Source organism: Crassostrea angulata, chromosome 10, assembly GCF_025612915.1.
Source record: "Crassostrea angulata isolate pt1a10 chromosome 10, ASM2561291v2, whole genome shotgun sequence".
In the NCBI taxonomy this organism is placed as follows: Eukaryota; Metazoa; Mollusca; class Bivalvia; order Ostreida; family Ostreidae; genus Magallana; species Magallana angulata.
Genome location: NC_069120.1, coordinates 35011855 through 35072802, shown reverse-complemented (window position 1 = coordinate 35072802; position 60948 = coordinate 35011855). Strand labels below are relative to the sequence as shown.

At 33.9% G+C, this 60948-nt stretch overlaps 4 protein-coding genes and 1 long non-coding RNA gene across 5 annotated transcripts; 2 read left to right on the top strand and 3 right to left on the bottom strand.

The window, feature by feature from the left end:
- Positions 1–362: 362 nt before the first annotated feature.
- On the bottom strand, positions 363–11956 carry LOC128166312 (acetylcholine receptor subunit beta-like). The gene is made up of 6 exons (XM_052831405.1): positions 11766–11956; positions 5953–6104; positions 5586–5630; positions 4062–4177; positions 2659–3185; positions 363–1713 (listed from the first exon to the last, which is right to left on the bottom strand). The coding sequence occupies exons 1-6, from the start codon at positions 11800–11802 to the stop codon at positions 1355–1357; spliced, it is 1236 nt and encodes a 411-aa protein (XP_052687365.1). The 5' UTR covers positions 11803–11956; the 3' UTR covers positions 363–1354.
- Positions 11957–13611: 1655 nt separating this feature from the next.
- LOC128164523 (acetylcholine receptor subunit beta-like) lies at positions 13612–25339 on the bottom strand. The gene is made up of 6 exons (XM_052828428.1): positions 25080–25339; positions 24241–24392; positions 24087–24131; positions 23745–23860; positions 16112–16638; positions 13612–15948 (listed from the first exon to the last, which is right to left on the bottom strand). The coding sequence occupies exons 1-6, from the start codon at positions 25111–25113 to the stop codon at positions 15587–15589; spliced, it is 1236 nt and encodes a 411-aa protein (XP_052684388.1). The 5' UTR covers positions 25114–25339; the 3' UTR covers positions 13612–15586.
- Positions 18996–20907, top strand: LOC128164524 (uncharacterized). The gene is made up of 3 exons (XR_008240956.1): positions 18996–19279; positions 19967–20107; positions 20745–20907. It is a non-coding gene; the product is annotated as an uncharacterized LOC128164524 (long non-coding RNA).
- Positions 25340–37073: 11734 nt separating the features above from the next.
- On the bottom strand, positions 37074–38961 carry LOC128164821 (uncharacterized). The gene is made up of 3 exons (XM_052828833.1): positions 38847–38961; positions 38414–38535; positions 37074–38199 (listed from the first exon to the last, which is right to left on the bottom strand). The coding sequence occupies exons 2-3, from the start codon at positions 38525–38527 to the stop codon at positions 37873–37875; spliced, it is 441 nt and encodes a 146-aa protein (XP_052684793.1). The 5' UTR covers positions 38528–38535; positions 38847–38961; the 3' UTR covers positions 37074–37872.
- A 100-nt stretch (positions 38962–39061) lies between these two features.
- On the top strand, positions 39062–43815 carry LOC128167273 (uncharacterized). The gene is made up of 3 exons (XM_052832881.1): positions 39062–39429; positions 39605–39817; positions 41878–43815. The coding sequence occupies exons 1-3, from the start codon at positions 39280–39282 to the stop codon at positions 42121–42123; spliced, it is 609 nt and encodes a 202-aa protein (XP_052688841.1). The 5' UTR covers positions 39062–39279; the 3' UTR covers positions 42124–43815.
- Positions 43816–60948: the final 17133 nt, after the last annotated feature.

Here is a 60948-nt window from a genome sequence, read left to right as displayed (position 1 = left end):
ATATGGGCATTTTACACGCCTTATTCACCCATCTTCTTTTTTTGAAAAATAATGGAATTGGAATTTCCTGGTAAATACATATCTAAACATTGTGTCTAAAATACCTACTAAGTTTCACGAAATTTCTTGATAATATATATATAAAGAGTCAAAAAGAAAAAAAGAAAAAAAAAAGACCCCCCCCCCTTAAAGAAAAATAATAATGAAAAAACACAAAAAATAAAATGGACTGACTATTGGACGTGTCAAAAACTTAATATATATGTACCTCTCGCAATTTTGTTGCGGAGTTTATACATAGAACGTTTGGCTTTACAGTCAAAGGGATAAAATATTCTATGCTTCAAAAATAAAGATGCATAAAGAGATATACATTTATTATTTGACATATAAATAGTTTTCTTTAATTACATTGATTGTGAAATGTTGCGATTATGATAAAAAAGAATTTAAAAAAATAAGTAATCGGTATTTTGTTTTTAGTGTAACATGACATTATGCATCTAAAACTTTTTATTGATATATGTATTCTATAACGAAGTAATATCTGAATTAAATTTAATTCCAGGTTTCTTAGAAACTGTATTTTTACAATAATAATGAACAAATTCCAATTCTAACATGGTTATGTAGATATATTTTAACAACCTTCAGTACTACGCCTTTTTTGAACACTTTCCTTCAGATTTGGCGCTTTTCTGTACTTTTAGTATTTTTAAGTAAAAGCATGGCTCTACATCGTTCGTTAAAATATACAGTACTATAGTCTGTCCCAAGTTATTGCTTCCATCACTTTTTGACGATTTTTAATAAAAATACACATACCTGAGAAAGAAATACAGGTGAAATCGATATAAGGGAATATGTCCAAGATATCTTCATTGAACAATTATCATTTTTCACTCATAAAAGTTCCCAGGAACAAAAAAAAAAATCTTATGGACATTTATAATGGGAAATGTTTACAACTTTTCTCCATTCAGAAGTATTCGGGATACCTGGCGCAATTTTTCAACGTCATCATCCGGGCTTATCAATGGCTGATGCAATGTAAAATCCCCGTAGACTTTTTATTTTTGGATGTGTATTGAAACCTGAAGCGATAGAAGAGGCGTTTAAAAATAGATTATCCGGACATTTTTCATATTAGTGGATGAACGTAGTTTGGGCACAAAGGTATTTATGATTATCGAAATATCAAGCAAAAAGTGGTAGAAGCAAAAACTCGGGACAGAGTATAGAGGTTGTTTTCTACAAATGATGAGAATGTTTGTGAGTACCCCTATTCAATTCCATCTTATTGTCTACCGTGATTTGGATATATCCAATTCACAATTTCTCATGCGATAAATTATCAAGTATAATAATGAATTACAAACACAAAGAGAACTACAAAAGTGAGCAGCAGAAAGATGATCGTGTAAACTTTAAAAAAGAATTTGTCAAGAGCTGTCGTCACTTCCGGCCATGACAGTTCCGGTTTGAATGCCTTGCGGGGAGACCCTTTATTTCCTTTTTTGTCATTTTCAATTTCGTCAACGACTTCGCTTTTCTTGCAGCAGTGGTTGCGTTCCAATTTTTTGGCGATAGAGCAAATTCGGCGGATATATTTTGGAATGGGTTGGTCTTCCGTACTGAAGTGACATTTGAGCACAAATATGGTAAGCAGGATAGCTACAACTCCCATGGATAGCATGGTAATGAGATACACAGCTGGAATGAGAAAAAACCCAAATTATTATGACTTTTGATTAATTGTTGATTGAATCATTGTACTTATAGAAACAGCCAGACTGAAATCTACACGCCCTATTTATCGATTGGTCGAAATCTACAGCGGCTGAAAGTGACAGGACTGAAATTGACACGCCCTGTTTATCGATTGGGGTCTGAACCTACAGATACCGACTGCACGAAATAATCATGACGATGCCAGACTCAAAGTCTCACATGAGACGATTTGGCTGTTTCTTTTAGCTAACGTACTTTTGTACATTAACAGTAATTTAGTGAATTTTACTAACTTTTCATTATCAGTTAATTAATTAGTTTAAGAGAGATGTTAATATAAACAATAAAATGCTATTTTTGGGTGATTCATTCGGGATATGAAGGTAGCGATCATTGCAGGAAAAATTTACACAACCCGCTAACGCGGGTTATGTATTTTTCCTGCAATGTCGCTACCTTCAAATCCCAAATGAATCACCAAAAAAGCATTTTATTGTTTAAATGATCCTATTCGGGAATGAACTAAAAAGGATAGTATGTTAATGTTTTTCAATAAAATAAAATAACATTGATGCATTAAACGACCTTTGAAATCGCGTTACGCGAGGCTTTCGATAGTTGCTAATATGTCCCTGATTGTAAATGAACGCATAAAAAATACATATATCGTAAACTGAAAACTTTTTATGCGTTTAACAATCAGGGACATGTTAGCAACTATCGTATTGTAATAATAGTCGTGGCGAACCAGTTTTATATCTCTGGTAATTCGCGAAATAAATTCGTCGCAAATAAAAAGTGGTTTAAAGTATAACGTCAAGTTTTATTTTGTTTTTTAAATAAAAGTTAGTTTAAAAATCTTCTATAATTTTCTAAATGGAAAATTGGCACCAACATAGACATGTAAATTATTGCAGAACAACTTACAAAGTACCGGCGTATGAAGAGAAGTAGTTGGTGTATCGGCAGACACGATCGTCAGATACACCGCAAAGGCGAGGAGTGTAGTGAGAGAATACCCCATTTTCTCCCCGGAATCAGCCGGAAGTTGAAATACAAAGCAATTAAGGAAGCCTAGGAGCATCAACGGAAGGATCGTATTCATGACCTGATAGGTGGGTCTTCGCCTGTACTTCATCGCGAAGGTAATCTGCGGTAGGCTGCTCGCTCCTGCCGTTCGCGTTGTCGACGTCACGCTATAGGACAAGAACTCCCATTCTCCGTCGGGTTCGTAATACGATAAATCCACTCCATTTCCAACTAGATTGATTTCTACATTTGTGTATCCCCATGTGGTGAGCACTATATCACACTCCTGTTCGTCAAAGGGATAGTAAGTGACGTCCGTCGAGCACTGGGTCTCATACACACCACCTGGGGTCCAGGTGAGTGTACCATCATTGATTACACGGATGATGACTGTGTCATCGCTAATTACCGCAAGCTCGTCCACTCTGGAAAGAAAGTCAAACATATTTTAAAAAGTTTTCTACTAAAAACACTAACCTACAAAGATTCCTCAGCGCTTATGACTTAAAAATTAAAAAACTTTAATCAAGAACTAGTACTAGTAGGAGTAATATAATTATTGAATGAAAGCAGTTGTAAAACGTTGAATATACCGAGAATTTCAAACAACATATATGTAGGTTATCTCAGTAATTATACTTGTTTTCAACAAAATTTTGCTTTTTTGAAATTTTTTTGTACAGTTTAACATCCAGAAAAATGAAGTTTTCAACTCCTCAAAGTACAAATACATAGGTATCTTGACTAACAAAGATTCCTTGACTTGACGCAAAACTGACCGAAAATAACAAGGCTTTAATCAAGTATGAATGAAATAATCAAATGAAATTAATTTTGGGTGATGTAGTTGTAAACCGATTTACTATAAACAAGTGATTTCCCGTTTTTGTTTCAAAACGTGTGTGGATTATCCCATGAGTATTACTTCTAGTCAACGGGACTGCAGCTTTTTTATTCTATTTCTTTTTCAGATACAAAAATATGCTATATATTTATGTACAAAATGACATACACAGACAATTTAAATGAACAACTTTAAAATTCTGCAACCCTCACAGTTCTGGTATACAAATATTTATATCCCCTGTTCTGATTTATGATCACAAATCATAAAATTATCCTAAATCAAAATGGATTAAGATGGGATAGCGCAAGAAAATGCTAACAATTTGGCTTTAAACAAGTGACTTATAAGCTTCGGACTCGATGTCTTTGCCTTATATCCAAGCTTCCGGCCAAAAAAACCCAAAAAACTTGTTAGGTCACAATTGGTCACTAATGGAGCCAGGATCATTACTTACGAATTTGTAACTGAGAGTGAGGGGACCCATACATAGTCTTGGGTAGTGTATATAACAAGAATGTCTGAACTATATGCTGCATCAGCAGTCCAATTCAAGCGAGCGTCGGTCCACTCCTAAAAAATGAAGAATTCTTTTGTAAATATATATATTACTATAGTACTTCTAATCAAAGACGGTAAATACGTAAGTGAGCAAAATACTATTGCGATAGAATGCTTTCTTTGGTGATTCATGCGGGAAATGAAGGTGGCGACATTGCTAACTTCATAATCCTCATGAATCATCAAAGAAAGCATTTTGTTGTTTATATTTACATCTTTCCTGTAACAATTTATAAATTGATTGTAAAAAGTTAGTAAAATTAATAATATAACTGTTTATGTACATCAGTTCGTTAGCAAAATGAAACAGCCAAATCGTATCCTATGGGAATTTGATTCTGACATCATCATGATTATTTCGTGCAGTCCGTGATTTTTCTTAGGTCGATGAACGTTTCGACCAATCAGTATACGGGGCGTGTAGATTTCAGTCTTGTCAGTTTCGACAGAGCTATTAGTTGCAATCAATATCATAAAGAAATAGAGGAAATCATACTAGGTGGATGTAAATATACTTGATACGACAAAGCTGAAACAATTATTTAGATTTTTTTCACTTCATCATAGATTTTTAATCGGGTTTTCCAACGGAAAAATCCAGTTATTAAAATGGTGAAAATGGAGGGCGGGCGGCTGCCAAAAGGGTACCCTCATTGTATGAATAACTCCTCCTACAGTTGTCAAGATAGGAAGTTGTTCTTTTGCAGATGAATTGTAAATATATCAGAGGTGTGTATATTGCTAGGATTTTGATTTCTGATTATTTATGGAAAAAATACCAGCTATTGAACTTAGTCATTTTTTGGTAAAATATTGCATATAGGGTACCCTCATTGTACGGATAACTCCTCCTACAGTTTTCAAGATAAGAAGTTGTTCTTTTGCAGATGAATTGTAAATATATCAGAGGTGTGCATATTGCTAGGATTTTGATTTCTGATTATTTATGAAAAAAATACCAGCTTTTGAACTTAGTCATTATTTGGCAAAATATTGCATATAGGGTACTCCATTTTACTGGATACGGGTTGACAAACTTGACATGGATTATGGATACAGTTCACATAAAAGAAAACCCGATTTGCTGTCACATTGACAGCTTTTCACTTGTTTATTATTTATTTGATTAACTTATGAATATTATTCTCCATGAGGGCAGAGGTTTTCGGCATTTTATCAATATTGATTCCTTTCAATTGATATACAAGTAGTTTAATGTAATTTGTTTAACGCTTGACAAGATGACAAATTAGCTTACTGCAATATTTGTCGCAATTAACATTCAACATCAATGCAAGAGTATCATTAACTTTAAAGATAAAAGTAAATGACAAAAACAAAAGCAGAGCTACGTTGGTTTTATGAAGAAAAAAACAATATTACGTACGGACACAAAATGCTATATAAAAAGTATACTCACCAACGAAAAGTATCCTGCCATTTTCATCAGCTGATCCCTCATGCTCTAAAAAACCACCAAGAGGGTGTACAACAATGTTTACCTTTGTGGGTCAGCATATTGCATAATATACTGACAAAGACTTTACACAGAAGTCAGTTGGTTTCTAGTCTAGGCTGACCCCCTTGTTGGTGTATAAATTTACTTCCCGTCATTTTACTTCAATAAATGACATTTGTTCATTTCTTAAGATTTTTTTCTATGCATAACATAATAAAAAAACTAAGTGCAGTCGTCTTGGCATTAAAGAACACAGGAACATAAATGCTTTAGTATTGTAATGATAATATTATTAAATAAAAAAAGTAAATATAGCTTTCTACCGTACCAGTGAATTTAGAGTCAGGATGTTGAATTTAGCACTGACTGAGACTTGAGCATTTGGTCGAGTTAATTTATTGTAACTGTTGTTCGTAAAGAGTAGAGTTCTGAGGTCGTTCTCCAGACCATACGTAAACGCTGCATCGCCATTGTGGAACACTGTGAAAATCGAAGGAGATTGCTTGTTTACTAGTTTGATCAAAGCATCAATAATGATTATTATATATAAATGACATTGCTTTCATTATCCCTGTTGTTTTTTTGTTAAGATGATTACATTTAAAACCCAAGAGCAGTCGTCTTGACTTGATAGCTAAGGAGCATCAATAATTGTATATTAAGCAACGCAACAGCTATTGTTGTCAGGGTTTTTTTTTAAAATGACCTTGATCTGTTTGATTCATTTTTTATTCGAAGATGTTCCCTTGGTTTACTAAATGAAGATGTTCAATTCATATTTCAAAAAACTCATTGTGTTTATGTTTTTATGTTGAGTGTACATCAAGACAAAAATTGTAATGTTAAAGCTAACGTCATCCTGTCAATTGTGGTGTTGCACTACACAGCGCATAAATTGTTGTTTATTTTTTTTCTTTCACAATATTCAGTTTCTAATGTGAATACATTTAAATCAATTAACTGTAAACATTGGTTTGAATATCATATTAGAGTATTGAGACTAATGCATCATCACGATTAATTCATTCAAATCGGTTTAGACCGATTATTTAAAATCAAAACCGAAGTAAATGAATATTGAATTTAAATTTTAACTTAATTTTTAAATATTAGTTCATCTCTTATTTTTCACAAATCCAGATTTTAACTGCTCCCTTTTACTAATATTATTGGCCTAAAATATTGCAACATGTAGGGTAAACTGGGGTTATTAAAAAAATCTACAAAAGTGTTCGACTTTCGATCAGTTTACCCTATACCTATCTTGCTTTCCAATCTTTAGCATACAAATGAAAAAATAAACACCCCGGTAATTAGGTTTTAGCATCGGATTTTATTCTGATTGGGCTTGATATTTTAATTTCAAAAACAATCACACGTTATAAGTTCTTCTACTTTTCTTCAAAATGGTAAAAAAAAAAAGAGAAACATCAAAGAGTTAGCATGCAGCCCAATATTTGTTACAATGTCGGATAAAAATTAAATAAATGTCGTTTTAAAGAACCTCTTCAAATTTTAAAAACAACAAAGTGAATCAAAATGAAATTCCATCCCACTATAAATGTAAGGCAAACAAAGGTGAATTAGGATTTATGGTAATGAATGCGATTAGTGTTAGAAGAGGATTACAGGTAAATCGTCTTGAGTTCAAATTCCGTCGTTATAAGCTCGATTTAGGAGAAAAAATACCTGGCTTTAACGGGTACGAAAGTTTCATTAGGTATACTATATATAATACAGCAAGTATATGTCGAGATATCTGTGAAAGAAAACGATGAACTCTGAATACAAAAGTTATTTATACCTATTTGCGCTATGAATTGATCGTTGCAAGTTGATTTCATTCAAGAGAGTGACTATTTATGTCATCTCCCACAGCGCACTTGCAAAATGAAATATGTTTTGAATTCTATCAATTTTCACTCTCCCCCTTCCCGTTTTTTCCTAATAATTGAAAAAAACTTTATGCATATAATATAATAGGGGAGGAAGAAGATCGCCAAACTTAAAGGAGGTTAGGGCACCATAACTGATACTAAATTACACACCCATCTTGATATTGATTAACCTAGCGCTCTCTAGCAACTAGCAAATATGTTAGTCTTTTTTTTTTACTGGAATAATGTGAAGCTCACTCTAGATTCAGCATTCTGAATTGAGACCCCCCCCCCCCCCCCCAACACAATTTCTATTCACAACTGTGCCCTCCTAGTTACAAATAATCGATTTAGAAAATCTAACCAATGGTTTAGAAATCTGCTTCTGTGTTTCATAATGGCTACATCGCTAGCTCACCTATTTTTAAAAGATAAACTTGTTCAGAACAAAAATAAATCGAATATCCCAAATCTAATTTTCCTAACGGTGCTGCATAAGTTCAAATATTAGGTTTGTATCATTCATGTATAAAACAAGATCATGGTTCAAAAGTGCAGCTTTATCAAAATGGTGATAAAAATCAATATTTGACAAAAACTGTATAAAGCACTAAAAGGTCCTTTAAAATGTGTTTTAAAAATATAATTACTCTACGGCTTGTATAATAGTAAAAATCTTTTAGAATTAAAATTGAAGTGCTTTAAATGATCACTCTTTTAAATTGAATTGTGTCCGATTTAGACAAAAGCTATCGCTGCTTTAAATCGAACCAATGAAAAATAAATGCTTGCATACATAATTAAGGATAAATGGATGCACTTATGTCGATCAACAATAACGGTAGACTAGTGATAGAATGAATTCCGATATGGAATAAATTGAAGGTATCAATTTGTTAAAGTTGTTGAAACACTAAGATACATACTCAACAAAGTAGCCAATACACATGTAAGTGCAAAGGCCTAGTAATTTCAGCAAAAAATCGGGTTCGTATACACTCAATGTTAAGAAGAACGAACCGTAACTTCAAGCAAAGAAACTTGTTATGATGCAAGAAATAGATAGCTTCGTGCTACCGATAGTCCAAGGTCTTGTCTAAATCGTTCTGTTTTTTCATTACACCAGATATGCTGTCTATGTAAGAATTAAGAAATTTAGCTATAAATGTTGTTAATATGGAAGTAACACATCAACGAAAGTTTTTTTTGCCTCTAGTAACGTATGGTTGTACTCTTTGCAAGACAAGACTTAACAGTTTCCTTTAAGATGTGAGTGGTACTGGTATCAAAATCAATGTAAGTATGTAAGAATGTAATGCTTAATGATACATACATCTTGTTTGCTATAGTAATCGACATGCATTGTTAGTCATAGAGAATCAAATGTGTTTAATTTCAAAGGTTTAATCCGTCTTTGTAAATGGTAACGTTTTGCATATAAAATCTTGATTATTTGATCACATTTGTTATAAAATGACCACGTGTATTGCATTTCAATACTGGAAGTTTTAATTAGGATGAATAAAGAGCGTGTCCAGTGTTGTTACAGACCTTCCAATTGTTTATATTGTGAAACATCCAGGCAATGTTCACTGCTGCATAGACACGAAAGAAAGAATCGAAAATTTACTCCCGGAATAAATTTAAAGTCATCAGCCTCTAGCCAATGCATTATAGAATCAAGGTACATTATTTGTTGGTATTTTCACGCGTCATATTTTAAAACAATGTTCGACCTAAGTATGTTTAATCAGGTAATGTCTCATTCATCAACAATAGGTTTAAGGTCACCGAGTCTCCAAGGCGACCTAGTAGTATTTATTCAAATTCTGTGAAAACCTTTCGACCAACCAAGGTCACGCTGTCGCTCCGATGAAAACAAAAGAGTCAAACACATTTAGTTGTAAAAACATTGCCATTCATTGAAAATGACACAAAAATTGTAGAAACACCATTAAATACGTCTTTCAAAATTAACGAAGATTCACATTTGACAGAGAATGAAAAAACGTGTATTTAAGTACGTGTATCAAACAAAAAGGGTCCCACATGTGAGACTGCAGTCACAGGTTGGTTAATTCACATTCTAAAAATGCATTTTCAAAGAAAATTAAAAAATTAAGTGTTCAGAATGGCCAATTTAAATCTGATTTAGTGTGAAACATCTGTCAGCGGAGAGAACCACACAAAAAGCAATGACTCTAGACCTAAAAATGGTCAGAAGGATTAAAGAAACTATTCTTAAAGTACTTGTATCCAATAGATTTATGATGTAAAATTTGGACTTAGGTTCAAATGCTTTTTAAAAAAAAAAAAACTCGGTTTCTAATTATTATAAATATAAACATGATACTATTTTTGCCGTTTAATTTTATTAAGTACTACTGGATTAAGAATATTGATTAATTTGCAAATATGAATTTGATTTTATATAATTTTGCATAACATTCCAAACACTGTCATTATAATTAGAAGTAGGTCTGGACGTTTAGAGCATCAATTTAAAGCTACTTATAATTAACCAACAATAGAACTGCACTGTAGGGGGAAATATACAGTTTAACAAAATTAGGAATATTGTCATAATCAGAAATGACAATTTGACTGGAGTTTGAATATCCAGTTCGCAAACTCGATTACGAATGAATGGAAAAGTCAAATAGCTGAACCTGTGAACATTGCATAGAAAATGTTTAGCCGACACATTAAACAGCATATGTGCTCTGATGATAGAATTCGGTGATGAAAAGTACGACCTCCCCTCACACACATTGTAATAGAAATACAGTATTATAGAGATAGTACGCAAAACATCGTATACTATCTTCACAACTATGAACTACAAGTTTATGTTGAAATAAGAAGAATGCTTTTCTTCCTCTTGAATTGTAAGCCTCAGTTTGATCTGATTAACTTGGAAAGGCCTTCATAATTATACGAGCAGTATAGAGTAGAATAGAATTTAGTTCCAAATTAGGGCTTCATAGGGCATGGCATATAACCATTATGATTACGTATAAATACCTATAGAACAGATAAGTACAATTCACATGTATAACTTATAAGCTCATTGTTCAGTTTGTATAATGATATTATGTAATGCGTGATATAATGGCTATAAAAACGTAGTATAGAAATGCATTTGTGGTGTGTAGCTTTGGTCCTTTATCACAAAAAAATAACAGGATGCATACGAGACAGTCATAGACTTCAATTCTCCGGAGAACGGTTTACCCATCTAAAAATCAAAATAAGCTTTATTCAGTTTCGGAAAGAAATCAATTGCGATTCACGTGTTATTAATTTAGTTTGTTAGAGAGCTTGTTTTTAATTAAAAACCTATTAATTTCTCTTATTTTAATGGCCAAACAATACCATCACGGGAGTTAATTTTAAATGAGAACACATTTTAGCAGATTATCCATAATCATCTTCATGCTGCTTAATTGAATGATAAAGTTCTTTTATGTAATGAACGATTAGTTTTGGGTTTTAATTACTTGGTATTGACAACGTGCATTGTACAATTGATAGCGGTTGAGAGCAGATACTATCATTTCAATAAATATTGTAGGATTTTATATCTTTCCAGGATAAATATCCAGAAAAGAAGCTTTTAAAATGAACAACAACAGCAACAAACAATCAAACAACAAAAACAATCGTGTTACTTTCATCGACATATTACTAGTTACCGGTCACATAAAAAATGTTTCACAACATGCCTTTAAGAAAACCAAGACAAAAGATGTATGCAATAAAAACGCTGCATAAAGCTTTCATGTTCAATCTAATATTAATGGTTTGTTTTAGTGAAACTTTCTTGTTATAACAAAAGCTTTTCTTTTCTTTACATTGAACAATTTTATTTTATTTTTTTAACAAATTTTTGAAGTGACATGATCAGAACCAATTGAATGATAAATAAAAATAACTTTTCGTTCACATCAAATAGAAAGATACATTTGTTTTAATCATATAAATGATAAATTTGCTTTTGTATATACTTAGAAAGAAATTATTTTTGAAAAATTCACACTTCTTTAAAATATATATCTAAACCGAACATTCATATATATAGCCAACTATTTAAACACATTGAACTATAACTGAATAATGCTTACTGAATATTATCAATCTCACAATACGTTAGCATTTTACATGAAGATTATTCATTATTTACACATTTAAAATATCAAGTATTAAATCAATCATTTTTTTATGTAAATAAATCAGGCTTGGAAGATAGTCAAATGATACTCACGTAAATAAAGAAATGCGAAAATAACTATCTTCATCATCACTGGTAAAATTAAGATCGTTCCTAAACTCTTTTCGAATAATAAACTATTTTACGTATCAACCCTTGTTTAAAACTGTTAACTTGAGCAATGCGATTACGCCTAATCCTAATTTACGTAGCCGATGACCGCTTTCGATCCGCAATACATGTAGCTTTTAAATGGTGCAATTGACCACAATCAAGTTTCTCCCCTGGTCTGATTTATTAAAAAACACGAGACAGGGTTGTATTGACCAAACTGTAATCGATTTGTGAAACTTTTTTTGACCTTGATTTATGTATGATATAACACGTTAAAACAAGGTACATGTTACTTATACTATTATAAAAATATAATAGTATAAAGGATTTACTACTAATAGCTCTGTAGAAACTGACAGGACAGAAATCTACACGCCCCTTTTATGATGACGTCAGACTCAATTTCTCATGGGAGACAATTTGGTTGATTCTTTTAATCACGTACTGATTTACGTTAACAATAATCAAGTTTATTTTACTTACTTTCTTTACAATCAATTTATTTATCTTTTAAATGAAGATATAAATATAAACAATAAACTGCTGTATTTGATGATTCATGCCGGCTATGCAGAAAAAACCTGCCCACTGCAATGTCGCCACGTTAGTATCACGCATGTTTAGTACATACACCACAATTAATAAAGTGGCTACAAACATTGCAGTTGGGTCAAAACTCACAAAACTTAAATCAGTCATTTACCATACACTGTCAAAAGCTATAATTGGGATAAAAACCCTTTTCGTTCTGCAGCACTGTGAACCTTGCATTTTCTTATATTACTGAGAAATATGCCATTAATAAAAAACAAAACTTGCCTAATATACTATTATTATAACATCGGTGGCCCATGTGTTACAATGCGAAGATATTCTATAAACACTTACAAGCAGAATTATTGATAGGTTGAATTGCAATGCGGTTAAAACCTCTTTGGGTTTGTTTGTTTTTTTGTTTTTTTTTTGTTTCTTTGTTTGTTTGTTTTTTTTGTTTTTGTTTTGTTTTTCTAAGAACAGATTTTTTTTCCAAACCTTCAAATTGGTTTTTTGAAAGATATAAATGGTTCATAAAACGACATCGTACATGTTTATAAGGAATAAAGAATCTTTCCTTGAGTATTTTGAGGTGATAATATTGGTAGGGGCGTGATCAAATCCAATAAAGCCCGAAGGGCTTTATGATAGATTTGATCACGCCCCGACCGAAATTATCACCTTATGATATTCAAAGAATGATTCCATATTACTTATATTTACATAATTTTTTTCCATCGTACGATTAAATATTTAATTATAAGTAAGCAAACCCCGCTGGTGCCTCAATTTGGCTTCATTTGAAGTTATGGGTTATGTAGTACAAAATCGATACGTAGTGTTATTTACAGGCAAAGGCACTGGAAAATGTAAATGTATTCAAATAAAGGATAACCTAGTGCCATTTTATTCATATGATGTGTAGAATCTATTTGCCTAGTTCTGGAAAAAGGGCTTTAATTAAGATGTATTACGCTGTTTGCAAATGACGATTTGGCCATTGCTTTGATCGTTTATTTACGAATTCAGTATGCTTGTATTGTTAAACCCAAAATAAGTTGATGATAAAGCTCGACTTATTGTGAAATAAGTGGGTTTATAATTTGGATGTTGCATTTTTGTTCATTACTCTGATATTTTCGTTAAAGCTCAATGCTCCCACAATCCGGAGTAGATATTGTTTCTGAAGGGCGTTTCAACAGATTTGGGATGAATATAAAGAAGTCTCGAAAAATGTGAACAAACAGGAAGACATTTATAATGTTCATAGAATTTTATTTTATAATTTGAATACGAATAGATTGTAAACTTTACTAACATACTATTCTTCTCACAATAACTTGTATTTTCCTTTCGAACACCTAGGTTTTCATGAAGTACAGTTAAAAGAAATGGCATATTAGGAAATTAGGAAATTAAGAAAGTAGAGTAAGAAAACCTTTTAATTTGATTTTTTTTAAAAGTTGCTTGATATTGTAAGAATTCATAGCATTACTTTTGAAGAGTTTGTTGAAGATCAATATTATATTACCCGTTCATCTGGCTGATGCTCGTATAGTTAAAGCATGAAATGTAACATTGTTTATTATTATTTTCTTAGTTATGCCTGGTAAATCTTTCCAAAGAACTATATGTGATAAGAGTTTAAAGGGGCATGGTCACGATTTTGGTCAAAAATTATGTTTTTGATTTTAATGTTTAGAATGCTTCAGTAAGGCATTTTTAATAGACAACCAAAATTTGAGTGTCATTTGATGAGTTATAAGCGAGTTACAGAGTTTACAATTCTTCGCTATGTAAACAAAGCGTTTGTTTACATTTTGAATGTTGAAGTGAAAATTCCAGTTTTAGACCTAAAATGAATGTGTTAATCGTTAGGAACCGTTTACTTATGCTTAAAATGAATAATAAGATAGACAAACCAGCTTTAAAAAGATTTTTTTAATGGTATATTGAACTTCTGTAAACAAAAACAGGGCACGAGCCTTGTTTACATGACGAAGAATTGTAAGCCCTGTATCTTGCTTAAAACTCAACGACTGGCACCCAAATTGAATTTGATCATTAGAAATGCATTCCTAAAGCATTGCAAATAATAAAAACAGAAAAAAAATTGACCAAAATCGTGACCATGCCCCTTAAAATTTGGCCCCCATAATTTGCCATTTTTTAAGTGTTTCGGGTACAATAAAATGTGTACTTATTTTTTAGAAGAGTTGATATAAAATATATTTTCCATCTATTTATTTGATTTATTTGCACTCACCGGCAGTATATAACGTCAAAAGTGACGCGATTTCTATAATTCAATCAAAATCAGCCAAAAATTGACATTTTTCTTATCTATTTACGAATGGGAAATGTAGAGCGAATGCTTGAACAAGAATTTTTTTTTTGTCATTTATTAGTCTTGGCTAGATACATCTCTGATTAAACATTTTGTTAGTTCAAGCATGCACTCTATGTTTTCGGAAGGAAAACTTGAAAACAAGCAGTTTTATGCTAAAAATGCAAAAAATGGCGGGAAAAGGTTATCTTTAAAATGTCATATTTCTAAATTGTGGGCACTTGAACCAAAATGAATATTATGTAAACACATCACATACATATCTGTACTAAGAAAACAAAGAATTATAGTAAAATGATAATGTTCATTTTAGGGGGCCATTTTAGGCCCATATCATATATGGTCCTTTAAGCTAAACTTTAAGCCTTCTTTGATTTCAATAACAGATTTTGGGTAATGATTAAAACAAATTACTGTGTGAGGTACATTTATGTTCATTATAATTTCACCTATCTCTAGAAGGTTTTGAGACATCTCCAATAAGAATACCAGCAATGGTTAAAATTCATAAGGCCACGAATAGTCATTGTGAATGTCATACAGCATTGAGCCCATATGAAGAGACAAACAACTTGCCGCAGTTGATTTTTTACTAGCCATTGATTAAAATATAAAGGCCACATTTAACAAACATAAATATCCTTACTCAGAAACTCTATATGACCCCCTGTTGAATAATTGAGATATTTGAATATTGAGACAAACATGTCTGATTCATGATCATCATTTTAAATTCTACTACACCAAGATGAAAGAGAGTCTTTCAGAAACATTTGTGATCAAAGAAAACTTAATATCGGAATTCCAAATATCCTTACTGTAATTAAGTTATACCGGGTATATCTATGATGTGCTCACTTGGTGTAATGAATTATCGGTATTAGACAATGTAGTAGTGAATAACAAGTATCAAAAGCACAATGATGGTCAGCCCAAAGAAGACGATCAAATATAACTTAAAAAAGAATCGGTCTAAAATTGTAGCCACTTCCGACCATGTAAGTTCCGGTTGAAATGCGTCAACAGCCGTTCTATCAGTTTCCAACTTTTCACTTTTTTCCATATCATTTACGACATTTTTCTTGCAGCAATTACTGCACGAAATTTTTTTCGAGGCAGAGCAAAGGATTTCGATGTAGTTTGGAATTGGTTTGTCTTCTTTGGTATGGTGACAATTGATGATAAACAGAGAAAGCAGAACTGCTGACACTCCCATAGTGAGCATAATGACCAGGTATACAGCTGTAAAGAGAAATGACGGTAAAAGGAATTATTTCGGGAAAAATGTCAGTTAGGCCTCTCAATGTTTATGCATTGTTAACCATTGAAAACATTTTGATAAAGAGAAGAAATATTTTATATATGTCATAAAACTCTTCCTTGACATAAATTATTTAAAACTCACAAAGGTAAGCCGTGTGAAGGGAAGTAGTTGGCATTTCAGCAGACACGATCGTAAGGTATACTGCAAAGGCGAGGAGTGTAGTGAGAGAATACCCAATCTTCTCTCCAGAATCAGGGTGAAGATGAAATACAAAGCAACTAAGTAAGCCCAAAAGCATCATTGGAAGGATCGTATTCATAACTTGATAGGCGGGTCTTCGCTTAAACTTCATTTCGAAAGAAACCTGTGGCATGCTGTTCTGTCCTGACGTACGTGTGGTCGTCGTTACGCTGTTAGATATAAACTCCCACTCCCCGTCAGGTTCATAATAAGATAAATCCACCCCTGTTCCGTTCAGAGTGATTTCGATACTTGTGTATCCCCATGTGGCGAGAATTACGCTACAGACCTGGGTGTCAAAGGGATAGTATGTGACGTCCGTCGAGCACGAGGTCTCATACACGCCACCTGGGGTCCAGTTGAGGGTGCCATCGTTGGTTACGCGGATGACGACCGTGTCATCGCTAATAACTGCAAGATCATCAACTCTGAAATCCAAAGATTATTAATGAGCTTGCAATAGCATATTTTCAAATAGTATTTTATTCAATAGTTATAAACTGTATGAAATTGATTAAAGAAAATCATGTATTTGAATGCCAGCTAAAATCAACAGGTTAAAAACTAAATGCATCATTTAACTGGCACACACAATGAAAATTGCTGAATACAAAACTAAGTTGTGTTATCTTTCTTACTTATCTTATTGTGATAGTCAATGGAAATAGTTTTAAACTGAAGGTAGTGTGAGCAAACTCACAAATGATACCGCTGAGAGAAAAATCACAACTGAAGTATTTTTCTATTATGAAAAATAAAGGATGCTATCTATATCACTGCCCATGTTCTATAAATAACAACTACTCTATTTTTTTTTTTAAATTGTAAATGCTAATATGAGTAAACAAACCAATTACTATTCCTTCAATTCCATTTTATTTCAAATTGACTGTTAATGAATGAAAACATTTGCATCCTTATGATAACTAACATGATGGGAATCAAACGATAATCCTCATGTCAAGCAGCCATTAAATGTTTCGAATTTTTGATACACCGAGCCCAATTTTTTTTCGACACAATTAAAAAAAATACATCAGGGCAGGCCATTTTCAGAGAGGCTGGCGTGGATGAGAATCTTAAAATTAATCTCATGTGGCCTGACACAAGCAAGCTTCGTGTCAAATTGTATTCATTTTTATTAATACATGATATGACATAGAAAAGTATTAAGCATTTTTAAACGATGACCTTGAACTTGCCCAAATGACTAGTTCAAGGTCATGACACACCTTCAGGTCATAAGCAATCTTTGTGTGAAGTAACAATTTTCAAAGTCTCTACATAAGATATGGACCGGGCATTTTGCACATAGAGACTTCGTTTGCAAGGGGTATAATGAGCTGTTTAGAAGTTGATGACATTCGATTTGTCTCGACAAGTACCCATAATTTATATAGGTAGGTCTTGAAGTCACTATCCAAGTCAAAGCGATGGATTCTGTTACTTACAGATTCTACGTCTTGATGTTAACCATTTCAGTTGACATTATAATAGCAAAATACATCAACAATTACTGAGTGTGAGAAGATAAATGATAATGATTTCTATGAGAATAAGAAAAAGTAAATTTGCAAATGATTTTTTAAAGATAACACAATTTTTGGGAGTTGATTTTAATCAACTCTCCTATGCAGTTACTCTGGCAAACCGAAAGTGAAACACTGTTTGGACCTAAGCACAAATCATCACCGCTGACAAGACTTAGTTCTTGAAAATAATAGAAAAATTCGATGTAAGGTATGCTGAAATTTGTTTTTCAAGGAAACTTATCTATAAACACTTTGAAAATAGTCAGATTTTATATAATACGAACAATTTAGATATTTTGTAGTCTCATGTATTCCTACGCCAGAGTTTAATGGAATGAGAGTACCACTGCACCGGATGTTGACATCAGAGAAGTGTTAATACAAGATTGAGCCGCGCAGAAAAAAGGTATGGCTAAGGTGATTGGCTGAATTAATTGCTGAAATAATGATTATTTCAAAGTAAATTTATCACTGTTTAAAATGAATGATGGATTGAAGAAGTACTGCAAAAAGTGAAGAAATAAGAGGGGTTGAAATAGGGGGTGGGTGTCAATTTTGGGACTTGGATTTATTTGCTGCGGATCGCTGTAAGTTGTAAACAAGCTCAATTTTGACCTAAAAACGCCATGGGACCCTATGTATTTCTATTGATTTTGTGTTAGTGCTTGGAATGAACTTTCAAATGTGACCAAGGATATGTCGGTAAGTATAATAGCAAACTAGCCAGGTGGGTTTAGGTTAATATTGAGCCCTATGGGAAATGAATTGGTACTCTTTTCCCTATAGAGACCCTATTTTTTAAATGTTTTGTAGCTTAAAAATTGAAAAAGGTTAATTATTTCATAATGAAAAGAGCAGATATAACATTTTAAAACACTAGAAGTAAAATTAATACTGCAAATGTAAATTTGAGGGTGGGAGTGGCTGTCATTTTCAAAATAAGGGCGGGGGGGGGGGGAGGGGTACTGAATGAGTGTAAAGGGTAATATAAGGGTGACCAGGCAAGAATAAAAGCAAAAAAATGTAGGGGTTTTATTTGTAAATTGGATAAAATAATAGTTGATCACCTGTGTTGCACTCCACTATTTCAGTTCTTTGCTTGTATATTATTTTGATTGTACAAGATTTTTGAGATAAACCTTGACTGACCAGCTGTTCAGTATAGAATCTGGACCAAACTTAGGTTTAACTCAGACTTTTTTCTGATATTCTGTTATTTTTGTGTGCTCCATATTACCATTGACTTCTCAGAAGTGTCTATAGTCTTTTTAAACAGATTAAATGATGCTAGCCAATGCAAATTTAATTCGTCTGAGTTATTTTTCAGCAGACCATTTATTGTACATGGATTGCGCAGCTTGATCGAAAGAGTGATTCGGATCAAATACTGCCTCCCATACTTTTCAGCCATCCTTGCAGAGGAGTTCCGCAGTCTTCTTTTAAGCCTGAATTGGTCTCGTGCAATGAGGTTGATGTAAAAGAAGGTTTGCGTCACACAACCTGAGACTACATCCACTGTCAACAGTGTCAGCATCTGGTAGGTTGCCATGTTTCATTTTTTTTATCCCCAGTTCAATGATTTAGAGTTTTTGGGCTAGAAGGAATACAGTTTAGAGTTTGGGAATATGTCTAGTCTGAAATGTAGAATGAGTGCCCCCCCCCTCCCCCCGGGTTTGGAAAGGGAATGTTTAATTTACATGATCATTACACATGAAACAGAATGGGGACCACTTTCTAGTCTTGGGGTGACACCTGGGACTCATGTCAACTGAATATGGAATATATTTTATTTGCATGATAATATTTTATGAGTTTGGTGGGGACTTTTTGTGAAGTTTTAATTGTTCAAATGCTTGAAAATGTCAACAGTGTAGAGAACAAGACAACAGTGTTTAGAGTTACTTCCCTTTGGCTTACTGGTCAGTGTTGCAGAATTTCAACATAATGCAATTTCTTTTATTTAGACTAGCTGCATCTTATTTTTAATTTTTTTCCTTGAATGTTATTCTGACTGCATAAATCACATGTGGTAATACATGTTATTACATGTAATTGTGCTTTTTCTGTACCCCACCCCTGAATAATCATTTAATTTTGTATTTATGTGTGTAATAATAATATATATGTATATTTGTAAGACATGTATGATAAAAATTGATGTATAAACATTGGTTTGTGCAATGAATAACTTGTAACACTGATTTTCTCTCATTCGTGCACTTAGGAGGATTTTCATTTTTTTGCCTCCTCTGTCTTCGGAGATGGTGGCACCAGGGCGTCGGAGTCATTTTGTCACTTTATAACGCTGACAGAGAGTCCGTATCCATCTGATCCATCATGACAGATAGTTTTCTTCATGATGCAGGTAAAATTATTAGTATACTAGTCTCTGTCTCTTTACTGTGAGGCATATTTGTGGTATCAAACCAGAACAATTACCCTTCTAGATTTTTTAACATTGTCAAAAAATTCTCTTTTTCTAGGTGTAAATTCCAAAATTTTTACAATTTATCAGTTCTGTTTATTACTACAATGACTAAGCTGTAATATAATGTCAAAAATATGTACCTCTCCTTTTTCAAAATAACTGTAATACAAAATGACAGGGGGCACCTGCAAGTTCTCTAAGCTGCATTAGACTGGGGGGTGGTGATATTGTTTGCACCTGCTAAATCAACAGGAAAGGCCAGATTAGGATTAATTGGCTTATCAGAGTCAATAATGATTAAATTTTCATGATGTGAATATTTTTCACTTATAAGTCAATATTTAGCCTGTTTAATTTGCATAATTCACCAGGTTTTCATCTTATTTAAGAGGTTTTCTCAAATTCTGGGTAGAATCCACCCTTATTTAAAAAAATTATCAAATTTGTTCATGATACCCTTAAATACATTTAAACAAACACATTCATTCCGTTTTTCCATGTATTTTATTTGTTAAAGTCATTCAAAAGCAGTCAATTCATCTTGAGTCTCACTGTGAGCCCACTTTCATTACAGCATTTGCAGAGGGAGAGAGCCTGATACTCAGACGAGCACAGCATAAATATAAATCAAGATCCAGGACTCAAGTTTCATACACAATTAGAGGTATGTATAAGGTTCATGAAAAACACAAATTTGCCTAATTCTGAGGTGAGTAAAATTATGAGTATAGGAATGAGAGTACCACTGCACCGGATGTTGACATTAGAGAAGTGTTAATACAAGATTGAGCCGCGCAGAAAAAAGGTATGGCTAAGGTGATTGGCTGAATTAATTGCTGAAATAATGATTATTTCAAAGTAAATTTATCACTGTTTAAAATGAATGATGGATTGAAGAAGTACTGCAAAAAGTGAAGAAATAAGAGGGGTTGAAATAGGGGGTGGGTGTCAATTTTGGGACTTGGATTTATTTGCTGCGGATCGCTGTAAGTTGTAAACAAGCTCAATTTTGACCTAAAAACGCCATGGGACCCTATGTATTTCTATTGATTTTGTGTTAGTGCTTGGAATGAACTTTCAAATGTGACCAAGGATATGTCGGTAAGTATAATAGCAAACTAGCCAGGTGGGTTTAGGTTAACATTGAGCCCTATGGGAAATGAATTGGTACTCTTTTCCCTATAATAAAGTCTCGTTCAATCAGATGCTCGACTATCTCCGTAAATCTCCGACAAGCAGAGAGGCTCTCTTGCTTGTCGGAGATTCACGGAGCCGAGAGCCTGGTTGAACGAGTTCGATATCAATAGTGCTTGGATCCATACGATTTTTAGAATTGTTTCGATTACTAATACATAGTTTGAAATCTATCTTTAAATAGTACACAACATGATTCATATGGGGTTTCTCGAAATTCTTGATGGAAAAGTCTAAAAATTCATATAATAAAAAAGCGCGTAATTCAAATACAGACTAGAAACTAATTGCCATGCAAGATAAGTTGATTTTAAAATAAATGATAATCGATAAAATCAACTCCCGTCAGTACTTTGATTATTAATGTGGCCACACTGGATAATATATACAGTCAAACTTGTATTAAGCAGTCACCTGCGGGAGGCACTTAAAGTGACCTCTAACAGAGGTGACCTTTGAATAGAGACCAGTGAATTTGTCAACATCAAATACCTTATTAAAACAATTATCACAGTAAAACAATAATGTATCAAACTGATAGATAAAGTAATTGATTAAAATTTTTTATAATATTAATTATCTATACAACTAAGTACAAATACATAACATTAACAATGCATTGTGCATGCAATTTTTATATATTTTTTAAATTATTGAAAAGAATCATTACGTGGTAAAACCTTGTCGCTGACATTTTTTCCAATTATAACCCTAACTTTTTTCATGAGTACCGTATGTATACAAAACAAACACTTTTAATACAACTCAACAATTAAGTTTTTAACCGACCGTATCTGAACTCAAATTCATATGATTAAATCAAGCAATTTTATCTTGCCTCGCCACGGACATTTTTGACACCTACTTCGTTCATGGTTACAAAACAAACATTGTTAATACATGTTTAAACAATTCACTTGATTCCTATTCGCATCTGATCTGCCAATTATGTATTATATTTACATCTACCAAGTATAATTTCCTATATTTCTTACGGAAAGTTATAGTTAATTTATAGCTCTATAGAAACAGCCAGACTGAAATCTACACGCCCCATTTATTAATTGGTCGAAATCTACAGCGTCTGAAACTGATATGAAAGGGACAGCGCAGACTGAAATTGACACGCCCTGTTTATCGATTGGTCTGAACCTACAGCGACTTACGAGATATCACGGACTGCACGAAATAAACATGATGATGTCAGACTCAAAGTCTCACAATAGACGATTTGGCTGTTTCTTTTAGCTAACGTACTTGTCTACGTTAACAGTAATTAAGTGAATTTTACTAACTATTCATAATCAATTTATTATTTAGTAAAAAGAAAGATGTTAATATATATAATAAAATGCTTTCTTTGATGATTCATGCGGGTTATGAAGGTAGCGTTCACTGCAGGAAAAATTTACATAACCCGCTGACCGCGTTAGACAGGTGACCGCTCTTTAGAGGGCAATTTATATAGGATTTTTCATCGGGAGGAAATTAAATGACCGCATACGAAAGGTGACTGCTTAATAGGGGTGGCCGCTTCGGCAGTTTTGACTTTTGACATGAAACGCTTATAAATAAAGGCGCAAAAAAGATGTCATCTATTGTCCATTGATCAATTTGACCTTATGATTATTTTTTAATAGATTAAAATGTGTATTGTTGTACATTGTAAACAGGTTCATCAGATTAATTAGATATACAAGCAATGAATTGATTTGAAACTGATCAATTAACACAACCCCGTTCATTTCCTAAATCTACAATTTGATAAATATAAAAAAAGAGTGCATGCGTTTGGAATTTGAAACATTTTTCAATTATTTAGGTATACTAGTATAATATATACTTCCAAACTTCTGATTTGTAACAACTGTATTTTGTCATAAAAAATCACCATGTTACACAAATCAAAATCATCTTCTAAGCCTTATTGCTAAGGGGAAAAAGATGATATTGTTTTAGACACGTCTTTAATGTAAAATTAAAAAAAAAACCATATCGTTAAATTTATTTTTAATCGTACCAATATATTAGGAACTCAACGAATTAATAAATGATGTCATACCAAATGAATCGACTTAAGATTTTTTTGGGCAACGACCATGAAAATGCGTACTCGATATATACACAAGAACACCGGTCCAAAATGACCAAAAAAAATTGTTTACAAATAGATGTATTTCGCTTTCTATTTTTATGGTATTTAGTTCTCGACATAGCATCAATATATTCAAGGTATCAGGCCAAGGCCCGGGGTCCACATAGCTCTCTCCTACTCGTGGCTGCTTCAATACTAAGTGTATCGTAAAGCCGAATAATCAAGCGTCAACAGTAACGCCACGGTTAAACGTTTAACGATGCAGTACTAGTACGTTATGCTTACGAATTTGAAACGACAAGCGATGGAATCCACACATAATCCTGTGAAGTGTAAATTACTGGGACGTCAGAGTTGTATGTCGGGTTTGTACTCCAGTCCAGGCGAGCATCAGACCATTCCTGGAGAGAAAAAACTTGTTTCTTCATCCAACATATAATGCTACTTGAATTACAAAATCTACAAACGCAGAAAAAGTATATTTCGGGACGATTAAGGCTGAAACAAACTTTGTGAGAATGGGTTTAACACTAGCCTGTACCTAAGTCGGTAAAGTGTTGGGATAAGACATGATTTTGTTTGCTACCGATCATTTCAAGGGCATAATGTAATGATAGATAAACTTACCAACGTAAAATATCCTGCCAATGTCATCATTTGATCTTTCATACTCTGCCAAAAACAAATTCAAGAATACACTTTACATTTTCATTATGCTGTTTCCATGACAAAACTTGAAAATGTACTGGAAATGGAAGATGTCTTATAAACTCTACTGTACCAGAGAATTTAGACTCATGATGTTCAGTTGAGCGCTTATTTGAACGTTGATAAGTGGTCGGGTGAATCTGTTGTAACTGTTGGTGGTAAAGAGGAGAGTTCTAAGGTCGTTCTCCAGACCGTACGAATATGCTGCATCGCCTGGACGAAAAACTGTCGAAGGAAACGTGGTAAACAAAATTTAGCAAGACTGCATGATCTTGTTTAATGTAACTATAATCATTCTTTAAAAATGTTGTTAGCTCTTTTAAATTTCGATAAATTCCTAAAAATATTATTTTATACATAGACTTCTTCTAAAGAAGAACAATACACTCTGAAAACAGCCACGACCATCCGACCCTCTTGAACAAATTTTAAACTGAGTTTGATGTAAAACATTCTCGAAATCAGTGTATCAAAACGTTAGAGACTTTGTCACACGTAGTTTAAACAAAATTTTTATTTCAATGACACTAAAGGGAAATTATACAAAACAGTTCAACAAGAGCCACGTTGGTCACTTGAGAAACATACAAAAAATCTATTTATCCAAAATATGAAGGAGAGAAAATAATTTTTTTTCATTTGTCTTTTTGGACAATTTTTGAGAGAGAAAAAGAAAGGTAATTTTCATTTCAAAGAATTTTAGACAAAACGACAAGCACTAAAAAGATTAAAATATATCTAATAGATAATTATACTTTCTGATGTACTTAAATGTTATTATGTTAACAACGGAAATAAAACTCTTTCTTTTTTTCTTAGAATTGTTTTGATTGCGTAAACTTTCATGTATTTGAAAACGTAAAACTAATCCCCATCTTCCTCTAAGCATATTCAAACAAACACTATACTCACATATTAAAAGAAATGAAAAAGCTAGTATCTTCATCCTGATTGCTATAGAAAATAATACTCTAAATGAAATGCTGCTTGTCTCAGGTAAAATTTATAGAAAACAAATCCCTATTCAAAGATACAAACGTGCACATTGGATTAAATCTTAATCCAGCCTGCATAATCTCCTGTCCGATATCCAGTGTACATTGTAGGTATAAACATAGGAAATTCTTATTTTGATAGATTATAATCATTTAAAGCTGACATGAATTCATAAAAGTATTTGGTCGCCATATTAGTTTTGATTGTTCCTCTACTGCCACTGGGGTATATATACCGGTTGAGAAAGTTAAGTTGGTTGCTTTCCGATCGAGGCATTCATGTTGGACGGATTTCTAAATGCATGAACTACACATTGTAGTAAAATGTTTCTAATAAAGAATAAAGGAAACTACAATCAACAGAATACAAAATAATTTTTTTTTTTTAGAATTTCCAAGGTATCCGTATTTTTTCAAACAGATTGTGTTGCCTTACTTCGCAAACGCATGCATATCGAACACGTGTGTCTTTTATACAGAATACATAACGTCTGCATCTTTTTGAAAAACCCGGCGGCACTACATCCAACACAGTAGATAAAATTAATGATAGTAATTTATAAATCCAAGAAAGTAACAACGTTTTCATCGGTTTCTTAAAAAAACCGCCCAATTTCTAAAACCAATGCGATCATTGACATTGAACGATCTGTCACAGTGTGTGGTCTGCGCATGTGCTGTGTTACACACATGAAAACGGTCTACAATAATCGAAGATATTTGTAATATGTATGCCTGGATTTCAGTCTGTGTTGTTTCGTCGTTGATAGGGTATTCCTTGCCATTGCAGTGGTTGTCATATTATTTTTGTTCAAAACGCGTTTCTACAAGTCCAATGTAACGGGTTCGGGTGTATGAGATACCTGAATGCGATGAAGCATGGAAAATGCTATCGGTCTTTTATAGGGGGTGTGTAGCGATGAGCAGAACAACAGAAATCGGCAACTACATGTAATATGGCGGTAGTCGGAAATAAGAGGGACTGCGTATTTATAAATTCATGTCAGTTTTAAGCAAAAAAAAGTCGTGATTTGTGATTTTTTAAAAAAAATATTGTAGATTGGGTGGATGGGGGGATTTCACAAAAAATAAGTTTAACGTCACACGTGTAAAATGTGTATAGATAACTTCTTGATAAGTGCTTTTTAAATTTTTGATTATATATGGCCATTTAGTACTAACAATTTTTGTCATGAAAGAAATTAATGTAATCAAAAATGTAATTTGATTACATTTGAAAGTTACACTGTACGTCTAATATTATTCAACAATGTTATTGTACCCCATTCTTATCACAGAAATTAATAAAACTACTAATAGTTTCCAATGACCTTATTGATTATTTATTGATCAATGTTATTAAAATTACATAATCATAAGATTTAATTAAGAAATAAACATGACTGGGGGATTTTAACGCTGTTATTTAATTGTTCTTTGTAACAAATAAGCATTCCGTGTTTCTGATAATTTATAAATAGATTGTAACTGCATGTGAAATACCCTTTTTATTTGAAGTTCAATAAATTTAAGACGACTGTGACACGTTGCTGAACTTTAATCTATTGTACGTTGTTCAGTGCACGCTTTTCATGTAATATGAAAGGTTAACAATGTTGGTTATTTAATTATAACAGCTTGAAAACCGGAGTGTTTAAGTTTTAAACATGCACAGGAGTACAAGTGTAAGTGTGTGCGATTTTAAAGGGTTGTTTACTGAGAATGAGTTTATCTATGTAATATATTATCTAGATTTAGTCATAAATCGTCATTTAAATACTCGGTAACTTCTTTTTCGTTTTTAAAGGTAGAAAAATGCGATTTCTATTTAGAAATTGGAATTTAGAAATCGAGAGATCTAGCACAAGAATATTAAAATGTCTCAGTTTAAAGCCAAAACACTTTCATATTACTTAATTTTAAGATTATCTTCTTTTTTTTATAAAGATATTGCCAAAGCATTGAAATGTTATTCAGTGAATTAGTTTTAGCATCAAATCCTTGTACAATTATATTTATAAAATGTACTGATCTCGACGTCATGTAGTTGGATTCAAACTAGTTTTGCTTATGGATGCATAAAACACTCGTATACTTGTAATTCATTATTGGAGGATATGTATCATATTCTACCATTTGGTGAAGAATATTGTTTAGGCATTCTTTGATGTTTTGATACGCCATCAATCTTTGATTTTCAAGGCAGCAGTAGGGTTTGTAAGTCTCATTTGTTTCACTTCAACTTTCAACTGCCGGGTACATGACGTCCTGGCTAGCTTACGGTTTCTGATGCGTAACGCTAATCAACAACCCTAGGCCTGTCGAGCTATCTAAAAGTCGGCAAATTTTGCAAAACGCGATTGGCCTCAATTAATATCGTTTGACAAATCAACGAGTAGCTTATAAAAATCCTGTTATCTTCGGATAACTTCTGGACGGTTCGTTTTAAAATAAAGAAAGAGGGCCATGAAAATGATGTTTTGAACACATTGACATGCATATGGACAACTGCCGTATATGCATTTGTGTTAAAGAAGTAACCCCAAAAGACAAAGAGTCATTCAATCCTCTGTTTTCAATTTACTGTTGTTGCACAATTAGAGGAAGTATTGACAAGAACAATATTGTTACAACCCCACAAAGTGATATGACTCATAAGAGTGATGAAAGAAAAACTCCATTATAATGTACATCAAATCATTTTCATTCTGTATTAATCTATTTGTTTCATTGTATAATTTTATTTGTTGATATAATATTAACATTGATTATTAATGATGACAATTTACACATTGTTAGGGTGTTCTACATTTGTGCGAGACTTTACATCACCATGCAGTGAAATACTTTTTCTCATCTTTATCTTCTTATGCTACTTGAATAGTTTCTGTTCATGTCACTGCATAATGACGTCTCGTCTTTCTTCTACGGGATACATGCGTTCAACTTGCAGACTTCATTTCCGTTCATGATTTTTTTTTCATGGGAAGTTACCTGACATGACATTATAAAAGGCCGAGCCCGATCTAAATGCGACACTTCGGTCACAGTAAGATGGGTCGGGAGCAGCTACGTACTTTTTCAGCCAGACATTCCCAGTCAGAAGGTGCATATTTAACACCTTTTGGATAATATCAACATAAACAAAGATAGGGTTTAGTAAAAAAAATAGTTTGTTAAATCAGAATCACCTCCCTCTGTATTTTACTACATCTTCCCCAAAATATTTGTTAGCACCGTTCCGAGAGAGGATTGTTTATTGTTGAGTTAACTTCACCTTGTAGATTGTTTTTTTATATAGAAGGTACCCAGCTTCATTGAATTCGATTAGTACATTCTATAATATCTATAGTTCCCTAGAAAGTATCTGAGGTCTGCACCTTCCTATGTATAGTACCTAGGGAATATATATAAGGTATGTACCTAGACTTCCTCATTTGTGTACCTTCTTAGAGGCAACATCCTGAAAATAACAGCACCATTGATGGAACCAGTATAAGGAACGCGAGTTTTACTTTGTTTAAATTCTTAATGAATTTATAGAAATATTTATTAATTTTTGTAATTTCTTGATTTCTGCCAGGTACAGTTTTTAAACAATTGAAACCCTACATCTAAAGTAAAAAAGCTTGATATATATTCTAAGGGTTTTGGTTGCATTTCAATATCATTGTGGAAGTACGTGTGCACTCCCTGCCTGTTTTGCAAAATTAAATCTTTTTGCGAATAATAACCTTTGACCTGGCGATGTAGTGAAAACAAAAGCAAGAATTCTTTTAAATGGAATTATTGGTCATTTTGGTTGTCCACTTACTATTTTGTCTGATCAAGGTCGTAATTATGAAAGTCAAATTTTTCAGGAGTTGTGTGAGTTACTTGAAATTAGAAAGACAAGGACGACACCAAGGCACCCTCAGTGTTATGGAAAGACTGAGCGATTTAATAGGACCCTTATTAAAATGATCAAAAGTTATATTAAGGATGACAAAACAGAATGGCCGGGACCTTTACCTTAATTGTTTAGGACCTGCATACAGATCTAGTGTGCACGAGTCTACTGGTCTAACTCCTAATCTCCCTAAGCTGGGGAGAGAGGTTCGGCTTCCTTCAGAAATCATATTTGGGTCCTTAACATGGTATATAGTGATCAAACAGTTACAGAGTATGGGACACACGTGGAAAATCTCAGAGACAAGCTGCAAGCATCTCACTGTATAGCACGGAAAAATTAACAGAATTTTCATTGGAGACAGAGAGACTTCTACAATTTAAAGACTTCTATATATTAATATATAACTTCTCTATATATCAAACAGGGTGATAAAGTTTGGTTCCTAAATGAGGGCCACAAAGATGGGAAATTGGGAGATTTGTACTGGAGTCCATGTACCATTGTACAAAAATTGTCAGATGTTACCTTCAAAATACGGAACTCAGCGAATGGCACCTATAAAGTTGTGCATCATGATAAATTGAAGCCTTATTAAACAAATTATATCTGTTGTCGTTCTTCCGGATTTTTATAACTATTCGCGAATGTTTAAAAAAGTCTCCAAGAAGAGCTCATGAATCCCTTATCAGATGACCTTGTTTATAAACCATTTATTAATCCAGGCAAATAGGATAATAGGGGATGGGGATGGAATTTAATATACTAAAAAAACAACAAACAAATATATAAACAAATTTGTTTATGATATCCTTCATGTTTCTTTCAGAGAATGACTGAAGCAGAAGTCCAAACCTTAAAGAGGGGGAGGGCATACCAGTGCCTCGACTGTGAGGAGCCGATGATAAAATATATTGTAGAGCGACGGCAAGTCATCGCTCATTTGTATAAGTATCACATTCCCCTGGACCAAGTACCATATTACTGTTCATTATGTCACTTTCTAACTGCTGAAAACGATAAACTGACGTCACATGTGAAGGGATACTCAAAGCATGTGGAGGCGGCAAAGACCCTCGAGAAGAACAGGAAAATGAAAATTTCTTGAGGGCTAATCAAACCCAGTACATCTAACTGAGGGGGTTAACTTCATTCGTCTCAGTAGGGAGGAGTCCAGATAACACTGGCTGAAGGTTAATGCAAGCCGGACAGGCTCGACTGGAGCAAGGCCTTTTGTCTGTTCCAGACCCAACCCCTAAGATAGCCGCACCAGCACCAGCCCTTGCAGCAGAGTTACCAGAAGCCGCTTTGGCTCCAAAGAGCTTCACTTTTGATGATTTGCTAGACGAAGATTTCAGTTTTCTTGACCCTTATCTTGAGGGTGATGCTGGGACCTCCGTCTCAAGCAAGGTAGAGCCACAGGCTCCTCAGGTGGACCGACAGAAAGATCAGCCAGTTGACATAGAGAGAGCAGTAACATCAAGAACAGAAAAAGTAACACCAGAAGTAGAAAAGGAATCAGAGGGCAAAGGAACTAAAAGAGCACCAACTAAGGAGGATCAGTCAACAAGAAGAAAGTAGCAGTAGCGAGAGCAGCAATACCAGTAGCTGCAGCGATGAAGAGAGTAGTAGTGAATGTGAAGGCGAGAGAGGACAAGAGGACAGCCAGGAAGAAAGCAGGGATGAAATCTTAACAGAACTAAGGAAGACGAACCAGCATCTTGCCATGATCTATACATGCCTGCGAGAGATGAATTCAAACATACAAGGCCAAGGTGCAACATTAGAGAAAATTCAGCAAGAGCACAACTTCGTCAGATCTCAGGAAAGAAGAAGTAGAGAGCAGAAAGGAAGTAAAGAGCAGAGAAGAAGGAAGAAGGAAGGGAGAGAGATTATGCCTGCGCGAGAGGAGAGAAAAGCAGAGGAATACAGGAAGAGACAGAGGAGAGAATGTGAGGATTACTTAAGAGGGTATCATCAGTGGCAGCCAAGACGAAGCCCCAGAAAGAACAAGTGTTTTTAGTACTATTACAGTGGCGGATCCAGCGCCGGCGCGCCGGGCGCGCCCCCCCCCCCCCGTTTGATTTTTTTTTTTTTGTGGATGATTTTTTTCTGATCATATAAAGTCATGCTTTACTTTAATATTAAATTCAATTTGTAAAATGAAAAATACAAAGATTTATAATTTGTAGGCATATTCATGTAGAAGTGTTATTTCATTCGATATAGTTTAGTAATTAAAAAAAATAGGAACGGCTCAACTTGTGTAAGAGGGGACTTCTTGTGTAAGACTCGGTTTATGTAGTACATAATATTCACAGAATAATTACTCTTCTATTACTTATTCCTGTGTCGAGTGCTACTGTTGAACGAGGAAACTCAGCAATAAAACGTATTAAATCGTCCCAGAGAAGTACTATGGGACAGGACCGGTTAAACGCCCTTACTCTTCTCCAAATTCACAGAGATATTCCCCTAGACTACAAGAAAATTGTGGACATCTTCATTAACAAAAACCCAAGAAGAATGGTGTCTAACAATCCATTTAAATAAAACAGCTATAATTGTGTACGATATTTTGAAGTATTTCTTGTTTTTATTTATTTTACTTATTTACGACCGACAAACTCATTGGTGCAAATTTTCTCCTGGACAATTATGACAAATTACAATATTATTGAGTAAAATTGCAAAAGCCTACAAAATGAACAAAATTTAGTTAAAAGCCTTATCCCAGATACAATGAAATAAATACTTCTTATTTGTAAGAGCTCAATTGAAACTTTCTGCAGCTTTTGTTACTTCAAAATTAAATGTCTCATAATCTGGTAACATTTCTAGTGACTAAAATGACGGGAAAATAAGTAAAAATTGGCCCTCCAGACAGCATGATTTTGCCTTTCAAAATATCTAGATTTCAGACCCCCTGCCTTTAACTGCGCCCCCCCGTTTTCAAATTCCTGGATCCGCCACTGTATTAGGCAGTGAATTTGCATTGTCAATTGTTGTCATGATATATATTATATGTATTTATTGTTGATATTTAATCAGGTTTATTATTGGAAATAATCATTTAAACTGATGTAGATATTCATTGGGACATGAATCTTTTAAATGTAATGTTTCAAATTTTTATCTACTTTTGAAATGACCCCCTTGTTATGAGAGCTTTAATATATTTTATCCATGTGTAATAACTTATGTATGCTTGTAAAGCATCATTATTGGTTAGAGTATCTAGTATTCCTAAGTATGTTCTAGGTACCGTGTATTTCCTTTTCCTCAGGTACATGTTACTTAAACACGTGTTGTGAACTTGTGCAACTTTAACTTTCACATACGAACGTACATGTGTACTCTTTTAATTGTTAATAAAAGAATTACGATATCGTACCTGTATTGTAATATTATTGCGGTACATACTTGTTATGGCATATTTCGCCCGTTATAAAATGTACTTTCTTGTTTCTATATTGTCATCCCGGCCTGTCTACATTTTTGTTTATGAATATGGAATTGTGGGATACGTCCCTTTACTTCCGGATTGTTTTTTTCTTGATCCACCGTGAAGATATATACGCCCGCCTATATTTTACCGGCAGTGAAAATGGCTCATTATAAGGTAATCAATTAATTGATTATTGTTGTGTGAATAAAAATTATATTATTTTATGATGAACTGTTTATTATAAAGTGAATTATTTTATTGGAACTATTTTCCGTATACTTTTCCCCAATTTTTCCGTAATACTCCGTAAAGGTCTATACGATTTTGTATGAGATTTCTTACGGGTTTATATAAGAGGCGATTTTTCCGTAATTCGCCAGTCTGCTCTTTTTCATTTTTGGGTTAACGTCTCTTTTGGCCTTTTCTCTAAATTTTGGTAAATATTTATTTTTGCTAAAGGATAATTAATTGAGTCTACGTAATTTTATTAATTGGATAAATTTTTGATTAGTGAAATTGTAATTTTTAACAGTTTGGAAAGTTTATTTAGGATCACATATCCTGATTATTTCAGGATTCGATTTTAATCTAATCATTTTAAATTGTCATTTATATCTGTTTTACGATATAGCCAAATATCTTGATTATTTTGAGATCTGGTTATTTATAGTTAAGGGGTCATATTTTGATCAAGTTATCAAAGGGTGGTTAAAAGGCCTGTATTTATTTTGTTACCTTATTGTTGTTCATTTTGATTTGATATATGCAGACTCAGTAAATTTATGAAACTTAAATTCTTTGTTCGTCAATTGCTGAAATTGATGTCCCAATGAGATAGTCATTGGTTGCTATCTCGCTACAAGGCCAAGCCACCAAAGAAAACAAAGAAATCGGCGAGGATCCGCCAGTGAACGTCAACGAAAACCACCCAGTGCTCCTGTCACCCATGAAAATGAAGAAAGGGCCAAAGTGTATTTTGCCAGGGGACTTATCAAACATTACTGTATATAATGATGTGGCTGACTCCTTTGCTGATGTTGTGTGTGAAGAGGAAACCCCTAACATTGAGGAACTTGAGCCTACAATGGAACCGAAAACAGATGATTCCGAACCAAATCAAGTTCCCCAGAAACCTTCTTCACATCCGGACCTCTTGGAAGTTCCCGACAACAACTCCAGCCGTGATCTAGAAAGCTCGGCAAGGAACTCCCTGAGAAAGCCGTCAACCAACCTCATCTATACGCGTGGATTCAACCCCACAAAGATCTAGTAAAAGACCAACGACCATGACTATGAAAGCCCCGGATTATCAATTCAATCGTATTGTAGTGGAACAGTTTCATGAACGACTTGTCTATTACTGTTTAAGACATTTTACGTACGAGTTATGTATGTTTGTTATTGAAAGTAAAGGTGGCAGGGGATAGTTTTTTTGGTCGAGGAAATGTGAGGCAGATAGTGCTCAAATATGTGATTTAATTTTTCAGTGGATTTTTAAATTTGCTAAAATTGGTTTGCATGCAGGGGACACATGGTCCCGACTCTTGAGAATTTTTAAACATTTCAGAATAAAACATGTACAACTTACATATAGCACTATAAAGAATAGCCAGGGACAGTCTCAAAATTTTCTGAAAAATGGCCCTTTTTTCACATTTTCACGGGTCCAGAACCACGCTCCAGTCCCGAGCAACTGCCATAAACTACCATAGGATTGGTAGCTTAATGTATACCCATGCAAATAATCACCAATTGATGGGGGGTCAATCACCTTCTTTTCGAGTGACATTTCGTGTTCTGAACCCACCCTACTTTTCAAGCACAAAACCGAAAGTGAAAATTTTGGCCACAGTTTCGCATTTTCATTCCATATCGGATGAAAAGTGCTACCAATAATAAAGTGTCATATATCAATGAACTTGACATGAGCTCCTCTATCCACAAAATGAATGCAATAAATATTCTACCAATTTATACCCCTCAAATAACCAGCCAAACCCCAGGTTCTCCCTTTATTTCAAAATTTTGACCGGGTCTTTCCTTCGAAACTATCCCCTGCCACCTTTAACTTTTAGAGTTTGTTTCTCTCTAATTAAAACACTTTAAAATCAGAAAGTTCATGCAATTCTGAGTAAAACCTTTCAAATTTGGTCTGATTTCATTGAAAAATAAAAAAGTTATGGCTGTTTAAGTATTACCCCCTTTCCCGGCTGAATCACCTTAACCTGTTTCTGTAAGGTTTTTAAGATACATCATGACTTCTTTCAATCCAAAAGACATTTTTTCTTTAAAAATCAGTTATAACAAGAAACCTTTATCCCTATCTGATGTAAAAAACATTGAAATATTCACATTTAGTAACAACTTATAGGAGAATTCAACTCATATGTATCACCTATCCCCCTGCAAATGGGAATAAGAAAAAACACATTATTACTCCTTGCAATCAACTTTTTTGTTTCTAAATGGTACTAACAGGTTTAAAAACTCTATTGGAACACAAAAGCAACCTATTTGGAACACAAAACCTTCCCTTTCATCTTTTCAAAAGGGACAGGTACCTAGAAAATGGCAATCAGGCATCTTACCCGAGGAGTAATTCCCCAAATATGCTGAACGGATGATGATGAAACCAAATTTCTCTGTTTATTCTTTAACGAATACCAAAAGATCTAGATTTATTTGTTATAAAGATTGAAATACATGTTTTTCATACAAAGAAATACCAAATTTGATCATCATGACCACACCCCCATAATGAGGTGGGAATACATGCAAATGACAAATGGTTAAAAAATGCACACAAATTCAATTTTTCTTGGTATATTTTCAATAAAGAAGAAACCAAACATATGTGTTTTGTTTTAAATGAGAGAAATTTTATGTATGCTTGAGATTTTATCAAAAGAAATGTGAAATAAAGGCTATTTTTGGTTGTCGGTGAAGAAAATTGAAGGGGGGGGGTGCTTTTTTGACAATCAGACATTTTAAAATTGTTTATAATGACTTAAAATGCAGATATTAACTATTTAGAATTACATGTAATTACATGTAAATTACATGTAGCACATGTAAAATATATATTTAGCCCTAAAATCAACTTTTTGTCAGTTTTAGCTTGAGAAAGAACAATATTTTACAATTTCTTATCAAATCTAAGGGTTTAAAACTTCATAAAACTGCATGGCTGTCAATTAATTTCAAGAAAATTTCATGAAAATGGCACAATATTATTCAGTTAATCCAAATTCAACCCAAAATCTAATTTCAATAGTAATAATATGCCTATAAAGGGTTTTAATTTAAGGACAAACCCAAAATACTAGAAAATTGCACTTTTTCTAAGGACCACCCCCTGCTACATTTTGGCCCCTAAATCTCATCACAGCGTTGAGAAATCATAAAAATTCAGCCAGTTTCCCATTTTACACACATTGAACATCTTTTCTGTACCCATGTTGTTAAACTTAAAGCCTATTAAAAATTTGACATTTTCTTGAAGGTGGCAGGGGATAGTTTTTTTGGTCGAGGAAATGTGAGGCAGATAGTGCTCAAATATGTGATTTAATTTTTCAGTGGATTTTTAAATTTGCTAAAATTGGTTTGCATGCAGGGGACACATGGTCCCGACTCTTGAGAATTTTTAAACATTTCAGAATAAAACATGTACAACTTACATATAGCACTATAAAGAATAGCCAGGGACAGTCTCAAAATTTTCTGAAAAATGGCCCTTTTTTCACATTTTCACGGGTCCAGAACCACGCTCCAGTCCCGAGCAACTGCCATAAACTACCATAGGATTGGTAGCTTAATGTATACCCATGCAAATAATCACCAATTGATGGGGGGTCAATCACCTTCTTTTCGAGTGACATTTCGTGTTCTGAACCCACCCTACTTTTCAAGCACAAAACCGAAAGTGAAAATTTTGGCCACAGTTTCGCATTTTCATTCCATATCGGATGAAAAGTGCTACCAATAATAAAGTGTCATATATCAATGAAATTGACATGAGCTCCTCTATCCACAAAATGAATGCAATAAATATTCTACCAATTTATACCCCTCAAATAACCAGCCAAACCCCAGGTTCTCCCTTTATTTCAAAATTTTGACCGGGTCTTTCCTTCGAAACTATCCCCTGCCACCTAAACTACACAGCGTGCACACGCTATTGTACATGCAACTTAAGCAACTAAACTACAATCCACCATAGAGTAAGTTAAATAAACATCAGAGGCCACTTATCAGTTATCATCACCTTTTAACTCATACACATTTCAAGTTTAATGATTTATTTACTATCAGAAAACATATATTGTGGTATACGTAACTCCCGCCATTTTTTGTAATCGTAACTGTGTCGTTTATACATTTAATGTTTGTACCCAGTTTGTGATGTTCAATTTTTGTTTATTGTAGTATTTTCCCTCTTCCGAGAGTCTGTGGATTGAATAAACTATAAAACGCACAAAGTAGTTATACATCACACGTATCGAAGTCCCACTTACACCCAGTATGTGATTTGGCAAGACCCTCAACCTTAGCCTCAAGTGATGACCGAAACAAGATCTACTCGTTTTGCTCTCTTTCCCATGAAGATTAGAAAACGATGGGTTACCTGTACTGGACTGTGCTATTCTTCAATGTATGTTACCTGCCTCCCGAAAAACCATCCCTGGCCTAAGAAGAATGCACCATTCGTATGCCGTTTGTTTGGTTTGATTCCATTGAAATACACAAGACACTTCTTTACAGAGGACTTTATTAAGAGTAACATACCTTCGATCTTATGTTTAACAGAGACTGTTCAATGATATTTTATTTCAAAAAATTCTATGTCTTTTATATATCTATAAGAAACTATTTATATGGTACCAAGCATATTTTAACGTTTATCATGGTTCAGCAAACAATTATCATGGTTCAGCAAACAATAAATTTAAGTACATCAATATAATTATATATGCTTCTATTTGAATGATTGTTTATAATCAGCATATGCAAAAATTCTGTTCGTAAAATGTAATCAATTCTTATAAGTCATAATCATTACTGTTGCAACAGATATATATTATAGAAACAACGAACAATTCAAATAGTTCACATAAAGTATATCACAGTCACTCAAAATGGTGTCAATTATGGAATTCCATTAATCGGTCAAAACTTGTGGAGGAACGGAGTCACGGTCACATAAGTTCTGATCCAGTAAGATATCCTTCACTTGATCATGAAACACAATTTGTTCATCTCTTTTAATCCTGATTACATTCATACTTGAATACTCAATGTACAGTCCATTATGCAAGTCCTCGTCTTGTACGCCCCCAATAAGAGTATTAATAAGGTCACCTATTTGTGATTTAGTCATGTTTCCAACAAAAGACGTGCCTCTTCTTCTTTTGTAACGCAAACATACATCTTGTGGGTGTCCGAGTCTTCAGCTAGTCCCATGTATCTGTTAAAGAGGAAGCACGCAAGCTTAAAGCTTTCTCGGTGAAACTGATCGTTGCTCAACAGTTTTCCACCTAAGCTGATCGGGTTTGCACTGGCATCACGCCGATAAAGCAAATACACTTTCCTACGAATTAGTGTTCGAAATGAAAAAACTTGCTCTTCTACATCCATTCGCCTTGTTGATGGTACATCAGAGGATTCAGTAGAGCCCATCATTTCTTCGAGGTTTTGTTGGAGCTAAAAATAAACATTGCATAATAAAATTAATCATCAATATTGATCAAAAGATACCAGTGGATTGAAATAGAAAAAATACTTCAGTTTAGATTTTAATTTAGTCACAATTGATGTAGAAAAGAGAATTCAGAAATAAGATATTACAAACTATTTAAAATGTTTTTTTTTTAAATTCATTTAGCTCTCATTATATTTATACCATTTCACTAATTACCTGTTCAAATACATTCAAGTTTCTAGTAACTAGGAGCCAGTCCTCTCCAGTAGGAACACCTAGTGGCATCCATGCTTGAACTTTCTTATTCACAACCTTGGCTTTGAAATCCATACCTTCTCCTGCAGGAGTTGAACAGGAGAACTTATAAATTTGTTAACAAAAATCCTGTCTCACTTGTAAAATAACATCCAATTTCACTATAAAACATTGAATATTCTCTATTACATTACATTATGTTACATTACATCTTACAATTTAAGGGATTTATCATCTACACCAGTGATGAGAACATGAAATAACAGTTTAACAAATCTCTATACATCATGTACAAGTTGAGTTCTACAAATCAGAGCTAAAACTTTATTTCTAACTTTATTTCTAACATGTAAATTAAGTGTATGGCTGCTAATTAATTTAAATTTCCTCTTACCATTTAGATGATTTCCACTGTGACTGACACTCTCTGTCTCATTGTAAAATTCTTTGAGTTCTTCTGGTAGACACTACCTTTGAAAACATTCTATGATTTCTATCTCCTGGTATTTTGCGCGGAAAAGTGGTGCAAACACTGCTTTTGCAGACACTATGGCATCAATGTTTCCCCTACGCAGTCCTGCACGAAAGTTTCACTTAAAGTAAAAGTGATTGGGGTCGGTGATAAGTCGACGTACACAACAGCCGATGGTAAAGAAAAACAGCTTGTTCCACTTGGGGTTGCAGATAAAGAGGACTCTATAAAAGTGTCCTTGTATGAAGTTGACAAATTACCATTATTGAAGGCAGGAGAATGCGTGGTTCTATCGAACAACGTGTACAGAGCGGACCCTCATCCAACAATAGTGGTCACTGCAGTGACCAGAGTCATGAAAACCTCAGCCTTTGCGGTTCCAGAAGATGTCAAATTAACAGCAAAGGCAATTGCAAATCCTGCCCCAGCCAAAATCATAACGATCCACGATGCCAAAAAGAGCCCTATCAAATCCTTGGTATCGATAAAAGGACGAGTTATTTCGGTTTGTTTCAATACCTCTTCAATTTTAAATTCAATTTCTTAAATTTGTGAATATAAAACCTTTACCTGAATCTTTATCAATACATTGTTCAGAAGATTTTTAACAAGTTCTAAATAATTATGTCATTTCAACAATTTGATTTACTATATTTATCAAAATTTTATTTTTTTGACAGGAGGAAATAATTCGAACAGTACAAGTAAGAGGAACAGATGTCCAGGTACGGAATGTAAGGGTAAAGGATGGAACCGAGGAAGTAAAGGTGGCATTATGGCGTGACCAAGTCGATGGGTGCAAAGTTGGAGAATTCTTGGAATTCTCTAATTTGGTGACCAACTCGTACATGGATGAGGTTTCCTTGTCAACAACACAAAGAACAAAAATACAGGTATGTTTTTTTTAAATACCCATGCAAACCATGTTTAAGGGGATGTAATAGAATTACTTTGTCTTTATGTATGTAGACACTAATTTGTCTCCCTATAAACTATTAAATCACAGCATGGATGAGTCTTAAATTATGTATATATTCATGTATGTTGAACATTGCCTAAAGATAAGTGCTTTAAATGATATCTGAAGATAATCACCTGCATTTTTATTAAGATGAAAAACATTCATTAGTTTGTAACTCTTTTCTTACTCTTATTCTCTATATTGTACACTGATCATGAAAAGTAAGGCGGCTTATCCTTGCATTTTTTAAAATATCTATTCTAAGTTTACCAAAATTCTAATTTAATATTCAATTAGTTCTAATTTAATATAAAATTTTGTTCACATTAATATTTCTTCTGCTCATTTCTATAACTCAAAATATGTGAACATTTGTGATTTCAAACTGTAATTTTGATGAAATGTATACAATTTCATGTATATACTTTATATGTACATTTTTTTTACTAATTTGAATGAATTTATGATAGAAATGTTATTACATCACTTGAGTCACTCACGTGACCTATTGCAATTGGTGTTCATCTGTTGTTGTCGTGATGTGCATCTTGTGTATCACTTGAACTTTTTGCCTTGAAAAGCTGTTACTTTAATGAAAGCCCTCTTTGTTCACCAGACCCATGTACGATGTGTATACATTCCCAAGATACACATGTGTCTGGAGCAGTAGCTTCGTTAGTTTACCTGTGTCATTGTTTGGAATCATTCGTGTGTGAAGGGATATTATGTAATCAAAAAATGAAAAATGAACATAGATCTGCCAATGCAAGCGTTTTAAGATATATCATATTCATCAGTAAAAAGGTGACGAGAATAGCAAATTTTAAAATCCTTTAAAAAGAAGTCTGACTATAACAAAATAATTACGGATACAGATTTCTAAACCTACAGTACTTACAATAACTAGTTACGTCAAAACATCACACCTATATTAATCATTTTGGCTGAAAAATCTTATTTATTTTGTATAGCTTGTAAGAAAATCTTCTTCTGAAGCCTCGTTATAGCCTAATTCTATTTTCCCTTGATTAGATTTCTCAAAGCAGGTAAAAATAGCCAGTTTGAAGCGGCATAACACCGTTATTTTTGCATCAATTTTTTGCATGAAATTCTTGTAAATAAATTTTATGACATAAGTTTCACTTAGGCTGGGCTGCAGGTACCCATTAACAGTCATTAAAAGAGACCTATAAAAGGTGACTTGAAGAAAACATCCTGTTTGATTTTTCATAATGAACTTCATATTTTGACTAATTAATGCAAATCTTGAATACTTCATTTTTTTCTTAAATTCTAACCAATTGCTATGTGGTTTGCTTCATTGTTGTCAAAATTTGATGCCAACTTCTCTTGACCATCTCCGATGCTCAGCAATGTTTAATAACTCCAAATTATCCGGATTTCTTTTATCCATAGCATAAATCTGAATTTTATACAGACATTTGAATTAGTATTTTAGTGTTAGTATTACCATCAGTCACACCACTACATGCTTTGTGTAGTGGATTCACAAGGAGCTACTTATCAATGAGTTATACCCGCCAGTGCACCAGCACTTTTTTTTCACACTTAGTCTCGTTTATTCCATTAAATCCATCGTAGGCAAATTTGCAATAACTTTGTAAAATGCTTTGATACCATCTAAAAATTTCATTTTATTTCATTTCACTTATAACGTTTAAAAGATGTGTAACACTTTTATGATGAAAAAAATACTTTGAGGCTGAGGATCAAAACCTCAATATTTGTTTCTAAACTTTAAATGACTCAATTATAAAACAATGCAAAATACTTATTAAAAAAATTGGATTGAAGACAATAATTTACAATTGAAAGGTGTACAAAAATGCATTTTAATTAAATTTTATTGTAATATGAACAAAGGATCAAGTACATTACACACAAGACGTAGTGAATTTGTCTCTAAAATTATGAAAGTTTTTAATTTTGTTTAATATTTTTTAACAAAAAATTTGTGAATTTTATTTGCAGCCATGTGATGCTCCCCCATCAATGCTAACAGGAACAGTCATTGCCTATGAAAAATCTGAATTTGGATTTTCCATTATGGTGGAAGACGGAGACACATTTCAGACAGTTGGTATCCCCATAAATATGGTCCGTGACGCTCTCGAATGTGATGAGAATAGTGTTGAAGACACTTTATCCATTAGAATACCATTCAGTGTGGCAGTGGGAACCACAAACGGAATTGTCTCTTCATTTGCTTTAGTGTGAACTTTTTATGCACTGTTGGTGATTGCCATCCTGACCATATTTTGGGTTTTTTGCTTTATGATTATGCTTTTTCATGTATATTCAGTACTTTGCTGTATACTGTTAATTAAGATCTGAACTCAGATAAATGTTATGTTTGAATACTTTTCTGTATTTGGAATGCACGTTGTGCATTTTGAAATGTTGGAGAATTTTATCACTTATTTAAACTGCTTGTTTTTTAAATTTTTGTTGTCACTCGATATATGATAGAGAATATTTTGCCTTTTGACATTCTGTAGTTTATTGCTTATAATTAAGCACTTCATTGTTACAGTCTGTATGACTTATCTGTTTTAAGTCAAGTGCAATATGAACACATCATTCACTGTATGTTCTGACACATTCCCAACAGCGTTTTACTCCTGGTTCATTTATTTTTCAAAATTCAAATGCACATTCTGTTTCTTTTCCATTATTATAATCTACAATTTTGCTGGACAAATTTTTCATCTAAAAAAAATAATTTGCTGCTCTATAATGTAAAACACCATGCATGCATCCACAATTTTGTTTGATGTAAATATTTTAGTGCTTTTATTTTTTTTTCAAATATTGGTAAATAATTCTTGTTTATTTGCTCTTCTCTATGAAGTTTCTTTTTATACATTTGTATTTTAATACATTTTGATCAGGTGATCTGTTAATAGGTGCTCTTCAATTTTCAAAGGCTTCATTTTGTATTGGGACACAAACAACAAAAACCTAATGCTTTGTTTAGTATGTACATGTATTAAAATCAAAGCATCACTAAGCCATATGTTAGAGGTCCTCAACATTTACCAATATACACTATTGTCACTATTTTCAGCATTCCTGAAATTTCTGTTATGATTCTCTATTTTCCCAATCATGTTGCTTTAACTGGACATACTTAAACAGATTACTCGTATTTTGCCATGTAATACATGCATTTAAACAAGTTGATAAGTTTTAATTGCAAAAAGTTCTCATTTATGAATATTTGGCTTCTTTATGTAAAAAAAAATATTATTTTGTTTTACATCTGCAGTATATACTAATGTTTTTATACATTGATTTTTTTTTATCCAAATACCATACTAGTCATATCAAAATCTGTCCTCTTGGGTGATTTTTAGTTTTATAATTTATTGATCTATTGCATTGTTTCAAATGCACTACCAGTATTTTTCTCAACATGTAATATTACATGTTTGCTGGGGTTTTTTTTGTATTTTACCTATAAAACTACTGCCCTTTTATTAGTTATCAAGCTTTAAAATTGAACACATTGTATAATGTGAATGATTAAAACAGGAAAAATTGTTATTGAGGATTTTTATAAGTTCTAGAACAATAAAAAAATTTAGAAATTCCTTTATTTTGAATAAACATAATTCATTTTTTATTAATTTATAAAAAAAAATATTTGATCTTCATTCTGTTTAATACAGATTGATCATAATTCAAATAGTTTCCACTGAATGCCAACTACAGTTTTATCATGATCTTTTAATTTAAGATACATGTAATATTGCTGACTAATTTGTTTATATTACAGCCAATTGTTTCTGTTTTTGTTCTGATATTATATAATTACCAATGTTCAATTATATTCCTGTTCACTTTTGAAAGCTACACAGACTGTTTTTCAGATGGTTTTCGGTCTTCCATACCTTATACCATCTCTGAATAAATATGGTTTAACTGTTGATGATTGTTGTTCTACATATTTACTGGAATCATATTTAGCATTTCTCTCAAAATACATATTTTTCTCCTCCAAAAAAGTAAAAATCATGAAACCTTTTAATACGCTTCTCCCAATTGGGATGAGCTTAATCTTGATCAGGAATATTTCTAACTTATGGGTCAATGTCAAAGCAAACTTATTTGAATTCTTCTCATCCTATTGTCCATTATTTCAGCTGGACCCTTTGACAAGGTAACCATTTCAATGTTGTCTAGATATTAATGTACATGTACTAGTCCAAACATACCACTGGTATTAAATTTATTCAAGATCAACTCCCATTAGTACTTTCAGTACTTTGATTATACTTAGCAATAGCCTAATTACAACGTGGTTAGGATTTTATTAGGCTCTAAATAATAGGGCTTTCTGTTACCTAGCAAAATAAGGCCACCATATGCAGAATTCTTCAAGTACAGCATGGCAGAGACAACAAATCCATACTTTATGCACACATCGACCATGACCCTCATTTTTGCAGACGGGTTGGAATACGGCTTCGGCTTTGAAGCCTTCAGTTTCTTGATGCTGAACATCTGAAAAGTTAAATTGTATTAATGCAAAATGCTTTTTTTTTTTTAAACAATCAAATTTAGAGTACATTTTATTGGAACAAAAAGTATCAATTATTTTGAATAAGAAGAGCATTATGAATGTTGAAATACTTCATATCAAAATAAAGAAGCTATTAAAATGAAAGTTGTTGCTCAAACAAAACTGCAACATTTTAATGCATATAAAAGCTAAAATTGAAACAATGTAAAGGATTTTTTTATATTGACCATTACTAAAGTTTTGTAAATATTTGAAAATTCAGTCTTGCAATAAGAGAATACAAAAGCATTTTTTAATTTGCAGTTTGTAGGTCAAATATATATTGTTTCAGATGAAAGTAATAAACAATTTGTTAGAATTGTGTATGGATTTTTTAAGCATGGAGATATCATTTAAAGCACTTTTAACTAAAGAACAGTTTTGATCTCTTGTTTAATTGAAACATATGAATATTGGTTTGTGATCTGAATAATAGGACTCCAAAGTTCCCCATGAGTGAAGAGCAGCATTTCCAACATTTGTAAAAGCTTGGTCTAGCACAGAATTATAGTCTGTTGTTATACCTGTCTCTAAATATCTAAGATTAAATGTTTCAAGCATGAAACACTCAAGAGCTTTAGACACATGTGAATCAAAATTGAAATCACCAGCTATAAGGATTGGCTGAGAAAAATGTTCATTGCTTATTATGCTTCTTAACAGTTCCTTTAAATGTGAAATTGAAGTTTTTGGTGGAACATACAAAAACTTTATTGACAACCAGTTGTGAGCACAAGCTACCTCTAACGACAAAACCTGAATATTGTGAATGAGGTTCCTGAACACATTTCTAACCAGTATAGACTGCTTTACAAAGATTGCTAAACCATAAGCTGGCCTGTGTGCTGTACCAGGGTAGTCAAAGCGATAAGTAGTAAATCCAGTTAAAGAGTACATGTTAATTTCATCTGCCTCTCCAAGTCTTGTTTCTGACACAGCTAAAATATCTGCTGATAACAAAGTAAAATCTTTCTTAAGGTCTACCATATGACGATGAAGTGACCTTACGTTGTAAAATACAACTTTTGTGACTGATAGAGGCAGGACATCAAAGCTTTCAAAGCTTAAAGATATTTGTGACTTACTTCTTAACCTATCCATTTCTTCCAACACTAGTGTAGATACTTTGATTTTGCTTTCATTTAAGCTAAGTATGTGTAAATTTCTTATATGTGTCACTCTGCTTAGACCAACATAATGAATATGATCAATTTTCCGATTTCCAAAATGGATAACTGCATTCTGCATGGTTGACCCTTGAGACTTATGTATTGTTTTGGCCGCAGCAAGTTGCAACGGGAACTGGCGCCTTTTCACTTGATATACTCCATTTATTTGAATTTTGAATATCCTTGTTATTTCCAAAATAGGGGTCCAAGATCTTTCTATCCCATTATTATAAAGCCTGAAATGTTCGGTGCGGATTTTTTGTCCTGTTGATTCCTCAAGAAAGTCCACCCAAACAATGCTTACTCTTTCAGAGTCCTGAACAAGATAGTCAAATTTCTTAACAATACAAGGTGATCCATTTGTAACACCATCTTGTACATTAACATTGTTGGTAATTTCTGCAGGCACATCAATAACCAATTGCAAATCAGATACTAGACCCATTGTCTTCGAATTGTCATCAGGAACTTTGCACAATATCCTTGAATGCAATGCTTCATTAGGACACCCAATTTCCCAATCTATAGCTTTATTAACGACCTTCATCTCGGATGAGGACTGTGAAAAGATTTTTTCATTAAAACCAAAGACTTCCTTCCTTGTTGCAAAAAGATGAGGAATGTTGGAAAGTTTGCTGTCATTAGTAGTCAAAGCACCTTTTAATTTTGCAAGATCATCTGTGGTGCTTTCCTTCTCTCAATCTGTTCAAAATCTCAGCAAATTCTTTATCATCTTTTTGTCGCATTATTTCTGTTAACTCGAACATCTGAAAATTGTCTCTCCATAAGTTTGTCGCTAAAGGTCCATAGTTTTGGCATGGTTGTGAGAAAATCCAACCATCCATTACTGGCTTAAGCTGGAAAAGGTCACCGACTGCTATAATGCTTACTCCACCAAAGAGCTTTTTGCAACCTTTTATCTCTTGCAATCTTAAATTAATAAAATTAAACATGCCATGCCCAACCATTGATATTTCATCAATGAAGATAACTTTAAGGTGCATGTATTTAGACCTAAGAATGTTCAACTGCTGTATGTCTAAGGGCTTATATTTGAAACCTTGCCCAACTGGTAAGCAAAATGATGAGTGTATGGTTGCACCATTTATGTGAGTTTTGTAATTGATGAGAAAAAATTTCAGTAAACATTGGTAGAGAGCCCTTGTCACAACACTTTTCCCCACACCTGCACCTCCTGTCAAAAACACATAGAGTGGATCTGGTTTTGTTTTCACCCAATGCAAAATATGGTATAAAAACTCTTTTTGTTGCTTGTTCAGATTTCTCAATAATTGTCTGTAATCATCATCATTTATTTCTCCCCACTGAGTGATTTGTACATTTTCAAGCTGCTTTCTTGCTATGCCAAGGTCTATCCCTATGTCATAATTTGGCATATTTTGATCAGGGTTGAAGCACCCATACTTTTGACAAAGCCTATCACCGTTATCTCTGTCAATAAGCTCATTATGCTCATTTTCAGGTGCAACAAAATCAAGACACTCAATTTCCAATGAACTGCCCATCAGGATTGCCTCCTCTATAGTGTTTACAACAACACGACTTGGTTCATATTCTCCCCTTTTGCTATCTATTTCATCTTTTTTGTTTAAATACATAGTTTCAAAAGACAGACAGTTTCCTTTCAAGTCCTTAACTTCATTCCTCCAGTGTGTGAACAACATCAGTAGTTCTCTGTAAAATTTTTCAGTTTCTGTTTCTAAATCAAAGTGCACCCATCTTAAAATACATTGTTTTTTCCTTTGAACTATTTCTGTTCCATTTCTAAACATGTAACTTTTTTGTAATTCAAAGTCCACAGAATCATCCTCGACATCATCTGATGTATCTTCTATATATTCTGTTTCTGGCAGATCATCTGTACTTATCAAATTAGGATTTGATTCCCTTTTTTTGTATCTTACAGAAAATTTAGATACAAAGTCTGCTAGACACAACTTTTCAATACTTTTTGGTCGCTGTTGATAGAGTTTCACAATGTTGCTTGATTCAATGTCAGTGCTGTCTTCCTTCATGTCTTCCAGTACATGTTTAGGCTTTAACATTATGACTCGTTCATCTGGAGGACTTGTGTTGATGAATACAAAAGACCTGGAAGTTCTGCGAAAAGGCATTTGTAACACAAGATAAGCTGCCTCTTGAGCTCCAATTTCCACATGGGACAAAAACTGATTCCCTATATGCCTTACTTGCTGCCTTATGTCTGAATCCTCTCTTCGAGCTTCCTCACATGCTTTATTCAACAAGTTTGACATCCCTCGCTGACCCTTAGAGATATAGGAAACAATATATGTTGCACATGCATATGGGTCTAGGATAAACTGTATATCCATATTTGCAAGCCAACTTTTCAACAAGGTACAATTATAAGAATTGATTCTAATTTCATATGGCTGTCTCTTTAAAAAAAGTTTACTTTGTGTCAGTGATGATCTAATGGCCAATGTATATGTCTCAAAGTCCATTTCTAATTTTGATAAAAATTCTTTGAAGTCCATATCAGTATTTTTGATTTCATCTGAATTAAGTAGCATGCAAACCTTTTGGTAATTTGCTTTTGCTTCTGGCAATACAGCTTCATCTTCTAAAGGGGACAAGGTAACGGTTTTAGGCATAGGAGGAATTGGGAAATTGAAGCGACAAATAGGTTTGTTTTTTTTCATACACGTCTTGGCATGCCTGTGAGTCTGGTAATTAACCAAAACTGGATCTGCACCACTTTTTGAACAAGAGACATATCTATCAACAAACTGCGAAATTTTTTCGTAAGAATCAGAAGATACATTTGGTGCATTCTTCACCCACAAGAGCATATTAACATGAGGAGAGCCACGTTGTTGGAATTCCACACGAAAAAAATAGTCAACAACTTCCCCAACAGGATGTGCTTTGTGCAACAAAACTCCATGAAGAAATCTCTGGAACCTGTAATCAAAGTACCTTGAACAAGTTACTGGGTCTGACTTTATAAGCCTACATTTTTCATCCCAAGAAAGGTTATTTATGTCATCTTCTGTATATGTCACATTGTCAATGAGTTTGCCCAGTGTTTTTAAGAGAGGAATCCATTTCGTTTCTGCAGCCGAAAAAGAGCAGAACCAAGTGGGAATGCCCAACTGTCTCATCATAGCAAAAACATCTTTTTTTGCTTTTTCCCAATAAGGCGGGGAACCTCGAAGGTTGCGCAGCACATGATATCCTTCATTTAAATGAACCATTTTGTCTACCGTAATGGAATCCAACACCTCTGCTACTGTGAATTTCTTCCCTTGCAGTTTACATTTTCTAATTGCTAGCGAGACTTTGTCTTGGATTTGTTTTATTTGTAATTTCTTTGCTTTGTAAAAGATATTTGGAATGCACTTTGCACATCTTCTGTCAACATTCCTCAATTCACATTTGCAGATGGTACTGTAATGCAAAGGTACTTTACGAGACTTGTTGTCTGGCCTAGCTTCTCCACAATATATAGTAGGAAATGCCAGAAACTCAGAGAAAATATCCTGAAACATACTTAAAGGATTGTTGTGTTCACCAGGTGCAACATTCAACACTTCATTAAACTCACGAAAATCAACACTCTGCAAAACGGTATCAGTATTTCCACTGGGCCTGTCATCAAGATCAGGGTCTTCAGTCCATGAATCTATCTCATTTTGACTTTTTCGAAGACTTGACTCTCCTGCCGAATTATTAACACTTGTGCTTAAATCAATATTTCCTAGAGAGCTTGTTTCTGTAATATTGCTTTCCTCAGTATTCAATGAATGAACCGAACTCTGATTTACCTCAATTCCTTCACTTTTATACAAAGCACTATTTTCAACTAGCCACTTTGCTGCAACAAAGACTTTGTTTGGCCTTATTCTTTCACTGGCCACAGAATGCTTGAAGCTTAAGCTGCGCTTGAAATTTAATGCAATAGTTTCATTTTCTGACATCATCCTGGGCAATTTTTTAACTGTTGAAGTGACATCTGCTGGGACATTAACAACATTTCCATTAATGCTTAACTGTCCTCCTCTAGGTTTTTCTCTGAGCTGCATAAATGGAATTCTTGGAGAAACAAGTCGTTCTTCAAGTTCAGTCAGTTCAAGTTCCTTCGGTTTTGATGGAAAAGCCATACCATTAGCAACTGAACATGGGGGTATTCTATTAGTTTTTAAATACAATTTACATGTACGACAAACTATATCAGCTTTCCTTACCTGGCACTGCTGAAGGATGCCATCAGGTATGTTTACAGCCTTCGAAACACTTTCTTTGAACCAAGTTTGTTTACAGCATTGGCATACATGAATAGGTCCTTCTTGTACAGATTTATGGAAATCAACAATTATTGATTGTTCCACTGGTTGACCAGGACCACTAATTTCTGATGAAATTTCTGTTGAACTACCACAACCATTAGGTTGAGATGAGATACCAATGGATGCACTATAATCGTTAACTTGGAGCAAAATTTCTGCTGAACTACTGCAATCATTAACTTCTGACAAACTTTCTGTGGATACACAATGATCATTGACTTGTGACAGAATATCTGTTGTACCACAAGTGTTACAAACAAGTTTGTTTGAACGGGTGAGTTTTTTATGAGACAAACATACTATCGGGCCATTTCTCTTGAATGCTTTTTTGTCCTTCAATATATGCACCTTGAATTTGTAAACTTCAAACTGTGTTGAATTCTTATTCAAAAACCAAAATCTCAGAAGATTTTGCAACTCCTGTAACGATTTGACAGTAAAAATGGCAGCATTTCCATCACTATCAGTTTGTCCTTGCATGTTTCTAGCATGGGAGTCGAAAACGTGGAAAAAAGTATCAGAATAATGAATTGCTAAAGCAACGCCCTTACAAAGAAATATACAAGCATGAGGTGCTTCATTCAAACAGAGATTTAATGCTGTTTCCAATGAAACAAAGGGAAATTCATTTGAAGATGTGAATACGATATCTCCCGCAAATGTTGTTGAAATGGAGCAATTTGTTAGGCATGAATAAAAACACACTTTTCGAGGAATGTCCTCGGGATTCAAATATGAATGTGAACAGTATTTCCTCACTTGCCTATAAAGAGAATCTCCTTCAACTAAAAGGTAATCAATTACTTCTTTATCCCAAAAGAAAACTGTGTTTTTACTTGCAACTCTGTACAGAATGCTTATCAATGCATTTGCAACACATTGCCGGCCCCTACTTGTCTCTGAAAAATTATCAGAACCCTGGTGAAAACTGCCAAAAACACTTCTTTCAAAAATGACATTATGAGCAAGCGAAGTATTTGATGACTCAACAACTTCATATCTTTCTACACCATGTTCTTGAACATCTGTTAATCCTAATTCGGAATATTGAACAGCTTCTAAGTTTGACCTTTTTGGTAGGCTTTCATTATCTGAATCTGAAAAGTTACAACTTCTTTTCATTTCTAATTATTTCTCTAACACTTATTTAAATTCCAATTTCTGTCAACTATTTCTTAACACAACATGAATTTTTTTTTCTTAAGCTAAACTATTTTTCGACTTTGAATTGGTTTAACAACCAGAGGTCCACAAACTATTCAACAGCAGTCGCAAAGTCACACGACAAGGAAAATAGTAATATTGCCTTTCCATGCATATTCTTTATGTCCCAAGTTAACAGCAGTTATCTGAATTTTTGTTTTATACAACCCAACTGTTATATATCTTAAGGGGAAATATCAGTGCAATGTTAAGGGGAAATATCAGTGCAATGTGAACCCCTCAGTTCTTTTCACAGGAGTATAACTTTAACTTGAATAAATAATCTTGATCAAACAAAGATAATTTTGAAATAAATTAATGGTCTTCTGAACTCATAAATATGCTGCACTTTATTAATCTACAGGAATCAACCATCAGTGAGTGCAAGTTAATGAAAATCAGATCTCAATAGAGAATATCCCGACATTAATTATCACGTCTCTATACATCCATTAAGATTAATATATGGTCACTTTCAACACCTCAGTTCCTAAAACATGTTAATAACCACACTTTGTTACTTTTCTTGCACAAGATATTAATTCAAAACTACTTTGCCTTCAATTGAGATTTATCTTGAGCATGGTAAGAGCATATTTCTTGTGTCAATGTTCATATTTCTTGTTCATTCATCTCTTGATTGTTCATTTCTTGAAAGTTCATCTCCCTGACATACAACACTTGCAGTTCATTTATTATCAAATGTCCAAGATATACATCTGTGCATTTCTATTTTACCATTTTCTATGACAAGTGAAATGTGGATAATTTAAGTACACCCAAATTCTAAATAATGAATACACTTGTAAAAACTGGTGAACATAAATATCTGCTTATGATTTAAAACAGGTTTTCCATGACTGAATTTCTGGATTATCTACCCCAATGAAACTCTATAATCACCACGAGAAAAACAAAGCAATTCACATATCATCACTTCAAGCATTAAAATACACACTCTAGACTATCACTCGTATGCGAAGCCTCAATCAACATAAAGATTTCCTCGTCAACAGCACAATATTATATCTAAAATATAACTCCTTATTCTAGTTCTTATGCCTGTAGCTGTAGCTAAATGGTATATTATACAATGACAGTGGCGACTGTGTCTTTAGAAAGGCTTAATTGTTGACTGTTACAAACTTCACTTTTCATGTAAGAAATATAACGAAATAACTTTAAGACAATCAGTTTCATATGCATTTAAAACAAACATAAAACACAAACCTTTCCGTTGAGAAACCTCGAACGATACGTTGACAAATCTGAGTCTGAGAATGTCGTCTTGTCTTCGAAGCTTGGCGGGAAAATAAAGCGTTGGGCGTACAAATATGTGTCGAATGAAAATAGTTCCAAAACTATTGTCATTCTAAAAATCAACGCTATACACAGTAATTTTTTTTTTGCCGAAATTACTCATTGTATTTCAATTATTAACCATTTTTATAAATACGAATATTTTATCTTTCGGCCGATTTTTATGTAGGTTAACGTTACGGAATCAGCCGAATTTTGCCGAATTCCATTACCCGGGAAGCGCTCTGTGCCTCTATTAGTCTTGTTCGACCAGAACGCTCGGCTGTCTCCGTAAACCCTGCTCGTCGGAAATTTACGGAGACAGCCGAGCGTCTGGTTGAACGAGACTTCCTCTGGATTGACCTGATTTCGTAGGAATATATACAACTATTAAAACTTTCGAATTTAATCGTATCATTTCAAATTCTGAATATATTCAAGCTTTTCAGATACATATTCTAAAGGGAAATAAGACAAACGAATACATTTCGTCGAATTTATCGATTATTGATTATTTTAAAGTACTATTTCTTTTTAGCGGTGTTGATTAAGTGATTGGGTCCAAACACTTTTTCACTTTCGGTTTGTCCGCGTGACTGCATAGGAGAGTTGATTAAAAATCAACTCCCAAAAACGGTGAGAGAACGCGAAGCATGCTTTTCCATTTCTTTATTGCTTTACGCACTGTAATGCTATATTGGTGAACACTCATAACAATTTTTTTTTTACAAAAGCGAGGTATTATTTTTCATTTATCTATAAAGATCACAAATCCAACGCATGTGTTGCGGATAGCACAGGATCCACATAATTTTGTGACTTGTCTCAGGTTAAAGTGGAGTTGGACATACTCGCTAACAGTATTATCCCCAGTCACGTTACAATTATTGGCAGCGGTGGGATCAAGTGGAATTCTTCAAGTGCTATATTGGATGAAGGCTACACTGAGCACAGTGAAAACAACAATGGTGAGGACAATGATAACGCCGAAAAAAGGTAAGACAAGATCTTAAAGGTCGTTTAAATGACTCTGGATTTGGAAAATTGCTAGGGTTTGTAGGAGATGCACTATCTACAGTTCGAGTAGGGCCAGGCACACCTTAATTTCAGGATTGCAGGCCCACAAGTAACTCGCAGTATTGCTTACTGAAAAATACCAGTTTCTAATGGTCTATAGAAAGAGAGGCGAGTCTAGACCAAGCTTAAAGAGAATCCTGTTTATTTGGTCTCTTTCTGCTTTGATTGGTCATTGTTTATTGTTCAAAGGCTTGACCTCTTTTCCATTTATTTTAATGCGATTGTTCGGAGTTCTTATGAACATGAAACGATCTCTCCAGCATCTTCTGATCCATGATCATAATAGTATCATTGAAATATGGGAGAACAAGCTCTGAAGCTAATGACCAGGTAAAAGAAACATACAAGGGGTAAAACTTTGGCTATTTTGATGACTAAAAATTCAAAGCATCTCAAAGGGTGCCTATCAGGAACCTAACGTAATTGGACAGCTTAGGCTTGATGCCCCTGATGTGGGTCAAGGTTCTTCTCCTGGAATAGGGCATATATTTGAACTGCCATTTGCTGATGCAACTCCTCTTAGCAACCCAAGAAAAAGGACGCAGGATAAGATGAACCCAAGGGTACGTCTCGTCGAGTGCGGGATCAAGCAGACAGTTCAGCTTATGGGTAACCCCTTGCAGCTTAAAGGAATTATGAACAACTTCGACAAAAGATCGAGCAGAAATTTGCAATAAAGAAACGCAATATAACAGGTGCTTAACTTAAAAGCGGTAATCTGGAAAGTCTTTAAGATATTTCGGACAAACATTTGAAGACGTTTAAAGAAAAGCATAACCAGAAAACCCTGATATAGTTAAATTAAGTCGTTTTTGGACAAATGTGGACTGTCTGAATATTTTCGTTTGACAGTGAAGAGGATTAGGCCCAAACACTGCAGAAAGCTGCCCTAAATGCTATGCAAAAGGAATGTATGCGAGTTGGAGAAAGTGCACTGTTTTAGGACCACAAAGTCGTCCACCAACAGATATATGAAATTGGAGCTGAGACGCGGTAGAGAAATTAACCTTAAGGTAGCTGTCGGTACCGCCAAGCCCCCAAGCGTTGGTGAAGAATTCCCCGGTACCCAATAAAATTTAAGAATCCCCGGACTTTTTAAACTAAATACGATTAGTGCCGAAAGCCAGGTATCAGTTAGATTTAAGAGGACTCAAATAAATGGTAATTACAAGTAGGTGAGGAAGAAAATATGTTGGAAAAAGAGGAGAAACAGGAAGGTAAATAGCAATTAGGATCGTGACATCAAAGATGACGTTAACGAGAAAACCAAAATTACAGCATATTGTAGCTGTTGGTATGAGCACTATGAGGGTTAAAGGAAGGCTAGAAGGAATACATACAGAGTGGAATATTGATACTGGGGCTAAGCGGATGTTTGTGTCTAATGAAACTTTTGGCAGCATCTTAGGAAAAACCACTCTAGGTCCTGTAAGTGCCACGTACGTTGTAGCGGATGGACGAACTCTTGACTGTGCTGGAGAGTCTACCATGGTACTAATTTTTGGTGATTTGGTTATTGTAGGATATAAAAGGCATAACCTCATTGGGGAAGATTTTATTTTAAGGTTTTCTTGTAGATAAGATTGAGATGAAAAGAGTTTCATTATCAAAGGGGCCAAAGTACCTTTTAGAGGCTCTGATGAAGAAGAGCCTGGAAGAGTGATAGAACTCGAATCAACAGTTGTCCCAGTTGGTGATAGAGCCCTGGCACCGCCGCCACCAAACATAGTTGAGCACAAAACTCGGCTCAACTCCGTGAAAATACTCAAATCCATTGAGATAGCTCTTTACCTTTCGAGCATAAAACGGCTGCGCACAGACGACAATTGCGACGCCGCTGTCGTCAGCTGTCTGTCCCAAGATTTTTTGGATGCAGATTTTGCACGATTACTCGATATTCATACATATCACTAAGTTAAAAAGATATCCATTCAATAATATGAAAAATTTCCAAGACATCTGCTATATTCATAGTTTTTCAAAGTCAAACAGTTAACCTACACAGCCAAAAATTCGATCCTTACGGGAATTTAACATTGGAGAAAATGGCTACCACTTCGGCAGGGGCCTGTCATTATTTACATAAGTTCGTGTCTAAACGTAATTTTACGTTTGTGACGTATATAACGTCGCACACGTTGCTCGCGTTCACGCTTACGTTCGGAAAGTTTCTGTACTTGCCGTTTAATTTAACACATCTGCTCCGAGAATAACCAAAGATAAAGGCCTAATATAGTCTGCTTTTGACTTAAAATAAAAACTTAAAAACAAGAAGAAGAAAAAAAGATGCCTAAGATTAAGGGTGAGAAGATAGTCAAGTGGATGGAGGTAATTTTTTTCTTGCAACTTGAGTTTTTCCGATTTTATTGCAAAAAGGACTTCATGGTTTCTATTTATTCTACAGTATACACGTTAATGATATCCACGTAGCGTAATTTGAAACCGTATAACGTTAAAATCTTCCATCCAAATGTTTCCTTTCTCATTTATTTCTCTGAGATTAATACAGTATTTTGAAAACACATTGGCCTACCTTGAAATCATCGTTGAAACTATTCCTTATCCTCAGAAGAACAACACAAGTTTCATATTTAAAACTTCCATAGCAATCCAAAAGCAAGACCATATATCACCACCTGGACATAAAACTGCAAGATTTGAATTTCAAGTTACATCCTCAACGTTTTCTTTGCTGTCTGCTTTGTATGATGTCACGAAAATTTGACCATGACCTTTGTATAAATACCAACAGGTACCATGTCATTTTAGACCCCAATTAATTACATCCGTATACATATAGAATACAGTGAAGTCATTTTTGTAAATCTGATATATCATGAGCCATTCACAACTTTCAATAACATGGAAATATTTTGGATTTTTTAAAAAAGTGTATGGGGGTGTAAAATACAAGTTGTGAATGGACAAAGTCATATTTATATTACATGCATTGTTCTTGAAAATCACTTCAAATGTTATTACAATATGAGTTATTCACAACTTATATTGATCAAAATTATGCTACATTAAGTTGTGAATGGACAAACATTTTAAATGCACAGGCACCTGTGGTTCATTTTTTATTTTTATTTTTTTTTTTACATTTTTATAATAAAATGAACCATGTACTATTCCATGTTCTATAATTAATACGATTGCATGTATTATTATAGTACATGGAATTATTTTGTTGAATATAGTACCAGTACATGGAATTATTTTTATTTTATTAATACACTTGCATGTATTATTATAGTACATGGAATTATTTTGTTTAATATAGTACCAGTACATGGAATTATTTTCTTGTAAAAAATAGTTTGAAAAATATTATCAGGTACCTGTGTATAAATGCTATATACATCTTGATATATATATAAGATAATTACATCAATGTGCAAAAAGCATTCTTTAATCAGATCAGTTAATTTGCATAAACAAACTGCAAGGGAAATAACAGCTTTAAAATTGTATTTCAATGAAGTGTTTGAAATTTAAAACAAAATATATTAAAAATGGGCAATCATTGAATAATATTCATCATAAATCAAAATTTTCACATATTAAAAAAATTGCAACTGCCACCATCTGTTTTCCATGAAAAATACTATAAAATAGTAAAGGGAAAAGAAGAAAAACTGACATTCTTTGGTTTTTGAGTGTATATTCAGGTGTACTATCATCTAGAGAGTCAGACAGAATATATTTTCAACAAACATAAGATTCTTGTCCTGCAAAATTTAATTTGAATAGAATAAACTGGAATACTATAAACAGGTATACACCATGGAGCATTTTTCTCAAAATGAACAATGCAAATTGACATATTTTAAAATAAATTTAAAATAAAGATACCCCTCCCCCCACACATTTTTGGGGACAGTTTAAAAAAAAGTAAGCTTAACCTATAGAATAACATTTTATTAATAAAAAGATAGGCAAGGATTTTTATTTTCACTTTCAAGATCTGGGGTGCCAACCAAGTTCCTAGTATCACAGTGAACTTTTTAACATAGCTGTTTTTTACTTACCGGTATATCTATGTTTGAATAAGGCAAATTGATCCGATTCAGATTTATGAAGATAACAGTGTGTTTAATGTTAAAATCATGCAATCTTCAAGCGTGTACAGTAATGAATTTGACATCATTAAAATGCTCACATAGAATTCGATGTTTTTTGTTTTTCTGTAGGTTAATATAAGACAGCATATACTTATAAACTAAAGACTCACACAATTAAATAAAACATAATTTTATACATGATTAGAAATTGAATCAAATGAATACAGTGGCGTCAGAAGCAAATCGAAAGTTGGGGGGGGGGGGCGCTAGACTAATCATCAGAAATCTTGACAAGCAAAAAAAAAAAAACAACCTAATTCCCAAAATCAAGAAGATTCTAATCCCTTTGGGAAGGGTATTACTGTAACTCCAAAAAAGAATCTTACCTACCAAAAATATTTTTTTTCTCCAAAATCATGAAAAATTCCTAATCCATGGGTCCAAATTTCAATATCACTTTTGATATTTCATTATGAGCAGTTTACCATGGAATTCAAGCAGGGGAGGGTGAAGAACATAAAAAACCCTTTGAAAAGACTCTCAATCGCAACCGGTAAAAATAAGTCTTTGTAAATAGAAAACTCATTAAATTCCTTTCAAAAATCGATATCCTTTTTGATACTTTGCATGCATTTTTTTCCTAAAACAAATGGTGAAAATTAAATTCAACATTGGCACAAAGCACCATGGATGACAACTTACATCTACATTCACAAATAGCAAGCCAGTAGGTTCTCTGAGTGACTTAGCTTAGAGACCTAAATTTATAAAATTGTTAACATGAATTTGTATAAATCCATGCAACACAAATGTTTTGTTTACATGGTACATGTACTAGTAAATACATATTTAATAAAATCTGTTTTTACATCTATAGGAATATCTGAGAATACACTTAAGAGAAATGTTATTCAAGACCCAGTTGATATGGTGGTGGAGGATTTGCAAGTCCCTGTTCCAAAGAAGAAACCTGGACCCGATAGGAAGCTGGATGACTTCGATGCAGACCTGGTGAAGAGGACCATCCATGTCATGCAGTTGAAGGGCCAGTACGTTTCATTGCGTCAACTGTCGGATGTTCTGGTAGAAAAGGGAGTCAGGCTCACCAAGTCTTCATTAGGGAGACTCATGAAGGATCTTGGGTTCAGGTAAGCACATTAAGACAAATCACTTTGTCATGACGTAAAACTGAAGAGTCATATGCACTCTAGATCTGAAAAATAAAAATTACCGGTAGACTTTACTTAAGCATATCATGGCCACTTAAACATGCCTCACAGATCATGACAGTCCTGGAATACCATAGCCCATAGATGGACCTGTCAGGGAGTGTCATGGTTGCATTTAAAGCTTCATTATTGGTGTCTACATCCTAATATGGCAAATTGACAATATAATTATCTTATATTTAAGATGATGTTAAAAGTGTAAAATTTTAACAGACTATGATGGACAAAGACCAATGACAATAAAACATTAGAACCAAAATAAAATTATGTGATGAGAAATGATAGGTGCATAACAACATGATATCCATTTTTTCAGGTTCTACAAAGCAGGTTCCAACCAACGCTACATTGGAGATCGGAACGACATTGTAAGTATGCAACATACTTACCTGAGGTCCATTAGGAAGTTTAGAGAGGAGGGTTGTCCTATCGTGTATTTGGATGAGACTTGGTTGAACACCAATCATGTAGCGAGGGGAGATTGGGTGGACTGTCCTAGGACATCTACCTCTGCCTTTGAGTCGCATCGTGGAGGTCATGGGCGTTTTGTCCCATCTGGGAAAGGCTCTCGTTTGATAATTGTGGATGCAGGTTCTTCGGCTGTGGGCATGATCCCGGGATCTGCTCTCATTTTCGAGTCGAAAACAGGCAACCAGGATTATCATGATGAGATGAACTCGGAAAACTTTACGAAGTGGTTCACTGAGCAGTTGCTCCCTAACCTACCGGCTAATTCAGTCATAGTGATGGATAATGCTTCCTATCACAGTCATCTGGATCCTGAGTCTAAGTGTCCGACTTCGTCGACACCGAAGGCCGAGATCCAGTCTTGGCTTGATAGAAAGGGTATCCATTACGCCCCGGGAATGATCAAGGCTGAATTGATCACATTGGTGAAGCAACATAAGCCTCGTCCTAAATATGTGATAGACGATTTGGCTTGAAAGGCAGGTCACACAGTTTTGCGTCTACCTCCCTATCACTGTGAGCTTAATCCTATTGAGTTGGTCTGGGCTGAATTAAAAAGTTTCGTCGCCGGGAGCAATTCCACATTTAAGACAGATAAAGTGAAGGAACTCTTTAATCAGGCTAGATCAACTTATGGGGTTGAGAAGTGGCGTAAGGTAGAGAGTCACGTGATAAGAGAGGTAGAAGAAAAACTGTGGAAACTCGACGGAGTCCAGGATGAGGAGGTTGCTCCTGTGGTCATAGACTTGACGTACTCGGAAGACAGTGACAGTGACATGGACACAGATTCTGGTGATGACGAAAATGACTCTGACTCTGACGAATCCATGGGCTTCGTTGAGGAGGCTGACAATGAAGTCACTTGTTGCATATGTGGTGATTACAATGCTCCTGGAAAGTCTCGAAAGATTGTATGGGTTGAGTGTGAAGTGTGTAAGAGGTGGAGTCACCGCATATGTACCAAGCCCTCTCTAAAGTCAGGTAAGTGTGTCCAATGTTAATGATTATCTTTCATGTTATAATATAAACAAAAGGTTTGATCAAGAATGACCTCATGTACAAAATAAACATTATAAAATTACGATAACATTTCTTTTTTTTTTTTTTTTTTTTCAAACTATGTTTAATACCATAATGTAGATGCTGAATGGGATTAATATGGATATTAGCTGTAAATTGCAAGTAGCCAAAAATTTAAATAACAATTTCTACTTTGTATACATGTACTTGTAGTTAAGCAATTTATTCCTATTGATGACTTCTTGAACTAATTTCAATTGATGAATATTCTTGCTGTTCAAAATTTTAAAACAGCTGACATGTTAATACTGTTTCCAGTCAGAAAAGCTCTGATGTTTGTAACTGGATCTTGCATAAGGCCAAAATAAAATTATTGTTTGTTTGGAATTGCCTCACACCTCATTGAAATTCCCCTCCCCCATGATGAAATTTTATTTGCAAAAAAGAAGTTTTTTATATAGAGATTTTTCGTTTTTATCAAAATTTGATAAGATAAATTTCAAGTTTGAAAAAAAATCCCAATCCTCCCTCTCCTGGGTCTGGAAACCTCCAGGCGGCAATTTTAAACAAACTTTTATAAGAATGGCTTAAAAAATTATAATTCTATAACATTAAAAG

Coding starts and splice junctions, on each gene's coding strand:
- LOC128166312 (XM_052831405.1), bottom strand. CDS start 11,802: ATGATGAAGATAGTTATTTTCGCATTTCTTTATTTAC. Junction 6,105..11,765: donor TTTCGCATTTCTTTATTTAC/GTGAGTATCATT, acceptor CGATTTTCACAG/TGTTCCACAATGGCGATGCA. Junction 1,714..2,658: donor TCTTCATACGCCGGTACTTT/GTAAGTTGTTCT, acceptor TTCTCATTCCAG/CTGTGTATCTCATTACCATG.
- LOC128167273 (XM_052832881.1), top strand. CDS start 39,280: ATGAAAACCTCAGCCTTTGCGGTTCCAGAAGATGTCAAATTAACAGCA. Junction 39,430..39,604: donor TAAAAGGACGAGTTATTTCG/GTTTGTTTCAAT, acceptor TTTTTTTGACAG/GAGGAAATAATTCGAACAGT. Junction 39,818..41,877: donor CACAAAGAACAAAAATACAG/GTATGTTTTTTT, acceptor TTTTATTTGCAG/CCATGTGATGCTCCCCCATC.
- LOC128164821 (XM_052828833.1), bottom strand. CDS start 38,527: ATGGATTTCAAAGCCAAGGTTGTGAATAAGAAAGTTCAAGCATGGATG. Junction 38,200..38,413: donor ACTTGAATGTATTTGAACAG/GTAATTAGTGAA, acceptor GTTTATTTTTAG/CTCCAACAAAACCTCGAAGA.
- LOC128164523 (XM_052828428.1), bottom strand. CDS start 25,113: ATGAAGATACTAGCTTTTTCATTTCTTTTAATAT. Junction 24,393..25,079: donor TTTTTCATTTCTTTTAATAT/GTGAGTATAGTG, acceptor TTCCTTCGACAG/TTTTTCGTCCAGGCGATGCA. Junction 16,639..23,744: donor TCGCTTGTCGTTTCAAATTC/GTAAGCATAACG, acceptor TTTGGATTTCAG/AGTTGATGATCTTGCAGTTA.